The sequence below is a fragment of the Amphiprion ocellaris genome, chromosome 17 (assembly GCF_022539595.1).
Source record: "Amphiprion ocellaris isolate individual 3 ecotype Okinawa chromosome 17, ASM2253959v1, whole genome shotgun sequence".
NCBI classification, from domain to species: domain Eukaryota; kingdom Metazoa; phylum Chordata; class Actinopteri; family Pomacentridae; genus Amphiprion; species Amphiprion ocellaris.
The window spans coordinates 27,301,396-27,373,484 of NC_072782.1; the positions used below are offsets into that span (position 1 = coordinate 27,301,396).

Sequence of the window (72,089 nt, forward strand, 5' to 3'; positions counted from 1 at the left end):
AGTGGCCACGATGCAATGACTGCAAACCACAGCTCTGTAAAAAAGCTCTGTATTGTGTTGCATTGTCTGTTTCTTTGCCGTGCAGCACATTCTCTCATCAGTCCTAATTAGCTGCAGTTCTGCTCAATTAATGCTGCAGACCTGAGGCAGAGATGAAGGTCTGAATATCAATATCTCCCTGACAGGACAGGCTAAGATGAGAGCTGATTGACAGGCACACTTCTACCCTGATCAAGGTACAGAGACCAGGGTGGCTGCCTCCCGGTGTCTTAAATGTTGTTGTAATTGACAGTTGCAGAGAGACATTCGGGGGTCCTGGCGGAGCTCTGCGCCGTTTATGCAGATTAACACGTCAAAAGTACAAATGAATAAATAAACTGGTAAGCACGATTCAGGCATTTAGCCTGAGGGGATGCCATCATTAACAGATTAAACAAAGTGACTAATCACAAAAACAATCCGCTTCAGAAGTGGAGGAAGTCAAAAGACGCCAAAGTTTGGGGCTAAAAAGCTAAGCTATCTTAATTATTCAGCTATAGGCAAACAAAGACGTGAATTCCTAATAAACAGAGCAGTGACAGGTAATTTTATTTTTTTAGCAGATACTGTGGTTTGATGAAAGGGGAAGCGCTCGCTCATCTACATCATCTACATGACGGCATACATGCAGGAGAATTACAAGTTTGTGACGATGAAATTTCAAAATTCAAACCAAAAATGAGCTTTGAGGACGGGATCACAGGGATGGCAACAAATTCCCAAAGCAGGCAGACAGTGTGGGTATCTGAGGTAGAGGCCTCGTGGGAATGCTTTGGGTCAGTCTCAAGAAGAAGGTGGGATAACAGATGACGAACAAACGAGACCCACGCTGGGTGTTTTGACACTAAAAAGAAAATCCTGCTTCCTTTGAAACCCAAATGAGCTGACGTGAGGTCCTCATTCCAAACACACTCCCATGCCACTGCTCATGAGTCCTTGGATGTTTGAGGATGAAAACCTGATGTTTTTTTTCATAACACATAAGCACATATATACTGTATATACACTGTGTTATCGCTGAGCTGACCAGAGCAGCCGTAGCCTCCACTTCAACTTCTTTCATTCCTGGACAAAACTCAGCCGTAAACACATCACTTCTCTTAAATTGGCCTAAAAGCGCCCCTGGTTTCCAGACTTCCGTCCACACGCTGCGGACTCCAGCCTCCTTTGACCTTCACACCAAGCCATGGCCCGAAACCTCAGCAATTGATTTTTCTAACTATCTGTTTACTCCTCGTCTGCACACTTTCCCAGCTGCTTGGAGAGCATCGTTTGCCCCGAGGCGATCAGCAGGGCTCAGCTTGTTCCAGTCTTTGATCATCGTTCAGCCAGCGGATTAACATATGCACACTCTCTTCCTCCCTTTGTCGCTGAGCTTGATAATAAATCTGCAGCCTCTTCCTCTATCTCTCTCTCCACTCTCTCTCGCTCCAATATGGGACGAGCCATGAATCAATCACCCCGCTTTACGCCTCGTGTCCGACATGGATGCAAATCACAGAAGGATCTGCGGGTAAAGCTCTGCTTATTAAAACCCGATGCCTGACTCATTACAACCCACTCATGCAAATGCATGTCGCCAAGATGAACAGCAGGTAACACTCATGAAATACAACAACACTGGTGGAGATAAAACACAGACAGTAAAGATTAACCGATTTCTAAGACTATTATCTCAACAGAGGCCAAAACTAAGCCTCACCCACTTTGCCAAAACTAAAAAGAGAATTGAAAGCTAATGAAGTTAATAACCGAGTCATTGTGGGAGGTTAGAGCGTCGTCTAAAAGAGGCTTAATCTGAGGGAAACTGCAGTGCAGAGGCTTGAGTTTGTACCTGCCCTCGCTGTGCAGTAAGCGTACTAATTAAGGTTGGTTTGAGCCTACAACCATCCCAGTTAGCTCAGTTAAAGGGCCAGGGCTTCTGGGGTTTAAAACAACACCGATAAGGACTCCGCAAGTAGGACACCGAGTAAATGTGTGTGAGCAGGAGGAAGAGAAAGTGTATGTATTTCCAGGTAGACAGGTGACTTTTTTTTTTTTTATTAAAAAGCAACCTATGTGGTTTCTCTAATGGCCACTGTTGAGACACGCCCTCGCTCCCCGTTGCCTTTCTTATTTATTACAACCTAATTATATCAGCATGTCAGCGAACGCACCCAGCTCCTTGCCCTAAATGCTGCAATGCTCTCGTGGCTGAGCTCGTACTCGCAGACCTTATGTTTCCGAGCCGTGTACCATTTAACCACAGCTTCCTCGAGGCTCGCAGGGTTGTTTAGCCTGCACTTTTTTCTCCCCCCCAACTCAGCCCATCAAGAATGCGATGGACGAAGGCAGAGGAGCACATGCGGTGAATAAAAATACAGTAACAACATGAGCTCGGGACTGGCAGGAGGAGGAGGAGGACTGAGTTTGGATGAGTTCCCCTCCTCATCATCAGCGTGTCGGCCTGAGCAGGCCTGCGAGGTGCCAGAGCTGGGGCCCTATTAAAAAAAAAAAAAAAAAAAAAAAACCACGAAGCCCAGCTTGCTGAAAAAGATCCGTCCTCTCACCTCGGAAAACAACAACCCCACTCGCCCTGACAGCGAGACAATCAGTCGTGTGCTGCTCGGGGTGAGGCGGCGGTGACCCGGCGTGCCAAGATGAGGCCGGTTTCTACACACTGATGAGCGCTTTCACAGACATCAAACGTTGCTGCCGCAGACCTCCCCATGACCTGCCGGTGCTGCCTTGTCTCCTGCACTCCGCTTTTATTTGAGGTTGATACGGGCAGACGGATCGGCAAATATCGATCACGGCTCGGCTCGGCAAAATTCTCCCTCCAGGTTTGAGAGGTGATTACAGGACCCAGCTGATGCAGGCTGGGTGTGAGTGTATGTGTGCACACTTAGGTTTTTTTTTCCTCTCAGACAGGCTGAGGAGAAGAGCAGCCTCCTGTATTCTTTGGTTCGAGTGTCTCCAATCATCTGCAGAAGAGAGACATCTTTTCAAAAAAAAAACAAAAAACACCCAGACAGACAGGCAGGAAGGCAAGAAGGCAGGCAGGCACACTGTACAACACAGAAAATAGGTTATAAAGCATGGAGAATAATGCATGTGAATCCCAATCATCGAAATTCAAATGATTTGGATGCATCCCCAACCAGCCCTCCTCTCCTTGTCTGCCTTCTGTCGAGGCCTCAGAACTCACCAATAGGATCGGAGGGAAACAGGCTGCAGATTCAGAGGGTTTGCATTAGGAATGGCCCGTTATTAATTAAGCTCGCCGAGGAGAGTTTTTTTGACAGCGGCTCCCGAGGCGGCGAGCGGTGTGGATCTTGGCGCTGACCTGGCCCAGCAGGGGTAGGAGCTGTGTCTTTGAGGTGGTGGTGGAGGGGGGCGGTGGGGATAGAATGGGTGGGGGGCGGGAGAGAAAGAGGAGGAAAGGCGGTGGGTACAGTGGGGTGGAGGGTGGAGGGCTGGCTCCATGCCGACAGCCAGGCCTGCCACGTCTGCGTGCCCGCTTTGAAGTGTCACCTTGAGGGAAGAGCCGATGGCCGGGAAGCCGGGAGGGCGGGAGCCGCGGAGAGGAGTGGCACGGTTGGCATTGCCAGACATGGCGCTTTAATATTGCATGGGCTCCCGTCCATCTCTGTACACACTCAGGACATTCCTTCTGCTTGATTTAGTTTGAAAGTAGATCTTTGTTTTTTTTTTCTGTTTTTTTTCTTCCTCTCCTTTCCCCTCCTCTCTCACCATGCTGTGGCTCAACACCTGTGCTGGTTTTGTGCTCATTTCTGCCTGAACAAATGTCAAGCTCTGCAGTCAGAGGAACTTTAACAACTGACTGCGTTATGAAAGTTGACAGCGTCGCATTTGGCCTGCTGAGTTCTGTAAACGTGCATATTAAAAAATTATACTGCACAAAACATTACCATTTTCTTTTGAAAAATGTATTTTCCATAAAACAACAAAAATCAGCTGGTGCAGAGAGAATATTCTAACGCGTTTCCATTAAAAACCTATTCAGAGTGTTTATTTTGGTTTCACACTTAAAAGCACATAAGAAAATGTCTGTTTACTCCTTTCTGTGGGAGCTAAAAGAATAATGTAGAACCTGACGGATTTGACACACTTTGACACTCGTGCCAACCCTCTTCTTCCACTCTATCTGTGCAGTTTGAAACAAGAAGGCAAACAGAAACCGAAATCTGGTTTAGAAAACACATGAGACGAGTTCATCTGCATCTGAAACTGAGCCACTTTCCTTCCTTGTTTAAAAAAAACACAATTACTTGCAAAAATCCCTTAATGAGAAGCACTTTATAATAATGTTTGGTGTCAGAATAATAAACACAGGAAGTGGTAGATTGTAATCGTTCACCTTACTGGCTGACTTTTCTGCAAAATCCACAAAAATACTCGCTTTTTTTTTTTTTGCTAATTGCTAATGCCGCTTTCATCACTTCCTCAAATGCCATCTTCCTTTATGAAAACTAAACCATATCGCTGGGGACTAAACTTAAACTTTTATTATTTCTCTCCCGTCGTCGCAGCGGCGCTCGTCCTGACCTGCTGCCAGCGCAGTTACAGAACGTGGCGGAGAATCAAACATGGCGTTAGTTTGAGGAGATGCATGAGAGGGAGTTTATCAACAGAGGCTGCAGGAAGGAGGTGTTTTGAAGTGAGGAAAAACGTATTTAAAAAAACACTCACACTGCACGCACTTTCTACCCACTTTAACAACCGTCCCAGTTCACAAATAGCAGTTTTAACTCCCCTGATTAGCACTGACATCTGCAGCCTTTCATCTCTCCCTCCATCTTGTTTTTTTAATCAGATTAACCCAAACGGGCATCCTTTAATGGCCTCTTTTTTAGGAACGCTGAAAGAGGAGAGATAATTAAAATAATTAAACCGCTGGGACCGGTCTGTGCACGCTCATCTCTGGCTCTTTTCTTTTCTTCTCGCCTTTAAGTTTTGATTCTGCCTTGCTTACTGATTCAAGCGGCACACTGAGAGAGAAAGGCTCATCATCCTCACTTAATTGCATTAAGTTGACTCTCGGAGGTCCAATTTTTCCCTCCAAAACCAACAGCCAATGTAGGATCTGATCTTTAGGTGCATGTCAGCCATCTAAATGTGGAAGTAGAGGGGGGAGGGCACGTTTCTAAAGAGCCTTTATGGAGCATATTTATTTAGTCAGTGAGTGTATTTTGCATAAGGCCGAAGATTTAAAAAAAAAAAAAAAAATGGGGGGAAAAGTATCCTCTTTAATGATTATTTATTCATGGACTTTTAAGCTTTTAATGAGGACAAATGAAGCCGTTTTTCAGAGTGTCAGTATGTAGTATGCCTACCAAAAATATTCTTGTTTAGCATTTTCTTTTGCACTGTGTGTCCGTGAGGAATAAACACTAACATTTAAATATAACTAGGAGTTTGGAGGAAAGACTTTTAAGCAATCAGTTTATCTTGATCTTGCATGAATGTGAAATTTCCCACAAGTTTTGATCAGACTCCGTGATGCTGATGATTAATTAATTCTCTGTAATCCTCGTAATTGAAGCTAAATTGCTGAAATGTACTTGATGACCACTGCATGAAATATAGCGCTTTATGACGAATGTGGGTGTTTTTCAGAGCAGCCATATTCTGATTTCTTTCCAACTAAAACTCGCAAGGTAACTTTATCAATCAACGGCCTCCTGAACTTGACAAACATATCCTCCTTTACATCAATTATTCACTCCTGTGTAATTTATTCTCATTCATATGAACACACATGTCATAACTTCGACACTGACAGCTGCAGGAAAGAAAAAAAAAACTAGGCTATATCGCACCATCCTAGTTATATTGTACATTATAGGTGTACATATCTTGAATATTATAATTACATGTCTTCAGATGAATTCAAACTTTACTTCCTGTCAAAAAAGGATCTAATGAATTCTTGCATGAGGATTTTACTGAGAGCAACGGCCCCGACATCCTCCTCGGAGCGCAGCCACGAACTTTACACAAGCTCGGATGTCTTTCCCCCCCATACACTTTCGCTTCATTCAGATCATTTTCACAGAGCTTCATTTCAAGTTGGCACAAAAAAAGGGAAGGATCCCTTTGCTGGAAATACTTAAGATTTATATTTAAATTTTCATGGAATCTTTGAGAACATTGAGGAGCAATTTCACATTTGCACTGACATCTAATTTCTCAAGTAGAGTCTGAAAGCACAAATTGCCAAGGATTCCCTATGTGCCCAATTATCCTGCATCAATTTCCTTGACCCTGTGGAATGCTGGTAAATTAATCATACCACTTTTTTTTTCTTTCTTTTTTTTTTTTTTTGGACACTCTCGTGAAATACATATGCACGCGTTTGATAAAGTAATCATACTTGGTCGGTTGTACTCACAAAAAATGATTCGGTCCCGGAAGCAGGATGAGAAATAGCAGCGAGGCCGAGGGAATTGGGAGCTGATAAAACACAAACAGCAACCTATGTACATACAAAACCCACACACACGAAAATACAAACACAAAAAAACAAAATACTGTTGATGCAAAACTGTTGTTTCTGCAATGTTCATATTTGTATTAAAAAAACGACATTTAATTGTACAAATCAGTGGGTTTAAATGATTGTTGTTTTCTGCAGCCTTTGTAGATGGTTTTTCAACAGTTGTGATATGATTGTTTCCTCGCAATGCAACATTAATTAAACTGAGCTATGAAAGAAATATATATATATATAGTGCGAAAAAGGTGCATCAACAGCACTCCTTGTCGATATCTTCAATACTGAAGTCGTATATTAACCTTAACAGCTCTGTGAACAGCCTGAGGATCTGAATCATCTTCAATCATCAACTGTGCAACACTCCTGTTTACCAGGCTGCATTTTACCTGTTGATCCCAACATGGCTGCAGATCCTGGCGTTAGTTTTTGGATCAACAGTGTCCTCTGGTGGAAACGGGACAACAAACAGAAGGATACAAGTAAATACAAACAACATAGAGGGACATCCAGCAGCTCTGAAAAATTGATCACAGAGATGTACTCACCTTTTGGAGTAAATAAAAAAAACAGGCAGAGAAGATGGGATATTCAAGAAGTGTCAATGCAACAGAGCTACAGCCTGGAAAAGAGAACATTTCAATTCATTACAACCCGATATAGAAGGTGTTCAAATTCACAATTACAATTATAAACTGTCATCAAGCTAGTAAATGCAATATTTTTCCAAATCAGTACAGAAATTTGAAAAACCCTGATGAAATGCAGAACACTGGCAGCTTGTTAAACCTTAATTAAATGTCTTCATGCATGTAAATTAACCCTCTTTTCAACATTTTTGGGAAATCTTTGAACTTTTTGGGTGGAAAAAAAGAAATGTTAAAAATGTTTCTTGATTTTTTTGTGAATGTTCTTAAAGAAAATATTAGAAGTTTTACTGATATATATGGAATCATTTTAGATCTTTTTAGGAATATTTTTACTCATTTCTTGAAAATATTTACAATAATTTTCTTGCCAAATTTGGGGGATTTTTTAAAAACGAAGCTTCTAAGGGAAACTTTTAAGGAATTGTTGGAATTTTCTTCCTGAAGGTTTTGCAAATTTTCAGAAATTTGGGGAATTTTTTGCTGAATTTTTGGATTTTTTCAGACAAGGAAACACTATTTTTTGGTGCTCATAAATGAGGACAACAGGAGGGTTAAATTATAAAGATGTGAGTGTGTATTTAAGCCCTAGTTTGCTGTCTGAAAATGTATCAGGACTACAGGAGTTTGCTCTTTTGCTATTTACTTTTGTTTACCTAAATTGGAATACTAGTGCATTTACCATGAAGATTTAAACTCACTTCATTACTTAAAACTAACTTGCAGGGATGAGAATGACAAATGGAAAAAAACTCTGAAAATGTCTGCCGAAGGCGGCGGCGGCGCCCCCCACCCCGCCGAAAATAGGCGGATGTTGTCATTAACATAAATAGCGACTGATGTTTACAGATAGCAATGCCGATTTCCGTTCTCACAGCTGTATCTGATTTTGCAATGCGCGTTGCTGAAAGATGTCGGCGGCGGGATGGCCATCACAAGCCTCGGCTCGCGACGCGTCGGCCGGCCGACCGCTTGCCTATCCCTACCCCCCTACAATTTTCTCAACGGATTTACACGATTCATAAAAACTATACTTTCGGCGGAAAAAAACTCGGAATTCCGCGGATCCGCGGAAAATTCTCACCCCTGAACTTGCAGTTTTTGGCAAATGTGCTTTTTTAGCATACATGCTAATAGCTGTGCATTAAATATGACGCTACAGCCAGAGGACAGTTAGCTTAGCGCATGGAGCCATCGTTTAGCGAACAAACACTTGCACGACCATACAGACCTATTATAAAACCACAAAGTGTAATTTTTGCACATTTGTAATAACTACAAAAAGTGTATATTACACGTAAGATATTAATTAAAAGCTTCAGAAGAACATTATCGGCCGTAAATGGACTTACTTTTGGGCAAAACAGGTTTAGCTGTTTCTCCAGCCATTTCAGCTAGGTTAAGCTAACGGCTAACGGTTCTGAAGTAGGTAGCCATCTTATGACCAACAAATACTGTAACATAAAACCACAAAGTGTCATTTTTCACACTTGTAATGACTGAAAGGCATATATTATATATAACATGTTAAGTACAAGCTTTAGAGCAGCTTTGGGTACTGGTAGTTAGATTTACCTTTGGGCAAAATAGGGCTAGCTGGTTCTCCGGCCGTTTTGGCTAAACTAAGCTAACGGCTAACAGTTCTGAATCATGTAGCCATTTTTTGGCTAACAAATAGTTTGTCTTATTACCCCTTGTAAAACCACAAAGTGTCATTTTTACACAGTTGTTACGGCTGCAAAAACTATATATTACACATAAACCGTTAATGACGCTTTAGTCGCTCTTAGATGGACTTACCTTTGGGCAAAGTAGAGCGAGTCCTGACTCCAGCCGCTTGAGCTAAGCTAACGGCTAACCGTTCTGAATGAGTCAGTCGTCATTTGCTAACAAATAGTCTAAAATATCACCCCTTACAAAACCACAAAGTGCTGTTTTTATGCACGTGTAATGAGTATAGAAGCATAAATTACACATAAAATATTAGGTGCTGGCACTTCGACTTGCCTTTGGCCAAAGCAGGGCTAGTTGGCTCTCCAGCCGTTTTAGCTACTGGCTAACGGGAGCCATCTTTAGGCTAACAAATAGTCTGCCTAATATTTCACCCCTACAAGATCACAAAGTGCTGTTTTTACGCACTTGCAATGACTACAAAATTATGTTACACATAAAATGTTAATTAGAATGTTTACAGGAGTTTTAGGGGCTGTTACGTGGCTTACCTTCAGATAAAGTAAGGCTAGCTGTTTTAGCTAAGTGAAGCTAATGGCTAATGGTTTTTCGATCTCACTTCTTGTTTGGTGTCTCAGTGTCTGTCAATGCTTCTAATTTTCAAAATATTACACAACTCCTATTTACAACAGCAAAATTGCATAAACAAATCTTCAAAATGTGTATTTGCAGTAGGTTTGCATTGATGTTGCACAGTATATTTTGTATACAGTATAATGCTTCTAATTTTCAAAATATTACACAACTCCTATTTACAACAGCAAAATTGCATAAACAAATCTTCAAAATGTATATTTGCAGTAGGTTTGCATTAATGTTGCACAGTATATTTGTTTTATTTTCCTCTTAGTGTCAGTTTCTCTTTCTTCTGTTACTAATAGTACTACTACTTCTAGTAACAGTTGAAATAACGTTGGTTTTGTGTCAACTAGGATGCCCAAAAACAGCCAAACTGGAAATATCAAGCCAATTGTACGTGGCACTAATGTGTGTATTATTGTGAGACTGTTCACACTTAAGTATAACTGGTTGGGAAAAAATGGGGCAAATTTTCTAAATTTAAAAAAAAGGGTCATCATTTGACAGTGATTGTAGACATGGAGTGTTTTGGTCCAATCAAACTGCAGTTGTGGTTCTTTCTCCATTTTTGTAGAGATTTTGTGGTCTCGTTTGCCCTAAATAATTACCCAGGAGAGTTTACCAAGGTAGTTCGAGGCAAGACTTGCCTATACGGACTTTGATTTGTGGACCATTTGTTATTTAAAACAAACATGCCAAACTGCTCCATGAAAATGCATTAAGTAAGAACTTTTGCCTCAACAAAACACAGCAAATGCCACTTTTCAACATTTGCTACTGCTTCAGACACATTTTAGTTGGTGGTTCAATTACCAGCCTTCCACAAGTTGGTTTTTAAAGTGCTTATTAACATAGTTTTGAACATTCCTTTCTCTTGTAGCCCTACATGGCTAAAATAGAGAGAATTTCCATTATGAAATCAACAGTTGACCAGTTTTTAAGTAAATTTGAACATGAAATTTCAGTCAGAACTCAAAGAAACAAAACCAGTCCAAAAACCAAATATGGGTAACCAAAAAATTTACCAGCAAAAACAATGTAGAACTCAGAATTGTAGTGCAAAACATTGAAGACGATCTTTATTGTTCACAGTTAAACACAAGCCACTGCTTTAAGAACTTCTGTTTTTGCCATTTTGTCCCAGATTCTCCAGCTCCGGTCAGAGTCCTGGTTTCTTCAGTTTGTGCTGATTGTACCTTCTGTCTTGGTTTGCTGTAGTTACTACGGTTGGCATTTAAAGTGGGTTGTTGAACATGCTTTAGATAGCGAGGCAGAAGGAAATGACAGCAGGAGTTCCCGGTGGACAACAGGATTTAGACGACTCTCACAACCGGAGTTTACCTCTAACGCTTCGAAGGGAAAAAAAGAGGTAACTCCATGTTTATCAGACCTGCAGAAAGGAAAACCCATCGGACGAGACATGTTTGGTTTCCCTGCGCTGTACATAACAGCTGAATGTACACGCAAGTTGAGAAACAACACTTGTGTCTACAGATGAGTGAATTCAGCCAAATGTTTGCATGGCACTTTTCAAAATAATCAGCTGGTTGTCTTGAACAGAAAGTGACGATTTTTATAGCTTGGGCTTGTGTCATTTGCCAGGTCTGATTCAAATTTAGGAAAATATGTACCTGTGAGCACAGTTTGTGGTTGAACAAATATTAAAAAAAAATAAATGCAGGGAATGTGACGTTTATAAAAATGCTTAAAATGTTGCCAGTGTCTAAATTTCAAACACCTCGCTCTTTGCATCTTTCCCCAAATGCAAGAATTAAACCCATTTTCGCAAACAAGTTCTGTCTTTTTTTGACAAAGCGAAGGTTTAAATGGAAATGTTCCAGTGCAGTCCAGCAATAACACTTCAAGGTCTCCCCAGAACAAACCTCTGAACTCATCATGAACTCTGACATCCAAAAACAATAAAGCGGTGTCTCATTTTTCATTAATAGTGGTGACTTTTAAAAAGAGATTGGATGGGCTGTCAGTTCACCCAAATTACAGATAATCCCACGTTTGACTAGTAGTATTGATTAAAGCGGATAATTACGGTTGTCACAGTATCTAGAACTATGATTTCTGCCTTGATAGCCAACACAATGGAAATAAAGAGAATTTTGTTTGTGGTGCTCATAGCATTTTAAAATGCAGCAAATTGTCTTTCCAGAAAGTTTCCCTATTACTTCATATAATATACATTTCTACAGTGTAAAGTAGCCCCAGTGGAAAGTGAATTATCCCAAATAATTTGTCCAGAAAGGGCAAGTTGCTGCCAAATAATGTCAACACAACAAGCACCACAGACAGAATTCAATTCATTTTTGTAATTTAGGTCAACTGACCCTTTAAACTCATGGTGCAGGTTTTTGTCGGTGCTCCTTTCAAGATCTTTGTCTTACATCCAAACTCGTAAGTCGAGCACTCGTAATGCATGGTCAAGATCCTTCATGGTAATGATTTAGTATGGAAAGAAAAGGAAGAAAAAGTAGAAAAACATTTGGGGGAATCCTGTTGTCCACTCAAGAGGACCCTCACTCAGGGGAATGGAACAAATAACACTGAATTCCAAAGTCGCTGACATGTTACTCTTTAGCTGATTTGTAGCTCTTCTCCATCGATAAACTTCAGTCTCTCCTCATCCCAGCTCAGTTCTGTGTCCCTAACTGTGCTCATGATGTGTTTCGTTGTAGTCCATGATCTTTAGCTGCTGCTGCCGGGGGCGACCGGACCCCACCTGACTCCTGCCTCCGCCCGGCCCGGCCGCTGCCTTCCTGCGGGGGCTTTCCTGGCTGGAGACCCGCTGCTTGGGCTCAGACGAGGGCTCCTTGGTGGGCACAGTGAGTGGAGCAGCGGGGGCTGTGGCTGGGGGAGGCGCAGAGCCGACGGGGGCCATATAACCTGGACAGGGTGGCGGCGGCTCCACGCAAAGCTCAGTCTTGAGGCCATGGGCGAGGCCGGCCAGGCGGGGTGGCGGCGGGTGTTGTTGCTGTTGCTCCTCGTCGCACTGGCTCTCGCTCTTGTTGCGGAACAGCTCGCGCGCCCTCATGCCCAGGAAGCTCTTGGCGCTGGGGTAGGAGCCCACGGTGAGCGGCGCGTCGGAGGCGGGCAGGGGCGTGAGGGGGTTGGCGTGGGGACAGGACAGGGACGGCGGCTCCACCAGCAGGGGCGGGGCCAGGTCCTGGCTGCCGTTGATGGAGTTGGCCGTTGACTTGGAAGAGTTGCTCGCCTTCGGTTGCCCTGGCAATAAAGTGCTGCCGTTGCCACGAGGGGAATCGTGCGGTGGTCTGCTGTCTGTCTCCTCGTTGGTGTGAACTTTACTTGGTCCATCTGGCACCATGACACTGTAGAAGACACCATATTTACTATAATAACATAAAAGTGTTCATTTCACAGTGCATCTAATATGTTAATAATCAATATAACCAATGGAAACTACAATAAGCACCATTGAAAAGTAAGTCACAGTTTTATGCTCATTTCAGTTGACATTACAGACTAAAATGTACCTTAAACATCCAAGTCAATATGCATTCTTATCAAGTAAAAAATAAAATCACATTTATTTACACAGCACGTTTAAAAACGATTTAAACCCAACGTCTACATCCAGTCAGTCAGACTAAGAAGATAATTGACACTGCTTAGCCTGAATAGATGGTCAAATAAACTCTACTATACTCAGGTCCATAAAAAAAGAAACAGGACGCAGCAAATTTCACTAAACAACACTGTCATGCTGTAATGCTGGTCTGAGGATAGCAGTAATTTGATCTAAATGAAAAAACAGCACGCTAAAATGCTCACAGTTACAATATTACCAAGGTAATGTTCAGGATTTATCATGTTCACCATCTTACTTTAGCATGTTAGCATGCTAACCTTTGCCAATTAGCCATAAACACCGAGTACAGCTGAGACTGATGGGGATGCCATTTGTTTTGCAGATATTTGGTCAGAAACCAAACTACATAAACAAAGTGAGAAATAAAATTATTGACCTGCAGTCAGCGATTCACTGAATTTATTACAATTTATCTTCAGGGGGGCATGAATATGTATCTTAAACTTCACGGGAATCCACTGAATAAATGTCGAGATATTTAACTTTGGACCAAAGTGGCAGACAGACAGAAAGTTTCATCCAAACCAACCACCGCTGGTTTGGTTTGAAAATTACAAAGTGCTAATAAGGTAAATACAAAATCTGCAATTCCTTGTGGACTCCTAGCAAGCAAATACACCAGACCGACTGCATATTAAGTGAAGAGTACGTCCTCAGGTAAGTATTTTTGGAGCGTCAAGAAAACAACACAAAAGCATCCTGACCTGGAGTCAGCAGGAGTGTGTGGGTCAGCTCTGCCCCCTGGTGGAGAGCCGGTGGTGCTGCTGGCCGGAGCCTCCATCTCCACTCGGCTGTAGAGCTGCAGGAGTTCAGTCTGCAGCAGCTGAGTGATTCTCCTCTGAGCCTGATACCTGCTGTCGGAGGCCTGCAGCTCCGCCCTGCAGACAGAGATGAGACGAGGACAAGGAGAAAGAGAATATGAGAGCAGATACATGAGTTGTGACGGAAGCTTTTAAAGACACTTTAATTGCACGTACAGGTGACTGGAGCTTTGTACCTGCCTCTATCAGTACAGACTAAACTAAGCAGTGTCTGATCTAGTGAGACAACTAGTTTATGTCCTGCTGATTCAGATTCTGTTCCACTGATGTAGAGATGCTAAAATATCTGTCTCACACTGGTATCAAAGCACATATGTGTTCATTATTCTAAGGTTACGCTGAGTTCAGACTAATCCACACACTCACTTCGCTTGACACTTCACGTCTTCCAGGAACTTCTTTTGCTCGGCGATGAGGTGCTCCTTCTTGGAGAGGTGCGTCTCCAGCTCAGCGCCTCTCTGCTGCGCCGCCTCCAGCTTCTGACCCTGAATCAGCAAACTCTGCCTGAGCGTCTCCACCTCCTTCCCATAAGACAGCTGCAGCATCTGGGCCTCCTGGTCGGTGATGCACGGGAGAAGAAAGAGCAGGAAAAGTATGAAAGTGTGAACAAGACGGACTCAGATTAATAGAGGACATGATTTTAGAGTAAATGCTACTTGATTTATGCTGATATCGACTGTACAGAGGTAAGTATACATTGAACAGTGGTTGCTATTCCAGTGGTTTGGCTTTGTTATGTTTTTAATATCACAGGGAGGAACTGTGCATCCAAAACTTTAAAGTGTCCACTGCTAAACAACAATAACAGGGAAAATTTTATCGTTCCAAAGTTGAAATCTGTTTCAGTCAGAGAGCTACATTCTGTTGTTTCACATGTAGGTAAAGAAAAACACGAGGAACATTTAAATATGAATAAAAACATCTACAGAAAACAGAAAAAAAAATCAAAACAACACATGAAGACATCACCCTCTACAGCAAGGACAGTTTGCTAAGTGCTACTGTTTGCTAAGTTCACTAGTCTTTGGTATCAGAGTTCAGCAGCTGAAACAAATTATAGCTTCAAGTGCTTTAACTTCCACTTTGACACTGAACTTTTTCCTGATAGAATTATTCACGGAGAATTTGCGATGATTAAATGCAAGCTATTCCATTTACAAGCTAAATAATCTGCAAACTAAACTTCGCATATGCAATTTGAGTTAGTACATATACAGCAGCTTTTTCCGCATCTTTAAGACCTTTGAATTCAGATAGTTCCCAACAACACTCAAACACAACACAACTAGTTTCGGATAAGGACACAGAGCAGTCCACAGGTGATGTTTTAAACTAAACACGGAAAAAACCTGCTAAAAAATGGGACAATGCTTTTGGAATTGTTGCTAAAGATTTAGAAGAGGAGAGGGTGTTTCGAAGGACCACAATATTTACTATAAGGTACCAGATAATTTGATTTTACAACAAATCCGATCTTACATTTTCACTGCTACTGTCTTCGGTGTGGGCAAAAGTTGATGTTTTAAGCTTCTACAACGTTATTAGTCTTTATTGTCTGTACAAAATGCACCAAATCCGATCTGAGTTCTTGTATGTTAAAACCTACTTGGCCATAAAATGGATTCAAATGTAAATAAGATTAAACTTTAATCATTTTGAAAGCTATTCTTGTGCCAGATATTGGGAAAAAAAATGACACAACATAAGAAATGCAGTGCCTAAAAAGCAGAAAAGCAGTAAGATATAAGTAGGATACATTACAAAAATAAAATAAATAGGCTACAATAATGCTAGAGTAAAATGTGAGCAGCATTAAGAACTGGCAAAATCCACTGATCTGTCTACTAATAGAGGAGATGAATGAACCAAGGACTTTTATCATCGTACTAAGGATGTAAACATTTGTAAAATAGTTGACATTGCGACTCACTGACATATTGGGGGAATCAGAGTAGAATTCTGCAGAGAAACATTAAAATATCACAGAATCCTGTGTAAAAAAAAAAAACAAGTATGAACACTGAAATCTTCTCATGAGTCAGTTAAAATGAACATGACGTTTCCAACACTTGGCTCCCACTTTCACCAAACCTGAACCTGCCACATTTTGTTGAGGTCAAAACACAGAATTCAACAAGAAGCTCTTTGGATTTACTTTCACATCACACAACTTCTCCTGCTATATTTAGCTAGAAGCTGCGGCAAAGCTTGGGGGGAAAAAAAAAAAAAAAAAAAAAACGCTTCCGTGATATAGTTTGACTTGACACCCAACAAACCCAATTAGTGTCCCCTTTTTCACCTCAGTACGTCATCTCTGCAGCTCCCTAAACAAACACACACACAAACACACACAGCCGTCCACAGTACCTTTGTGTTGTCGGCGCCCGCATGCTGTAATTCCTGCATGGACAGCTTATGTGCCTCCCCGAGGAGCAGCAGCTGCTTGTTCAGGAAGCTCATCTGCTGCTGGGTGCTCTCGCTGTTGCTCAGCTGAAGGACAAACGAGACAAACAATGATGACGGAGGGCAAAGTAGCAATTACGCTACAAATAAACCCTGTCCAAAAGTATCTGGGAACACATCGACGGCGAGTTAGTCATTAACGGCGTTGGAGGATTCACTGGAGATTCAACGAGGTGCTGCAGATATGTCAAAGGGATATTTTTTTTACAGTTAAAAAGCAAACATTTTACACTTTACAGCCACTCTGTTAGGTTATCTCAAGAAATTAAGTCTCAGGCAACGATGTCGGGATATTAAAGTGTACATACTACACCCATATAACCCAACAACTAAATGTAAAACTGTGTTTTCTCTCTACAGCTCTTCTAAATCAGTCAGTAACACATAACACTGTTTTCTCACAGCACTTCATGCGTAGTAGTAACATCAAGAGTAACAGTGGTTATAATGTTTTTGACTGCAATAACAGAACTTTGTATACATTAACCTCCATGCCAAACCTCTACATACACTACCGTTCAAAAGTTTGGGTCACTTAGAAATATCCTTATTTTTGAAAGAAAAGCATTTTTAAAAAAGTGAAGTTAGCATTGAATGAATCATAAATCCAGTCTAGACATTGTTAATGTAGTAAATGACTATTCTAGCTGGAAACGGCTGATTTTTAATGGAATATCTACATAGAGGTACAGAGGAACATTTCCAGCAACCATCACTCCTGTGTTCTAATGCTACATTGTGTTAGCTAATGGTGTTGAAAGGCTAACTGATGATTAGAAAACCCTTGTGCAGTTATGTTAGCACATGAATAAAAGTGTGAGTTTTCATGGAAAACATGAAATTGTCTGGGTGACCCCAAACTTTTGAACAGTAGTGTATGTAAATTAATCAAGTCATATCTGCATGTATCCATATGTAAACTCATTCTGTCATGACTGTACTTATCCATATGTAGATTCATCATACCTGGTATGTTGTCTCTGAGTTTTTTATATCTTTATTCTTTTTTTTTTGCCCTTATTGTACTTTAATAATTCCTGTCTTGCTTTTTTCATGCCTTATCCGTATCCAGCTGCTGTAACATTTCAGTTTTCCTGGTGAGGGATCAATAAAGCTCATCTTATACAGTTAAAAATTCAATAATAGCCGTTGAACACACAACAAAATCTGCCAGTAAGGACAACAGCATGAACAAACATTCTGAGAAACAGCTTTTTCCCACGCTCCATCAGACTTCTGAACTCAAAACAATAACGCAGTCATTTTTAGTGGTTCAAATACTGTTTCTGCACAATCTCCTGCCTATATTTATTTTATTTTATTGTATTTTATTTGATTTCCTTTACCTCCCATACTGTATTGTATATACCTTCCCTCGTTTTCATCTATTGAAATTCTTATTATAGTCTTGTTGTATATGTACATTTGATTTTATTATCAGTTATTTCATTTAGCTTGTTTTCAATGCACTATCCAGTGGCAGCTACTTATATTTTCGTCATGCCCCCATGTATGATGACAATCAAGCTATTCTATACTACCCTATGAGCAAAAAGCACTCAAAATCTTCACCAGCATGTTTCACACCCCACACATCAATGTGCAGCGCATTCACTGCAATTTTTTGCAAACTAGCTGAATAAAAAGTCAATTACAGTGGATTGTTTGTTTGAAAATAAGCTGAATTCTTGTGGAGTTTCTATCAGCAGTGAGTCAGGAGGAGAACATGAGTGATGACACTGGGCTGTTAGCCAGTTTTAGCCACATTTAAAGCCTTGCACATGTTCCATATTGTTTTAACTGGTCCAACAGTAAGTTAACTCATTGTAATTCAGTATCTTTTATATGTGAGACAAAGAGACGAGGTCTGGCATTAGTTTGCATGGTGGAAATATAATCTAATTATTGCAAATTTACATTAAATTAATGTTCTTTTTTTTTTTACCCTAGGGATGGGGGCGGCTCTCTAAATATTGTTAAATACATAGATGTCCTTTTCACAATTTTGCATCAAGATTATTATTATTGGTTTCTGCCACAGCAAACTTCAGTCCTGAAATTCTTCAGTGCAGCTCTGAAAAAGTCTTTTAATTCTGTCCAAATTTCACCAATAAGGACCTTTAGGCGACGGCGTCTGATTGGAAATGTCATCTCCCTGAATCAACGGCTCGCTGTTTGCCAGGATTTGGGTTCAGTCTGGGTCAGGGGAGGGAAACAGACTTCAGACAAACCCCCAGGAGGCAGAAAAACACCCAGACCCCCCGCGTCGCTGACCCAAAAATAAAGAGGGTGACACAACGTCTCCAAGGCAACCGAGCCCTGGGACAGTGTGCAGTCAGCGTGGAGGTGGCAGGGCGAGGACGGGGGCATGTATGTTTCATCGACGCTGCCCGAGTCTGACCCAGCTGTCCGCCAGCTCCGTCACACTCCTGCCCAGTTCTTCCATTTAGCTATACAAGGGTGAGCGTATTTAAAAATCTGTGGTGAAGAATTTCAGTTAAAAACTACAATCTACACGTGAGTGGCTCCATGCTGGTGACATGCTGGTCTTATTTTAATTTTAACATCAGTCCAAGTGATGAAAGATATAAGATTATAAGAATGTCTGAGGTTAAAAAAAAAAACACAGCTACCTGCAATGTAAATATAATAAGTAGGGAATTCCTGACATTCTCACTGATCAGTTTCTGTTTAACTGAGCACAAAGTTAAGCCCAATTCCATGTTTGTGTCACACAGGGGAGACCACAATGTGTGGCAGGATGCATATAAATGTATACAGTGTGACAAACATTTTAAATTTGAACACAAAAGCAACCCAATAGCCCTTTGTAATATCTGTAATATGAGTATTTATCGATACAGTAGTAACAGAGCTTGAATTCAATAGTCAGGTAACTCGGGAAAAGGTTGCACCTAAGCAACACAAACTGGAAAACACTTCTAAAAAGGAAAATCCAATTTCAAGGCTGAATTCTTAGCGCTGGATGAGCAGCCAGTCGCTCAGGTGGTGAACACAGCTTCTCATCGTCTTTTTGGAGCTTTTGTACAGAAAGACAAACGTGCCGTAATCTGTTGGCGCTTAATTCAACTGAAAATGTTGCTTTTATTTTAACAAGATTTCTCAACACCTATGAGGTCTTTCATCAGATGTGACTGCGTTTTGTTCATCATTTTGAAATACAAGTGAAATTTCTGCAGTTTATTTTCAGCGTACAGCTTTACTAAAACGCTGTGCTAAGCTGAGTTGTTATTTTCTTTGTTGTGACAGTGAAGTTAATCTATTACACCAGTGGAGCTCCGATTGTATTTACTCATTTTGGACGTTCTAGTTTTACTGCTATAATGCAGCATTACTAAAATTGCGACAAAAGCTACTGATGAGGAAATTCATTGGTTATTTTATTTCAAAAAATACATAAAAACCAATGTTGCACCAAATGGGAATTTGATTAGAGCTATTTATGACAACATACTTTAGTTTGTTTACTTGTATATTTTCTTGCTGTCACTGTTTTAAGTTATTTTATTGTTTTTAAGTTATTCTCTTGTTTTTACTGTAAAGCACTTTGGTCCCCCTTTGGTGTTGTAAAGGCTATAGCAATAAACTTTGATTGATTGATTGATTGATTGATTGATTGATTGGTCATTTGAAAAACTAAATAAACAATGCTACACTAAATGGAACTGTTAAAAGACCCATTCATGACAACACACTTTAGTTTGTTTACTTGGTTATTTAAGCAAATAAATGAATAAACGCTGCACTAAATAGAACTGTTATAAGAGCTTTTTCGGCGAACATAATTTGGTTTGTTTAACTGGTTATTTAAGACAAAAAACAAAAAGAAAATGCTGCACTTAATTTAATTGTGATAAGTTGGTTAGCTTTATTATTTGGAAAAATAAAAATAACATTAAGAAACAGCTTGGACACATTTGTTTTGTTTGTGCAATGCAAAAAAATCACTTTTCAAGCATATGCAGTGGACTAATTTTAATAACAAAACAGTGTAAATAGTGTGTGCACTGTGGAAGCGTAATATCTAGGAAAACAGTATCAGTTTGGAACTCCGTATCGGCTCCAATAATAAGACCTCATGTCTTTTTAATTTTTCTGGATTTTCAGAAAATAGACAGTAAAATTCTCTAACAGGCGGACCTATAATCGCCCTTAATTGCGACTTCATTGGCAAAATGAACGATAAAATGCATCAGTAACGCGGCCTGTGAGAAAACTAAACCACTACTCTTTGTTGATATTATCATTTGTCATCACAGCAGTTCACTAACAGCGACACCATTCTCTTTGGGCTGCAGTCTCCAGGTGAATCACTGGCCAGATAAACTCTGATGGTACATTCACAAGCAGCAAAAAGCTGCATCAACAGCCTTCCAGGATTAATCTATTATTTGTGGTAGAGAGTGGAACAGACTGTCTGAGCTTAAGGGAGGTTTACTCTGAGTCGCCTGCGAACTAACTGACACCATGTCAAAGAAGTCGTGCGGGAAGCTGCATTTTGTTCAAACGGATGGCCAAAAAGTCGAGTGTAAGCTTTCGCAAATAGCAGTTTGCACACGACAGCTCAACAACCAACATGGTATTTCATCTATAACCTATAGACTGACTTGTCTGTGTTGTATTCCCCAACAGTCAGAGATAACTTGCAGATCTTTTTTAACCCACACTGATTGTTTGAAGAGTCCCAAATTCAACGATGACACACCGGATCATCTTCAATTTGACTGGTATTTTTCTTAAAGTGCTGAATATAGATATGTAACATTAGCTTTTGAGTTCAAAAATCCTAAAAAAGGGTGGAGTCATGTCTATCGTTGCAACTTTTGCTCACGTCATGATTTTTCTTTTAGCCCAGTAACAACATTACAAAAGTCATGCAGTTGAGATCGCTTTCGGAGAGGTTTCACCATCACACCTGCTCAATGATCGTCCTAATATTGGCCCTAAATTCAGAAATCTCTTCTCTCATAAAGTTTGCCTCTAACTGGCCCCATACTCTCCATTTTTAAAGCTCCTATCTGTGTCAATCGCAGGGGAAAAAAAACTCAACCCCTTATGGTGAGAAAGGAAGGTTTTATGGTTGGTGCAGAAGACGGAATATGGACATTTTTTTGACCAAACGTCCACCATCATATAACTGTTCTTTATTATTCTATCACAGCAGGGTTGTACCACTGAAGACCAGACGTACATATCATTAAGCCTGCAAAATTTCAGGACTCCAGCTACGTTATTTTTTCAAGTTATGACACTTTAAACGCTGCTCCACAGTTTGGAGCAAAGAAAACTATGCAAAAATGGGCCCAACTCCACGTTCTTTAAGAATTGTTAACTCAAAAACCGATGTTGTTGAATACCCCAGATTTTACACATAATCAACTCGATCAATATTCAATACTTAGAAGATTGTCAGACATGAATCTGTTCTAAAATTTGGTGGATTGAGGTGGAATGACCCATATACAAATTCAGTTGACTGAGGTTTTTGTTGGTTGACAACACTTCTTGACCGTAACCTTATAGCCAACATTAGCGCCTTACTTTAAATTGATAAAACACTAACAAATTAAAGCAAACAGTGTAATCCAGCCAACCTTTTTTGCACCATGGAATGGTTTCAAGCAAGACAATTTTACACAGACTGGTCATCCTGCACTTAACAAATAATAATCCTTTTTTTCCAAATCATTATTCAAAAAAAGCATCCTAAATGAGTAAAATGGCTTTTTATTGCTAAATATGCATTTACTTTTTCTTCTGTCTCTCCCATTTTTCAAAGAAGCTCTCCAGAGATGTTTGGTTCTTATTCATTTTGGCAGGGGTTAGATTGACGGCTTCATTTAACGGCGAGTCAAGTGCGGGAAACAAGCACAGATGGAAGTGACAGGAAGACAATTTAGTCATTTTTCAAAATTAAACACCGTGCAGACTCCACTGGAAATAAAACGAAAAACAAAACTGGAGTAATATATATAAAGTCTAAAAGGGGCTTTAGACTACACTCTGTCACCGCATTAACCACGGCAGGTTGGTAATATTCGGGTATCTCTTTACCTTGATAGTCATCTGGTTGAGGAGGTGACCAGTGTGGCAGACTTTGTTGTTGGCTCTCTGAAGCTCCGCCTCTAACTCATCCATCCTTTTCTGACACTCCTGCAGCTTGCTCTAAAGACACAAAACAGATTCAGACTGGTTATATTAAGCTCTTATATGTAGCTGCAGTGGATAAATGTATTTATACTGCATTGTTACTGTGACTGTGTACGGTTCTTGTGCGCAAAAGCGACTGCAGGTGCGTTTTTAGACCAGTGGGAATGTTGGTGCACCTGGAGCTCCTGGTTCTTGGTGTAGTAGTCGTCCCGGCCCTGCTGCAGTTGTCTGATCTGACTGTGCAGCCTGGTCACCACCGTCTCCCGGTCGTCCCACAGCTGCCGGTAGCGCTGCTGCTCCACCTGCAGACTTTCCCTCAGGGACAAGATGTCGACGCTCTGCAGGTTCAGCTGGTCCTTCTGCACACAGACAAGCAGACGCACAGGCTAAGAACAAAATGTACAGCAGCTATCGGAACCAGAAAAGCTCAATCGGAGGGCAGCATTTTTAAAATGTTTGCAGGAAATTTAATCTTTTAGCTAACTGGATGAATGTGACAGCGTTCCTCAGCGTTGTTTACATCGCATTCCTGGACACAGAACAGCCTCCACGGCTTCTTTGTAGTCACAAGTTGATGAAAACTGATCAGTCTGAGCTGCTCTCAACAGCTTCAGCTACATTTTCACTGCTGTGTGCTGCAGATGACATCAAACCGATGAGACAGCTGGTTTTATGGAATGCTACAAATGCCTCAGTGATCACTGAGCGTCTCTGAGGAATTTAGAAGCATTTTCTCCTCTTATTGTTGCTTAAAATGAAAATACACTGCTGAAGACCCTCCAGTGTTAGCAACAGCTGCACCACACTTTTACCTAATTTTGTCTGTTTCTAGAAAGGTAAGGAAAACATGAAGGTGCTTTAAATCACTGTCAATCACGGAAAATGAGCATTTATATAGAATAGCCATAATTTGCCTCTGCTGGCACAGAATTCAAATTTTAAAAATGTTTGCACAAACTGAGCTTTACAACAAGCTTCCTGACCACCTACGAGATCGTTTTATGGAAGCGACTGCTACTGAATTTACCATTTTGAAATGAAACTGAAATTCGTCTTTAGCATTCTAGGTTTACTACATTATTGCGCTGTTATTTTACTTGTTGTGATTGCATGTTATTCTAATACATCACTTCAAAATGTAGTTGTGACTGTATTACTCATTTTGACTGTAACACTACATTGAATAGTGACAAGGGCTATTTATGAAGACATATTTTAGCTTGTTAAGTTGGTTATTTTGCTTTAAAAACAAAAAACAATGTTGCACTAAGTGGAACTGTAATAACTGTTTATTTTGTTATTCTGTAAAATAAAAATTACATTAAGAAACGTATGGATGACATTCTAGAGAAGCAACTTATACACAAAAGTTCCTTAAAAATAGGGTCAATCACTGAAAATGAGTCTCTGTATAGAAAGTCAAAAGTGCCATAATACTTCAATTCAAATTAAAATGCTGCTTTTATGCATGCAAGATCTTCTGTTGGATGTGAATGTTATTGATTTAACTATTCTGACGTGAAATTGAAATTTCTGTCGAACTTCAAAATGGAGTAGTGATTGCATTACTCATTTTGAGTGTGGTACTACAAGGAATTGTGATAAAAGCTATTTATGAAGTCATATTCATGAAGCCGCCATTATTTTGGTAAAACAGAAAAAAAAAATTGAAACCAATGTTGCACGAAGTGGGATTATAATAACTTTGTTCACTTTTTTAAATTTTGTATAATAAAAATAACATTAAGGAATAAAATGCTGCAAATTCCTCAGGGATCAGCAGACAAATTTAGATGCATTTTCTCCTCTCGTCGATGCTCAAAATGAAAACACACTGTTGAAAACCTACTCAGTGAGTCTCCAGTGTAAACAGCAGCTACACAACTCTTTTTGTCGAGTTATTGTCTGTTTGTAGAGAAGCAACTCACTACGTGACAGTGTCTCAGAAACGGGTCAATCGGTGAGAACGAGCATTTTGTACAGAAAGCCAAAAGTGCCATAATTCTCCTTTGTTTGCACTTAATTTAAATGAAATCATATCTTTCTCTTTATGGATGTAATGTCTTTTATTGGATGTGACTGTTACTAACTTTACCTTTTAAAAGTGAAAATGAAGTTTGTGTTGTTCGTTTTCAGCATGCTAGATTTACTACAATGCTGCACTAAGCAGCAGAAATGTGAATGTTATCCTAATACATCATTTTAAAATGGAGTAGTGATTGTATTACTCATTTTGAGACTTCTAGTGTTACTGCTGTAGCGTAACAATGCACTGTAGTTTGTTTACTTCTTAACTAAAACAGAAACCAAAGTTGCACTAAGTGGAATTGTAAAAACTTTGTTTATTTCTTTATTTTGTAAAATAAAAATAACATTAAGGAATGGTAGAAAATGCTAAAAACAACTCAGTGATCATCAAGTGTCTTTGTGGAATTTAGATGCTTTTTCTCTTCTAATCGTTATTTTATCATTCTTAAAGCTTCACCACCTTTTTGTCTAGTTTTTGTCTGTTCCAAGAGAAGCAACTCATACAATCGGTGACAATGAGTGCGTGCGAACTTGCCATGGCGTTGTTCTGCTCTTCCAGCGCCGTGGCGTTGATGATGCGTCGGAGGAGGCGTCGGTTGCGGACGGCGTGCTGCTCCCTCTTGTAGCGCTCGTACAGCAGCTGGTTGTGCAGCAGGAGCAGCTGGCTGCGCAGCATGTGGAGCTCGTCCAGCGGAGCCGAGCCTGAGGAGGCCGCGGTAATAATAATGTAATTAACACAGACACACACCTGACACGTATACACACCACACAAATGAGATTAATTATTGTTTAAGAGTGCAGCAGCAGAACAGCAAAGGTAATGTCAGGAAAGTAAAACAGAAAAATATTAGTGTCTGTACATATGAAGCTGTGATTTCAGTGAGGTTGACAGACTTTAATGTGCAGGTGGAGGTTTAGCGATGCTGTCAACTGCTTAATGAGAAAAGCACTCAGACAGCGCAGTACTCCGCCAACGCTACTCAGTCGTTTTATGATTTCCGATGGGTGAAATCTTGAAAAAAATTTGTGAAAAAATCACGGCAACATAGAATGTGGCCATTTAATATAGATGTAACTACAAACAAAATGACGCCGTGCTGAGCACAGGCGTGCGTTATGCATGTGTATGTTATGTACCGATACCGAATCGCGTGACCTAAATATGTAGCAGGCGGCGGGACTTGATGGGACTCGGAAACACCCCCACAATTTAATCAACTGTTCCTTGTAAACCTGCAACTGAAAAGGAACAACCTGCAAGACTCCTGATTCTCTTAAAATTATTCCTCTATCGCTAAATTTTAATGAAATCTGCAACTTTTTAGAAACATCCTTGTGAATTAAACAAGATGGAAAATAAAGCCTCTCAGCTATACTGCTGTCTGCTGACTACTAGGAAGCTTGACCTGATATCTTGATGTTACGAAATCAAGAACCACAGAAGATCCATATCAATATCAACCAGACACAATTTTATCAATCAATTTGATCCCATTTAAACCTGTTAGTTACGCTATAAACAAACTATCTTTAAAATGCTTAAGTAGTAGAATAAAAACCAGAAAACTTACGACTGACCACCCTAACTCTGGACAGAGTGACTCACTTGTTAATATGTACAAAGACGAATAAAAGTATTTATAGTAAATTCTATAGAGAGTGCAGTCGTCCAGAAAGAGTGGATTTTTGTTTTGGGTGCAATTGAAATTACATGACTCCTATCAGTCAGCCAGGGGAGACGGTTAACTTTCTGAGTCTTAATTACAACTTGGCAGAGTTTTATTCTGTTTGTCTGTGTTGTTGTCGAGAAAATTAGATTCCTGTGCTTGGCATTTGAATAAAAGCCAGAGAGCAGAGGTCTCTAAAAGGCAAACTTTTGAATTTCTGAGTCGAAGCGGTCCTGCGTGACTCTGGGAACCTTGTGTTTTGATAAGCCTCGGCTGAACGAATTACCTATCCAGCTCGGAAACATTTTAACACGCTGCTCATGTCTCAGAGCTCGTGACAAATCGCTAGTCATGCCAAAATAATGCTCCGTCTGCAGTCTTTATAATAGATTCTTTTATCGGCAGCGGTGCGGTGTGAGTGCTTTACCTCCAAAGTGTGTCCAGTCAGCTGACTTACTTGGCAAAGGTAATCTGCAAAGGGAGAGAGAGAGAGAGAGAAAAAACATGGTTCATACTCATAGTTGAGCATATTTTTCTGTTCTGTGATTCTATCAAACTGGCTTTTTCCTGTTTACAACAACTGCTGTAAGAAATCTGAAAAGAAACACTGAAGTTACTGATGTCAGCAAAGGCAGCGCAGTTTAAACTCTGGGTCAAAGGTGCAGAAAGCAGGTCAGCAAACAGAACACATTCTACAGATGTTAACATTATGATGCTGGAAATACACTGCCGTTCAAAAGTTCAGGGTCACTTAGAAATGTCTTTACTTTTGAAAGAAAATCTGTTTTTTCACTGAAGATAACATTAATCTGAAATCCAGTCTAGACATTGTTAATGTGGTAAATGACTATTCTAGCTGTAAACGGCTGATTTTTAATGGAATATCTACATGGGGTGCAGAGGAACATTTCCAGCAACCATCACTCCTGTGTTCTAATGCTACATCGTGTTAGCTAATGGTGTTGAAAGGCTAATTGATATCTAGAAAACCCTTGTGTTAGCACATGAATAAAAGTGTGAGGTATCATGGAAAACATGAAATTGTCTCGGTGATCCCAAATTTTTCAATGCTAGTGTACATAAAAACAATAATCTCCAACGTGTAAAGGAACTTTTAGAAATGCTGAACCCGCAAACCCGGCTTAATAAACACTTTAAAGTATCTGACTATTTAAATTATTGTCTGAATAATGAATGAGATGCTAAATTTAACTAAATCTATCATGGCATTAGATAGATGTGGCACCAAAACAAGGCTATGGAGTTAAATAATAAATGATCAGTAAGCTCCTATGTTATTGGTTCAGCTCTCAATAATAGAGAAATTAAGAGACGCAAATATCACACAGTCAATACGTCAAAATATCCAGCGAAAGATCATCACATGCATAGAATCCATCTATTTACATGTTATCTATGCACCACACTGGAGTCCACACACATGGAGTTTACCAAATTATAAAAAGCAACTATTGGCCAGCTGATTTTTTGTTGGTAGTGTTCATAAATTCAAACTGAAATGGTCACAGCATCAACTAAACTCTAGCAAAGCAGGAGGATTTAGTGATTTAGAGGCTGCAAACAAACTGTATTTGTATTTTCACCACTTATCTAATTAAATGTTGGTTTTGGAAAAAGAAAAAGCTCTACATTCAGTGTTTTATACCTAGAAGTGAAGAGCATGGAAGCAAATCAGACTCATCAGATTTAAAATTTTGAAAACTGAACTTTTACACTTGAAATTTTGACTTTTGAATTTGCAAGCATTGAAAAACAAAAGTGAAAATTGGTTATTAAAATTTTGATGAGCTAAATTCAGACATAAAAAATTCACATACATAATTTTGATGCAACAAACTTCAAAGTTAGAAGTTCAACAGCTTTTAAAATTCTAAATCTGATGAGTTCTGATTTGCTTCCATAGCAGTGTCACACACAGGAAATTTAAAAAGCGAAAAAATATGGCAATGTTAATTTTGCACTAAATATATTTCGGGTTTGTTCTAAAAAAAAATTAAATACATAAATCTAAAGAGAACCAATAAGATCACCACCAAAGTACCAAAACAATAAGCAGCATCTATTATGGTAGTAGTATCATACCCATTCCTAAGATCAGACCTTACAGTAAAAACTTGACATTTTAGCAAATCTGTTCATTTTGCCTTCCTTCCACATGTAGTGTTAGCAGCTAATTAGTTTAGCACAAAGACTGTCTAAAAGCACCAAAATTAAACCTTTCCAGCTCCTCTACAGCCTGAATTTCAGTAATGAACAAGTTACATCAGATTTGTTTAAACCAAACCAAAAGCAAAAGCATAAATTGTAATTCTAACCCATTTCCTGGAGATGAATTCTTAAAACCCTTGGGACTGAGCCAAGTAAATAAATAAATGCTCCTTTAAATAATGCAGATTATAATCAGGATTTAGGTCTAAAAAAACCTCCTCTCTCAGTCACATTATTGTCTTATGCACTGTCCAAACTCTACAAGTGAACATAAGGTGAGAAGTCGGCTTGTTTATCTCGGTCACACTTTGATCTTGGCCGACTTCGCCGCCTCCGTCTGACTCCAGCGTCTGATGAAGAAGGTAAAATGTGGCGATGACTCGAATGAGTGAAGCCAGATTGTTTTTGAGCGCCCCGTGCTGACTTTGCTGACAGTCTCTGCTGTCGTATTATTGGCCGCCTCACCGTGTGTGTGTGTGTGTGTGTGTGTGTGTGTGTGTGTGTGTGTGTGTGTGTGTGTGTGTGTGTGTGTGTGTGTGTGTGTGTGTGTGTGTGTGTGGCAGAGAAAAGAAGGGGGTGGCAGATTCTCAACAATGTCATCCTTGTTCTGAACTGGGTGTTTCCTTTGGACTGCAGTAAGAGACCGAAAACAACCTACACTGGCTCTGCACAGTCAACAGCAAATCAAAACACACTCCAGAGTGTCATCAACACGAGCTTCATACCGACATTTTAACCTCTAAAGCAGTGGTGTCAAACGTAAGGCCAGCGGGCCAAAACCAGCCTGCCAGAGAGTCCAATCCGGCCCGTGGGACGACTTTGCAAAGTATAAAAATTACAGAGACGACATGAACTGCAAATTTTGACAAATTGTTTTGATCATAAAGTAAAATACTATATTGTTCAGTTCCAGGTACCTGTGACTAAATGTTTTGTGCTTTTGTAGATACACTGTGATCTGTAAGTTGTAATGTGTAAATGATAAATTGAGGGATAATATTGTTGAAACGGAACTTTTTTTAAACTAATTTTTCATGATGCTTTGCGCTATCTGCCATTGTATCACTTTTGCAATGTTCTGTTCTTTTGTTATATGCAAACACTCGCACATTTTTTGTAAATTTTTTTGTAAAGATTTCTATTTACTCCACTGTTTAGTTATTTTTTACTCTTATTTTCTTAACTTATTTATCTTGTATGTTTAAAAGGGAGAAATTTCACTGTACACTGTGCATAATGACAATAAAGCTTTCTTATCTTAAAAAAATCATTCATTAAATGTGAACATTTTCAGAATGGACTTTTTTTTGCACTAAAACACAGGGAAAAAATTTTAATTGTGGTCATTTATAGGTTTTTATGCTCTGATTTTACTGGTCACTTGAGATCAAATTGGGCCGAATGTGGCCTCTGAATGAAAATGAGTTTGACACCCCTGATCTATAGAGTTAACTCATGATCAGAGCGTTTGAGATTCATTATGCTCCACTGGTGCAAGCCACAAATTAAATGCTATCAAATTTTGCAAGACAACCCAGATTTGGTATATTTCAAACCAAATCTGTGAGAGCAGCAGCGGTGATGTGTGTCTATACAGGGTGCGTTCAGGCACAGTATGAAGCGTAGGTCACCCAAGTTTTGGCAGCGTTTGGAGCCCAATGCACAATCGCTGCAGTTAAAAATGGAAGAAAGTAAACTTGAAGTATAAAAAAGTACAGCAGCTCCGCATCATAACACCTGGCAGAGGTAGAGATAAAAGCCAGAAAATAGCAAAGTCAAAGGCCCTCACCTCTTGAGAACTTTATCGTGGGCGTCACTCCCCTGCTGAACAAGGCGATCCAGCACCTCCAGTGGTGAAGCAGACACTACTCCCTCCTCCTCCCCGTCCTCCAGACCCTCCTCCCGCTGCGACAGCCTCTCCAGTGTCGCCTTGTGCACCGCCTCCGACGTCTTCTGGCCCACGAAGAGCGACGCCGCCCTCGGCAGGGCCAGATCGAAGAACGACTCGTATGGCACCGGCGCCGGCGTCTTGCTGCAGGGGCTCGGAGAGAACATTCCGAACTTTCCCACCTCGTCGTCCGGGGCGGAGGGGCTTCGGTGCAGGTGGTGGTCGATGGGAGTGAAGCCCGACTGGAAGGACCAGGGCTGCTCGAGGCCGTGGGCTGAAGTCCTGCTGTCTCCTCCTGCTCCTCCTCTGTCGCTGCCAACGCCGCCGCTATTCGCAGCGTTCTCAGCTTTGTCTGGCGTTGATACGGCGTGGTGGGTGTCTCGGATGAGGCCTCCAGGTTGGGTGCTGGAGAGGGTCTTGACTTGTGTCTGACAGCCAGTCAGAGTCTCGGTGGTGTGATAAAAAGGCGAGTCGAAGCCCCTCAGGCCCAACGGTTCCTGCTTATCCTCCGTGATCTTCAGCAGCTCTTCTGTGATGGCAGCTGCAGCAGAAACAACATATGGAGGATTGAGATGGACTTAAACCTGCATGTATGTTCTGAATGTCAGTGTCTGCCTAAATATTTTTGGAATCACAAACGGGTACCAAATGACAGCAATGCTGGTGGAAAAACTGAGGTTTTCAGGGCTTCTGTTTATTACTTAAGTCTAAGCAGCTAGCTTTAGCAGCAGAGCCGGCGCCATTTGGCAGATGATTTTCTTCAAAGTGGTTCACAGCACTGTAGGTGCTTTTATTTTTAGTACATGTGGCTCGAGTGGGATTTAAACCAATAACAGTGCAGAGCTCAAGCTGAACACACAGGGATATAAACAGGGATGTGATAGCATCCTGGATATTTAGCCAAAGCCCATGAGCTCACATTCATTTAACTTCACAGCAGAAGCAGTTTACTTTACATAATTAAAAATGAGATTCATTTCAAAACTTCTTGGTTCAGTTAAAACAAAATAGTTGACTGGCTCACTCCGCTCCGTCTTTTCATGCTGCTATTTACAAGATTTCATTATTACGGCATCTGTTTTTCACTGAAATGTTTCTGTTCCTGAAAATCTAATTATATTACATAAAAATCTGCAGCTTAGAATCAGGTCAAGAATAAATTAGCTGGGTTACAAGGTACAATTTCATTTCTTCTAGTCACACTTTCTTTCCTTTTCAATGGATGTTGATGTGTTGTGTTTTATACTGTGTGTGTCTAGTTGGTTTATTTTTGCTGCAACTAGTAAATGACATGGATGAGCAGACCAGACTGGCAATTTTATGATTTGTCAGCTTAAAAAAATATATAAAACTGATCCAACAGAGCAGTTATTAAGTACAACGACACCAACGTACATGTTTGTTTGTCTTTATAAAACACAACCAAGAGTAACAAGTTTGTTAAAAAACTAATCACAGGATAATTTTAATGAGTCATTTCATTTTTCTTTTGGTGGATTATATTCTTGAAGATAACAACGTGTTTGAATCTGGTTCTACAAGCTCAACACTCACCCTCTTCCCTCTCCTTTTCTGTCCTCAGCTGAAGCTCCAGCTCCTGTTTCTTCATGAAAACCGACAGTTCTGTCAGAGTCATGGAGATGTTCTCTGCAGCTCCTGCATCTGATGAGGACAAATATGCATCACAACTGTGGAAATGCGAAAGATAAATAGTCCAGAAAGAACAAACACCAAAACTACCAATTACACATCCATTAAGGTTAATTTTGGGTTTGCTCCTGACTAGGATTAACACTGATTATTCTATTAAAGTTCACTTGAGTTCAGGTAAGACTTTTGTCAACCTGAGTCCCTTAAAGTGAATTTTCTATCAGCTCTGATCACTTGGTCTGTTATTATCAATGGGAACAATAGCAGGTTGGTGTTGGTTTCCCCACTGATGCATTCTAGATTTGATCCAAAGACTTCTAAATTGAAATTAATGAAGATAAATCACAGTTATGTCTAACCTCTGCTTGGAGCCACTTCCAAACTCTTCTCCATATCTTTCACAGGTTCCTGTCTCACCAGCGCTGGTTTTCCACTTTCTCCTTGTCGCCGATCCTGAAAAGTCACACAGTTAATAGTTTTACCATGACTTGGATCATGAATTCATGTCTAGAAACAAACCAGAGCTTTTACTCCTGCTCTCTCTGTTTCTTGTGAAATTCCTTGTACAATTTCAAGACATGCAGATCTTATACAGCATCATTTTGCTTGTGAGTCACTGGTGAATAAGTTTGCCTCCTTCTGTTTAAAAGTAAGATAAGCTGAACTGCATGTCATGTCTGCTAAGAAGCATTCTGAACAATTCAGCTACCAAGAAATTCAGAAAAAGTGCACTGGTAATGAATAATCACAATCTTCCCTTTAACCTTTTTCAGCTTTGTTGTAGTGAAAAAATGTTTATTAAAAGCAGAAAAGAAATCCACAAACTAAATTTAGCAGCATTTCAGACCTTTCAGCAACTTTTTCCCTCAAAAAGTGAACCTAGCAGCTAATCTAGAAAAATTTCAGATGAGCTAAAACTATTTTTCATAGAAGATATTCACCAGTATTGAATCACAAGCACAAATGCATCCGGCTGTGTAATAATAAGCTGCATGTCTGCAAACATTGTCACCCATATTGAGGAAAGAAAGACTTTTGTAGGGGTTGGGGGATAGTTTGTACCGTTTCATCACATTTTATTTCTAATATCTATAAAGCAATTTGTGCCACAGACTATACTGTAGTTGTATGAAAATGATTATATTTATTGATTATGTATACGGTAATTTTGTCAGACAATATCGTGGTTACAAAATCAAGAATTTTGCAATGCAGAGTGACAGTTTTAGTCACTTTTTCATGCTTGTACTGTCATCTGACAAAAGAAACAATAAAATAAGTAAAAGAGAGCACCTTAATTGGAAGTCAGCAGTCTTAAAAAAAGAGTATACATCAGCATGGAGAGCGGGAGAGAAGCTAACAGATGTAAATAGCTGAAAATAGGCTGTATCCAAGCACACTGAACTGACATCAATATGCTAATTAGTGCATGAAGTCATCTTTTTGAGCAGCGTTGTAGCTCATTTTCATTGAAATTATTTGGCAACAGAGCAGAAAGCTACCCAGCTTAAATTCACTGTGTACAATATTTAATCTGAATAACGTTGTGGAGGGAGGGAGCATACCTTTCTCGGTGGACTGGACTGGACTGTGTTGGCTGGTAATGAGATGATGGGGAAGTCATCTGATAGGGTGGGAGGTGGGGAAGAGGTGGCTGGAGTGCTGGAAGCCGGCGTTCCTTTTCCTCCTGCTCGGACCAAAACAATCGCTCAAGTACGACGTAAATCAAAACATTACAGTGCGCTACAGACATGTTTCTGAGTGACGCAACCTGTACCTGATGTGCAGTGGAAGCGGCTGGGAAGGTGTGAGGCACTGTGGGAGAGCTCTAGGTTGGGCGACATGCCCCTCGAGGAAGGGGGCGTGGCCATGCCGCACAACGAGGAGGGGCTCCACAGAGGGTCCTTCCCCCCACAGGAAGAGTTGAGTTCACAGGTGGAGTTCTGGTGGAGAAACCAAATGGAAACAAAAACAATCACAACATGGAACAAAAGCAGAAAATCAAAGTCAACCTATGACTTTTTGGGAATTAGACTGTAGTGAGGAGTCATAAACACTACCATTCAAAAGTTTGGGGTCACCCACACAATTTCACACTTTTATTCAGGTGCTAACATAATTACACAAAGGTTTTCTAATCATCAATGAGCCTTTCAACATCATTAGCTAACATAATGTAGCATTAGAACACAGGAGTGATGGTTGCTGGAAATGTTCCTCTGTACCTCTATGGAGATATTCCATTAAAAATCAGCTGTTTCCAGCTAGAATAGTCATTTACCACATTAACAATGTCTAGACTGGATTTCTGATTGACTTAATGTTATCTTCATTGAAAAAAATGCTTTTCTTTTAAAAATAAGGACATTTCTAAATGATCTCAAACTTTTGGACAGTAGTATACATTGTCTTAGCTTCAAAAACAACCAAATTCTGTGGAAAGGTTTACAAAAATCTGCCTACCAGCTCGTCTAAAGTGTACTCATAACCCACTATGAATCCTGAAACAATATCTATCATTTAATCAACCAATTATTCAACATGTTTAGCAACTACGTTAGCTTTCTCCCACTGCTTTCAGGCTGTAAGTGATTTCACAGTGAAGGGACACATTTTCCAAAACAACAAACTTTTCCTTGCTGCTGTGGTTATACACCACAGGTTTTCAACTTGTGAAATTTGTGAAAGTTTTGAGATAATTGCATGGGAAACTTCATCCTTAGTACAATGGAGGTAGATTGAATATTGTCAGCACTGCAGAAATCAATGCAACTATATCTATTCAAGCAGCTGATACATTCTGGGGAATTGATTCATGAACTTGCTCAAGAAATACACTGCAAGTTGAGGACACTTTGTTCGATTCTTATGGTGATCCACTAAAGTCTCACTGACAATGTTTTGACTTTCAAACCTCAAAAAAGCCTCACAGATACATAAAAACATTCCAGTGAGCTAGAAAGAAGTTCTGCTATTTGGTAGATAAATCAGAATGAATAGATTCATTCATTCTGTTAGACCAGATCGGCCGAGCAATTTTAGGGGGGAAAATAGTTCTCATTCAGCTGCAGATCCAGACTCAGGCTTGTTTGGCAGTTTGTCCATCTTGTTCAAAGCATGAACCACGTGCTACTTTTAGGTAACAAAAATTAGGATTAATGGTCTGAAAACAACAGTATATTCATTATACTGCAGTTCAAAATGAATTTAAATTGGTTACGGTCAATTGTGGCTTTGTCAGGATTTATTTATTAACTTTGGTGAAATTTATGACTCCAGTATGAATCTACTGAGCTGCGACAGTGAAGCAGGTGGATTTGGGTGAACTCAGCCAACGGAAAATGCAGTTTGTCCCAAAATGGCGAGTCTCCCATGTTTTCCAGATTCTCCGTCTGTCTGGGTCAGCGGGAGTCTAATGCAGAGACAAATCCTCTGACATACCCCAGGGTGCAGACAAACACCCGGACCCCTCCCTCGTGTGGCTGGCCCAATAATAGAAATGAAGAGATGGTATCTCCACGGCAACCAACCCTTGGTAGTGCCTACAGAGAGGTGGCGGGAGGACGACGGGGGCATGAGATGCAATTCCTGAAGCTCGACTCGACTGCCTGCCAGCCCGGAAACTCACTCTGTCTGTGCATCTTTCAGAATGAATTTGTGTTTTTTTTGGAGACGAATAATCAACAGCATCTGACAGGTGCTACAAGAAGCGTAAACATGACCCTGAATGCAACAGCAAGCAGAAGTTTAATGACACTCTGCTGCGGCGTCTCTCTCCAATTATCAATCCACGGTTTTGGCAGCGTTTGATGGCATTATGGATGATCTTACCTGCCGTCTGGAGGTCTGTGGGCTGCGATAGGAGGACTGTGTTCCTGAGAAGGGGGGCAAGGACAGGGGAGGCGGTTGTGGCTGCCGTGGAGTTGAGAATGGGGTCGAAGAAGAGCTTCCTGTTGTCAAAAAGACAAATAGTCTGATCAATCTATGTGGATGTACCCAACAACCTGGGGTCTCTGTCTCTGCTTTGGTATTTGTCCTTTAGAACAGTTAGAAAATTCAGTGGGGTGACAAGAAAAAAATGCATAAGGCCACCTATTAGTTATTTTCATCCAAGATTAACATGTGAATTAATTTTCCTTTTCTGCTCCATGAATGATTAACAGTTTAAACCAGCTCTTTTTGCATCAAAAGGTGGCCCTGAAGACTTCAAATTTAAAATTAACTAGTTGTGCGAGTTCAAGCAGGAAAGATGAAAGCATGCCAAGTTCAGTAATAACACCAACACTCCATCCTAACCTGGATTTCTGTACTTAAAGGCATTTTCAATTTTATTAATGTCACAGTAAACACGATGATATTGAAGGAGCCAAACACCATCCAGTTTAAAAATCATGATTGCAAACTGACGCTTTTGAGATTGTAACTTCCATTTGTAACACTGCATGTGTAGCAACAGTTCTTATTTTCCTGTGGCATCTTGTTTATCATGGTAAAGAAAGAGAAGATTGATAAAAACATATTGCGACAGCTTTTTTCTCTTGTCTCTCAGCGCTTCTTAATCTGATTAATTTTGCAATGTCCTGTGACATGGAGTGAATTTTAGGTCATGACGAATACATCGCTGAATATTTTCAGCTTGTGTTTGTGGTTTTTACAAATATTAGTGCAAGAAACTGCAATAAAGATTTCCAAAAAATGTGATTAAGGTAGTTTAGAAACATTGCCCCTATTGCATATTTTATTTCTTGTACAGAGCACAATTTTATTAACACACTAAATACACTAATAGATAATTAGCATATAAATCAATGTGAATAAGTTTGTTTTCTCTGAATGAGTCAGTGATGGAGGGAAGAACTTTCACTTTTTACACTAAACGCTTGATTTTAGGTGAATTCCCGTAGAATACAAGTAGAATAAAGCGATTTGGATGTAATATCATGATTTTAGTTTTAGATTTGGTTAATTTTCCTGATGACACCAGGCATCATAGATGATATGTTCAAGTTCTGCCTGAAAGTTGAAAATTTTAGATTTTTTTCAGTTTTTACAGTTTCTTGCTCTCGTTAATGGCAAGACTTTGGCTTTTATTTAAGAAAAACAAATAGAAATATCTTTTGAATGGCTAATAAAATGAACAACAGGACAGACTGGAGTTCTGCTTTCTCAATGTTCTGGTTTTTATGGGTCCTTTAGCTTCTCTGTCGGCTCCTTTTAGCTCCTCCGCCCTCAGAATATGGAAATCTTTAACACAAACTTCCAAGTGGCCTTTGTAGTCTTCAGGTCTATCTGGTCAGTTTTCATTACAATTCATCATTGTACTGCTATTTTGCACTTTATTTGAAACAACCACATGTTCTTCTGCAGCTGCATTGGATTCATGGTTGACATGCTTTAGAAAAAGTAATTCATTGTTACTTTAAGACTATAATAACAGCCATATGGTGAGGTTTTCTCTAAAATATAAATTTAAAGAAGTGTTTTCTGACCGTAGCTGCTGTGGAGGTCGGCGTAGGGGCTGGAAGTGCAGTCTTGTGGTCGCAGGTGGATTTGTGGGTAAAAGTTCTCAGGCATGGTGGTGTAACCCTCCTCACAGGAGGCCTCCTTGGGGTCTAGAGACACTTTGGCACATTCGATGACGATATCATGGATTTCATACTTTTTCCACCTACAAAAAAGCATCACACCATTAGTCCACGTGCTGTAGCAAACACTAAACTCTTCCTTTTCTGGAATATAAACATAAAAATAGACGTGCCTGGTGGGGTCGAGCTCATGGTCCTTGGTTCCTGTCACCAGTTCTGGGTGGATACGAACATGTTCAAGCATCGGCTGAAAGTCGGACAGGAAATTCATGTAAGTGATCATTGTGCTAATGAAGAGCAGCAAAGCAGAACAGCAGCAGCAATGACTTCACCTTCACTACTTCCTCAAAGGTTTCCATGTTCTCCTTCATGCTGTAATGGGAGCGCAGGTAGGACACGAAGTTGCATGGATACATGCCATAGAGACGGTGGAAGAGTGAATACACGCTGGCATGTAGGTGGATTAGGTAAACCTCTGAAACATGGCCTGAATGAGACAAAAACATAGACTTAAAAACACTTACACAGCAGAGAAAATAAGTTACTATATTATAATTCTCAGTCCAGGTACATATTTAGTTAGTGCTAGTCTAAACGTCCTTATAGAAGCCTATGCATAAGTGACTAAGTTGCCAAATACATAAAACCACACCTGATGCAGTTTCCATGTCTCTGTACAGTCTTCAGCACACCTACACACATACACATTTGACACCAAGTTCTTACCTGGATTCTTAAGGTTCCAGGATGCCAGGCGGCCAAAGATGTCAAAATACTCCCACAGGTGTTGCTTCCCAGCTTGAGGGATCATCGGCAGCAGCGTGATCAGCACCAGCACTCCGGTTATGAGCACCACTACATCCGTATCCGTCTGCAACAAAACCAAGGCAAAAACTGTAAAGATTCTAATAAAGAGAGACATTACAAGAACAAATAAAAGCATTAAATCTACTGTACAAGATCAAATAAACCCCCAAATGTGGATTTATAGGGCTTTTATTGGGATGGTGGCAACAATACTGAGATTATATTGTACACATTTTGTTTACAGTCTTTGTTTCTTTGTACAGAAGAAATAGCTCTGTGATGCTTTACAGAGGCTGCAGTTCACATTATTTACTTTTTCTTTTTACTTGTAGGTTGTTCTGCCCTTACAAAGTGCATATGTTCCATTTCGTGCAGTTTGCTTAAAACTGGGAGATACTACTTCATCATAACATCGCGCCTTAAGCTTTATCTGTGCTGCTCATATAGCCGTTGCAGTCTGTGGTGTGAAATAAGCTGTCGTTTGACTTGTTTATACTCGCACAGGACAATGTGAAGTATGTGACAAATGTTCTGCTGCACAGAGGATTGTGGGCCAGAAATGCATGCTGGTTTTCACGCTGAAATATCTAAATGAATGTAGTTTGACATCAGGGTATTTTTAGACGTGCTGCATTTCAGATTTTATGAATTAAAACAAACAAAATCTATTTCTGGCGTACTATAAAATATAGCATGTAGCATGGACAACAAGAAAAGCACTCAGAGTGCGCAGTACTCCACCAAGGCCGCTCAGTTATTGTATGATTTACAAAAGATGAAATCTTTTAACAATTTGTGGGACGCAGCGATCAATTTGTAGTAGGATCGCAATCATGTGATCGTCAGCAGGCAGCTGATGTAGCGTTCACTTACAGTCGTAGTTACAGTGACGCTGTGTCGCTATCTCGTCACGACACAGAAGTCTTGAACAAATCCGTGGATCTAGACTATAAGCCGCATCACTTCCAAAATCTAATCACTTGGTCCTTGTGTCATTTCTGACCTTCCCTGAAAATTTCATCCAAATCCGTTAGTCTGTTGTGAAAAATGCTGCTAACAGACAGACAAACCATGCCGTTCGTCACATATCTGCGCCGCGTTCCTTGGTGGAGTAATAAAACACACCATGAGCCATGGCAGTGCTTAGAGCTAAATGCTAATACAGGCATGCTAACAGTGACAATGTTAGCACCTAATGTTTACCATGTTCACCATCTCAGTTTAGCGTGTTAGCATGCAAAGTGTGGTTGAAGTTAATGGAAATGAGTAAAGTTTGCAGATATGTGGCGAAAAACAAGCATCGGACACACCGAATTTTGACTTAACAAAGGTGCTAGATTAAGATTTGAGGAGAATCACATCTATTACAATTGGGGAGAAATCACTGGTTGAGCAAAATTTCGCGGAAATCCATGAGACAGATGTTGACAGATTTCAGCCTGGACCACAACAGTAAACTCACCACCCAGCTGCTAATATGAGTAAATAAACGTGACCTAATCGGGGCTTTAATCAGCCCACATGTGAGCATCAACACTGTAAACCTGCCTCTGTCCAATGTGAGCAGACAAACTGAGGAGGACTGACAAAGCTGATCAATAACATGCTGGGTCCACTCCGGACAACAGCACACTTACCTTTAGGCATTTGAGCAGCGAGAGCAGCAGAGGGTATCGAGCAATCTTGTGGATCCAGGACGGCTGCTTGCGGATTACATGTCCGAGCAGAGTGAGGGTGGGCAGCCGGCAGGCCTGTTTGGTCATACAGTCGTTCATCTTGTCTAGAAGGTGCTGTGAAAGAGGAAGAGCGGGTTTAGATGTGTATCCGACACGATCAGTCCTCAGGAAAGGCGGCAGGGGTTGTCTTCTTTATAAAATAAAGGTGCAAGAAACATATTGGTGTTTTTTATCTATGAAAATACATGAATAAATATAGAGTCACGTGCAAAAATAAGCACAACCCATGAAAGTTGTTGGCTTTTTGGACAACAGGTGACACTTGAAATTTACATTTTGGAGTCATTTTTAGTCACATAGAAAAAAATAAATGCATTTATCACACATTTAAATCCATTCAATTACAATCAGGTCTTTCAAAATTAAGTGTCAATGATTAAAACCTCTTTAGGGAATGATAGAATTTGTCTCATTTAAGCCTCTGACATCGAGGGCATGATGACCTCTTTGCTAATAAACTTGTGCCAAGACCTAAAGAACTCTCTAAAGGCCATCCAAAAGAAAAAAAGATTGTGGATTCCTGTGAGTCTGGAATAGGGATTTAAAAAAATCTCCCAATTGTTTGAGTTTGGAAGGAAAATCCTCTCCAATTGGTGTAGATTTAAAATAATTTATCCATGAATGGCCGCTTGAGCAAATTCAGTCCAAGAAAAAACTGATGCAAAAACAAGTCACAAAGAACCCTAAAATCTCACCACAGAATCTGCAGGTAACACTAGTGTCCAAGTGTACCCATCTTTTGCTGTCCTAAAAGAACATTGAAGCAACTCTACAGTTTGCCTGTAAACAGCTAAAGAGCTGGCTTTTTGGTATAGTGTGCTCTGGACAGACGAGTTTAAAGATAAAGCTATTTGGTCACAGTAACAGCGGTTATGTTTGGTGTCAACCAAAAGTAGCATTTCAGGAAAAACCTCAAACCAACCGTGAAGCACAGTGATGGAAATGTTACGGGTTGAGGTTGATTCACTGCCTTGGGGTTTGGGCAACTTGGTATTATTTATTCAACTACGAATTCTGCATCACATCAAAGAACGCTTTAACAGATGATGTTATGACCTGAAGGCAATATAAAGTGGAGGGTTACCAAAACAAGGGTTTGAGTCCAGTAAATACATATTTTTGTTAACTTGGGTTTCATTTTTCATCATTGATAACGTCAATACTATGGGCTAGGACAAAATGCTGATACAGTTCATTTTGATTAATTAATAACAGAAAAAATATCGCATTTAATCACACCTTCCTCAGTTCCCGGTAACACTGATGCACACTCCAGCCCAGTAGGTGGCAGTAATGAACTTAAAGTCTGTTTTCCAGCCGCGAAGAAGATGCACAGGACGCACTGAGTGATGTCAGTGCACAAGAAAGTTTGCTGAACAGTGAAGGAAGATGAGACCGTATTGAGCTTGTTGGGTGTAAAGTTTTCATTTAAAAAACTTCCCAATGGCAGCTTGGATAAAAGTGTGGTTGTGTGCAAATTGTGCAACAAAGAGTTTTCTTATCACCTCAGTGCAAAACATGTTGCTGTTAGCACCAGAGCTAACGTTAGCTACGACAGTCCTGGTACAGGCAAACAGTGTAGCCATCCCATAATAGACCACTTTTCAAAACATTGTTTGAGTTTACAGAAACTGTTAAAATGTTGAATATAATTGCTATAATTTGAGTTTGCAGTAATCTGTGAATGTAGTAGACAGATGAAAAATGCACAGATAGATATAAATGAAATAAACATTTTTGTTGTTTAAGTTCATATATACTACCATTCAAAACTTTGGAGTCACTTAGAAATGTATTTACTTTTGAAAGAAAACATTTTTTTTCATTGAAGATAACATTAAATTAGTCAGAAATCCAGTCTAGACATTGTTATTGTGGTAAATATTTGATTTTTAATGGAATATCTCCATAGGGGTACAGAGGAACATTTCCAGCAACCATCACTCCTGTGTCCTAATGCTACATTGTGTTAGCTAATGGTGTTGAAAAGCTCATTGATGATTAGAAAACCCTTGTGCAATTATGTTAGCACATGAATAAAAGTGAGAGTTTCATGGAAAACATGAAATTGTGTGGTTGACCCAAAACTTTTGAATGGTAGTGTATATATCTATTCATCGATTCAGTCGTCAACCAAACATTATTTGAATTGAAAAGCTTTGCTTATTGTTTCAAATATTGCTATTTGACAAAACATAATTATCATTTAGAATTGTTTAATAATTACAAAGCCTTTAATTAATTAGATTTTTTATTTCTTTTACATGGCGCCCCACCTCTAGTAAATACTTGCAATGCAGTGGTATTTAAGAGTGAAATATATGAACGGGGGTCGTTTTTCACCTTGTCATGTGGCTCTCTGACAGATGACAGGATATGCATGGCCTGGGCGGAGTTGGTTTCCAAAAAGTAGTCGACCAGCCCATTCAGCAGCATGGACCCTCGCTCTTTAGGAAAAACACAAAGAAGACTTTGTAAGAGTCTGTTGCAGAGATATGTTTTCAGGAAACCCATTCTGGCGCCAAACGAAGGGCCCTACCGGTGCTGAGCTGCTCGTTGATAAGGCCTCTGATCTCGTCTAGCTGGTGGAGGTCGGAGGTCTCCAGGAGTGGGAGGAGGTCCCCCACGTTGGGCTGCTCCCTGGCCATGGTGGTGGCAGTGCTGGAGGTGGAGGCAGCGTTGCGCTCACGGTGTCCGTCCCTGCTTGCCTGGAGGACTCCTGGGGCCCACCCACCAATACAGTCTCCAGGCACCTCTACATTGCACCAAGAGAGCAATACAGAAACATTTCCCAGAATTAGTAGAAGCTCCGGTCTAGGATTAGTGCTCACGTGACGTAATGGGAAGCAGGGTTTGTGCTGAAGGCATTTCTTCTAAACAGAATGAATAAGAATGTTGTCCTTAAAGAGGTGACCACTCGTTCATATGATCTACCCTGAAATACTGAAAACTAAATAAATAAACTCCATATTTCAGTTATATTATGGCTTTGATATGCCATTAAATCAGTGTGAGGTGTCTTGAATTCATGTGAGGTCAAATAGTAAGTAGTATCACACACTGTGGCAATATTTCTACACAATTTATGGCATAACAGACATATAAACTCAGTGTTTTTGCTGTAAACATGTACAGTGAACACATATTTCCCTCAGGAGCTGGAGGAGGATGAAAAAAAAAATCCATAAGGAGAGCGAGACAGCAGCTTTATCATTGTTGTGTTCACAGCTTACACCAGGTTGCAAAAACAAAACCACTTAAAGTAGGTTTAATGACATTTGGAAAAATGAATGATTAATTGATTAATTTAAATAGCTTTGTTTACATGTTTCCACATACTTCATAATTACAATTACAGTTTATGTGAGCATTAGTCTGGAATGTGAAAACAACTGTATGTTTGTGCCTGCCAAGAGCAAACAACGTTATTTATTTAATTGCATATTTGGTGATTTTTATTATTTTATATCCCTCTATTGGTGTTTGTTGCACTGATTTATTCTTAAATCTTTAACTCTATTTCTCCTCTTTTGTTTCTCTGGCCTTTTTAAGCTGGTATTCCTAACTAACCTGATATTTTTGTAAAAGCAGCTTTGTAGACTGCTCTTTTAAAGGTGCTATATAAATACAGTTATTATCAAAAAGTATTATAAGATAATATTTATATGCCTACACAGTAAGATACTGCTCTTTTGTGAGTCTGAATGATGAGAAAAGGCAGGGCAATCCTCAAGAATGTATCACATCCTGTTTTAAAGTACACATGAGCTGTTATTGCTGCTGTCCCCGCCCCCTTCAGGAAGAAGACTCTCTCTGTGTTTACGACTTACAGCCCGGCAGCTGTCACATACGCAAGTGCCTAAGACAAACACTTTGTGCCACATCCAACTGCTGAGTGATCATTTTACATAGAAATGTTGCAAAATTCACAACACAGCAGTTATTTGTAACTCATGTACAAGATGAATTTGTATAAAATCAACATTTTAGCAGTGCTGAAGCTCTGAAGTGACTGCTAGCTAACATGTTGTATCAGTAGGCTACGTTTCAGTCTCTATTTTAAACTTATTCTGTTCTCTGACAACAAAAACAGTAAAATATGTAACTAAGAACGACTTCTTTGGGAATCCGGCTGGATTAAAATATATTATATGTGAGCACAGAGTGAGTTCAGAGAGTTTAGGTTATACTGAGGCACAACAGGCAACATGAAAACACACCCAGTGATAGTTTATTGGTTTTAAAGTCAGTTTTAAAGTTTCTATCATCTCTGAATGTTTTTCAACTTCACAGTTTCCACAGAATTCTGACCTGTGAGCATACCATCAAATCTAATCATAACATTAGCCTCATTAGCTGCACAACAAGCTAACAATAAGGATTTTCTAATTATTTTTTGGCATTACCGTCAAAAAAATAAAATATCTTTAGTTCCTCAGTTGCTGGGAGTGCATGAAGACTTTTGAGTTGCAGAAAATAGCAGAATTTTTAGTGTTGAAACTTTTTAGAGTTCGATTCAAGGCTATTTATTCTCATTGTGATTTCTATGACAAAACAACACAGTATAACAGACAACAAACAGCTTTATAAAAACAAGTATTAAAACTAGAAAAGCACCCAGAGAGCGCAGTACTCCACCAAGGCTGCTCAGATGACGCATCATTTCCGACGGATGAAATCTTTAATAAAAAATTACCTTGCGCTGAGCACAGGCATGTGTTATGCATGTGCATGTTATGCATGGATACCGAATTGCATGTAAATTACTCTTATAAAGGTCTGTTGATCAGATCACCACTTTTGGCAAGCTTTTGTTTTCACTAGTGTTAAAATAACCGTTCCCTCCATGCTTTCATTTTGAAGGTGTATTTTTAATGTTATGGGCTTTTTTTTTTGTCACCGTTCCGGCGGCACAAAAACTGTTCAACTAAGAAGCAGTTTCTTGACGTGATGAAGACGCTGCCGAAAAGTCCAAAAATTCACATAAAGATGAAAGAAAACAGTTCCATGCTGTTGCTGTCTAGAAGCACCTAGCTGCAATAAGGACAAGCTCTTATGGTGTTTCCTGAAGAAATGAATGAAGGACAGAAAGGTGAATTTGTTTTCAAAATAAGGCTGACAGCTGAATGTGAATAAAGACTTTGTGAAACATCAGGAGCTTCACCATTGTCTGGCTGGGGTTTGCTTCATTGCGTGACCTAAATATGTAGCAGGACTCAGAAACAGCCCACAGTTTAATCATTTGTTCCTTGTATGATTTCCAGCTGATAAATCACAGCCAATTTGTAGTAGGATCGCAATCATGTGGTCGTCAGCAGGTAACTGACACAGTGTTCACTTGTTGTCATGGTTACAGCAACCATGCTGGCAGCTATATCTAGCGATGGGAAATCCTTAACAAAGCAGTGGATCCAGATTATAAACCGCATCACTGTGAAAATTTAATGAGGTGGTCCTTGTGCCATTTCTGACATTCCCTGAAAATTTCATCCAAGTTTGTTAGTCCTTTTTTGAGTAATGTTTCACACGGACAGACAGACTGACTAACGTACGCCGATCGTCACATAACTCCACCGTTCCTTGGCGGAGTACAAACAGCTTTATAAAAACAAGTTTTAAAAAAAAAACAAGTATTAAAAAAAGTGTAACAGTGCAATGAGGTGCAATGTCTGCTTTAAAGTGTCTGATGTCAGTGAAAACAATGCTTAGAGTTAGCACAAACGGCTCTAGAAAGTAAATAAACCTGGCAGACTGCTCATTCTGAATGATTCACCTAGAAGCAGGCAGCTGTAAAAGTACAGGATGGTGACATTGTATAGGTGCTTATGCCAGTTTCTATGTAGAAACTGAATAAAATTCACACTGGCTTGTAAAGCTGAGAAGTCTTACTGTTAAAGGAGGGTCAGTAGAATGGCAGTAGCGGGAATCTTTATATTTTCACAGCTTTTACTTTGCAACTCCTTGTTTTAAAGACATACAAACATCATAAAAATTGTTTTTTTCATCACATGGAACCCTCAAATGTCTGTAATTATAATGTCTTTTCTGTTGTGGTTAAATTTAACCATCAGCTGCCACAGACACAAGCAGATTTACCAACAGGACAGTAAATCAAACTAACTAACCACACAGAAACTAAACAAAGAGCAACTCTCTTCACTAATAAAGACTGACAGCTCAAAGCAACAAATGTTTTATAAAAGTGCGTGATATTATCAGCACCAATAATAAAGTTAAACCTTAATTAAGTTGATTTTTAATGACTACAGACCTTTTTTCAAAGCACACATTTTGACTTGTAGTCAGAATCGCCCAGGTGCTGCTAATAATCAGCAACGACAGTTTCACAATGAGCCAATCAATGGTATTACTTACACCTGAGCCTTTGCTCCTGAGAAATGGCAACATTTAAAAACGGTCTGTATATTTAGCTTTTTAAATAAGAGAATGAGCTCTTTTCTCATAGATGTACCAATTCAACAACTGTCAGAGCAAACCCCCAACACAGCTTCTCCATTCTAGCTGCAGTGTTCAGCTTATTCAGATTATTACAGCTGAGCCACACATTAAACTGCCACAAACACACTGCGGAACAAATAAAGACAAGTTCAGAGAACAGACTTGGAATGGATTAAGCAGTGTGATGCATGACCTGCACCCTATCTGACCTTGCTGAGCAGAATCCATTTCAATCCTATCCAATGAAAAGCTTCTTTCAAGCGCTAGATTCTAATATTCATTACACCGAAGCAAAAGTGTGCTTTTAAATAAAACACAACCGCGCCTAACGTGTTTACCATTTCAGGTTATTAGCTTGTTTGTGATACGTTTAGGCTAGGCGCTGAGTCAGTCATTCAAAGTAGAGGAGGCCAAGGGAGCCTGAGCAAATCTCCATCTGAAAAGCAGGCATAAATAATCCTGATAGGCAGGTCATTATCGTCAGGGTGTCTGCACCCAGCAGCTTATTCCATAACAGCAGTAATGAATCAGCTGCACAGATCCCACCAGCTCTGAAGATCTCATCGCAACACTTTGACCACAACACAGTGGAAGAAGATCAGAGTCCAAATGTGACCATAATTGGTTGTTTTTAATTAGCTTAGAGTACAAACTATTACATGAATGAGTCACGTGCCGCTACAACCAAGAGAACAGCAGCTAATTTGAAGAAGAAATTCATCATCATCTAGAGCAGGTGTGTCAAACATGCGGCCCGTGGGCCAAAACCAGCCCACCAGAGGGTCCAATCCGGCCCACAGGATGACTTTGTGAAGTGTAAAAATTACAGAGAAGACATTAACTGCAAATTGTAAATTTGTAAAACTATAAAGTTAAAATAATTTCTAGACCTTAAGTTGTTTTGATCAATGGTCTTTTGTCATTTCGTGTCTCATTTTTGTAATATTTTGTCTTGTTTTTGTTGTTTTTTCATCTTTGACTTTCTAGGTTTGTCTCATGTTTTTGTTGTTTTTTTTGCCTCGTTTCTGTCATTTGTCCATTTTTTTGTTGCTGTGTAACTTTTTGGTCTAATTTTTTGTCTTTTTTGTTTTGTTTCGTGTCGTTTGTCTCATTTTTTGTCATTTTGTGTCTCGTTTTTGCTATTTTGTGTCTCATTTTTCTAATATTCTGTCCTGTTTTTGCTGTTTTTTTGTCTGACTTGTGTTGTTTTGATCATAAAGAAATAAAACACTATCTCACTGAGTTTCAGACAGCTGTGACTAAATGTTTTGTGCCTTTGTAGATCCACTGTGATCTGTAGGTTGTAATGTGTAAATGATAAACTGAGGTGCAATATTGTTGAAATTGAATTTATTTTTCTTAAGAAATTTCAGGTTATTCATAATGTTTTGTAAAAAGATAATTCCTTAAATGTGAACATTTTTGCACTAAAACAAAGGAAAAAATTGGAGATATTTACAGGTTTATTAAGCTGTGATTTAACTGGTCTGGCCCACTTGAGATCAAACTGGGCTGAATGTGGCCCCTGAACTAAAATGATTTTGACATCCCTGATCTAGAGTATTTCCTGGACAGTCACATGTCACACAAAAACACCGACCTCTGTGAAGAAACAGTATCAGCCTCTCTGGGTCGCCGTCATTCGTAGCAACATAACGTTTGCAGATGTTGATTCACAGAAGTCACCACGGCACAATTGTCTTCCTGTTATCAATTAACTGCTGAGTCACGGGGTTGAGAGTCGGGGTGTGGAAAGCGGATAAAAACATCTTGCAGGAGCAGGTCAGTGGAGCAAACATGAGCTACCCTCAGCGTGATCTCGGGCGGTTTGGGAACGCTCAGGAGCACACAAAGAATCTTTATGCTGTCCAAGCGCTTCCCTGCAAACACTGGAAATTACATTTGGCTGTGCGTTACCAGCAGCTTTCTACTCTCCTGCCTGAATATTTAAAAGCGTCGTAATGAAAGAAACAAACAGCATGTTTGGGTCCATCTGAATAAATGATTTTTGTCAACCTAACCACCCAGCTGAGTGAGCCGACAGAGGCTTGTTGCAGAGGTTTACTGGATTAACACAGCTACAGCTAACATTATTTCCATTATTGATTACTGCAAATGTCAGGAAATAAAGAAATAATGCCCCATATTACTTTAAAGCCCAGTAGCAACCTAAAATTGCTTCTTTAGTTTTACTAACAGTTGGAAATAAAAAGATTTGATGATTTTTTTCCCCATTACTGGTTAATTTGCTTAGTATTTCTCTATATAAAATATCAGAAAAGTATGAAAATGTCTGTCTAGAGTCTGAGAAGACATTTTTAGGTTTATTTCTTTGGCTGATCCATGGTTTAAAAGGCAAAGATGTTTAATTTATTGTAAGATAAAAACAAGCAGAAGGAACAAATCCTCACATTTGAGAGGCTGGGACCATAAAATGTTTTTCTTTAAAAGGGTCAGTTTACAGTATTTGTCGGTTAATTTTATCTGGCTTTAAATGATTAGTCGGCTAATTGATGCAGCTCTATTTAATTCGCCACCGTTAAGAAACTGCAACACAAGTGAGTTTTGCATTCTGCTTAATAAAAGCTTAACATGATTAATCAATTCTGCAATTACACCTGATTATGGCTTATACAGATAAATAACTCCACAATTACCTTTAACTAGCCTTATAAAAATTAGTACTTAACTTGTTCATTCAAAATGCATGAAAAGTTGACTACACCCAAACATAACTTACAGGAACAAAGAATGAGAAATATTACTGAGAGGTGGCCTTCTCTATTCTGTTTACCTTTTGCTGCACAGCTGATGAAAAAAAGACCCTACAAGCGCTAGAAAAACAAACTCCTGAGCCTGACCGGAGATCACTCTTAAACTTCCCACTGCTACAAAACAGGCAATATGAAGACGTTCAGGCCCTGGGAACTTGTGGTAAAACTCCCTGAATTAATCTCAAACCAGTTTAAAATCCCTGGAAATCCAGCAGACCTTCCCTCACCCTGACAGGCTGCTTCAGCTGCTTTACCACCTCAGGACCCATTTAGATCAGAAGTTATCCGTCTTGTGTTTTATTGGGGCCGAATTCTTGAAAGGCTGCTCCTGTTTAGATGTTGTTTTATGCTGTCTTTGTACAAAAACAGACAAGGATTTTGCAGAAAAACATCTACTATTATGGCATTATGCATGTCAGTGTGGAGATTACAGTTGCAATGATTAATCGAATAACAGATTAGATGAATTATTATTCATTTTTTATGACAAAAAGCCCCATTTATCGGATTCCAGCTTCCTGAATTTGAATACTTTCTGTTTTCTTTAGTTGTCTAAGACAGTACAGTGAATTTCATTGGGTTGTGGACAAAACAACATTTCTGAGGGAAACACTGATCAACATGTTTCTCAATTTTGTAGCATTTTACAGACCAAACAGTTAATTGAGGAGTCCAAAAAGTGACCAACGTACTAAAAAACAATGAAAATATTCAGTAGATGCAGCTGGAGTGGAGACGGCTTTGAAACTGGCTTTGAAATTACAAATAAATGTGAATACATCAAACACATAAATATGTGTAATATTTTAGATACTGTTAAAGTGTCTGGTCAAGCAGTAGGTGTTATTGACATTTTCTTCCATTATAGAGACCAAACAACTAATCAATTAATCAAGGAAGCAATCAAGAATGGAAGTAAAGATTAGTTTGGGAAACACTAATCGACAATTTTCTCAAATTTCTGACATTTTAGAGACCTATCAACTAACTGATGTGTCCAGAAACTGTTGGTGTGTTAATAAACAATGAAAATAATCAGTAGGTGTAGCTGGAGTGGAGACAGCTTTGAAACTGGCTATGAAATTACAACTAAATTAAAATATATATAATATTTTAGATACCATTTAAGTGTCTAGTCAAGTGGGTGTTATTGACATTGTTTTCCATTATAGAGACCAAACAACTCATTGATTAATCAAGAATACACATTAGTTTCAGCCTTAGCGGATACAAATTTGAAACTGGTTTTGAAACTCCAATTTTAGGCGAATATATAAAACATTTACATCATACATAAGTCTAACATTTTATCTGCCTTTTAGGTGTCTGGTCAGGTGCTGTGTTATGGTGGCATTTGAACAATCCTGGCTACAGCCCTGCTCCCAGATGATAGCCTTTTTCACAGATTAGGCGAAGTGACAGACAGACATGAGACACGGTGACAGTGTGACTGGGAGGTCGAGAAGGTCAAACTGCGACACTTGTGACCCAATTCGTCTTCCTGTTGGCAGGGGAGGCTGGGGGATGACAAGCCAGTGAACGCATGCTGACTACAGAGTATTAATGATTGATATGACAGGAGGTAATAGTTAATTGCAGATCACAGATAAAAGCTGCAGGAAGACCTTCCACTGAGATGCATAATGAGGTGTTAAATAAAATGCACAGAGGTCACAATGATAATCTAGTGTGGTGATATGCATAAAGGCAGCAGTGCAGAGCCCGGACAGGCTGCTGCTGTATGTGGACTGACCACTGGCTGCTGCCTGTCGTAAACAACTCGCAGAGAACAATGGGCAGGGTTGGGTTTACTTTATCCGATTATAAAAATATGTAAGCATCTGTTCTGTGGCAAACCGGGCACCGCGTTCAGAACCACGGACACACTCAGCTGAAACCGCCGGGGAGCGTTCAAAGCACCGGCCGTCTACTAAATCCATCAGCAGGTCTTCCCAAAAACAAGTCAGTCCCACCGCCGAGAGCTAACGTTAGCTGGGAGCAGCGACCCACACTCGGTGGGGAATTAATTCCACCCGTCAGCCGCCTCCAGTCAGCGGGGAAGCGAGCAGAACAGGTCGGGTTTAGTACAACATGACACGCCGGTGGAGGTTCGGCGTCAGAAAAGCACATTAGACATGAATAATCGGAGCTGTTTACCTGTTAGAGTAGCTGCACTCCACAGGGCGCCGCCATCTTGAACACCTCACAGCCCATCCCACCGCAGTCCGCCTCCGCTGTCAGGCTGCGTGCAAACTAATCCCATAAGTTAGCTCCTTGCGCGGCGGAACGGCAACTTTCACAAAACCGAAGAAACACCCGAAAGTTTCTCAATCACGTCCGAAAACGCCGAAATTGTGCTTTCACGCGTATCCCGGCCAACTGTCAGCTCCGGCGCTGAGCTAAGACTGTAGTTGCGGCTCCGTGTTGGTGGAAGGATGAACTGTGTGTTATGCGGTTTCGCGTGACCCACATGCGGACGGCGCACGCGCAAATTATACATATATATTGTTTAGTACTGAGGATCGATATGGAAGATCAATACTGCCAAGAAGAAATGCTTTTAAAAGTTAGACATGACAAAATAAAAAGATAATGTTGAAATGAAAAAATATTATAAACCAATTCAAAATTGACTCCAAATAAAATCTAAATATAATATATAATACAATATCTAACGATATAATAAAATAATAGTAATAATAATACATAGTATATTTATAGCGCTTTTCAAGATGCTCAGACATTTTACAAAGTAGGCAAGAAATCAGAAGATAAATAAAATGAACGATATATACAATTTATATATATATATATATATATATATATATATATATATATATATATATATATATATATATATATATATATATATATGTATATATTTCTTCATTTTATTTATCTTCTGCATTCTGACCTTCCCTGCAAATTTAATCCAAATCCGTTATTCTGTTTTTCAGTAATGTTGCACACAGACAGACAAATATACGCCAATCATCACATAACTCCGCCGTGTTCCTTGGTGGAGTAACAATACATAATACTTATGTACCGTTTTTTCAAGACACTTTACAAAATTGGCAAGAAGGCAAAAAATTAATAAAATGTAGAAAGAAACATATCAAAAAAGTGGTTATACCTTATATTCAGTGATGGAAAGATGTGTGCTGATGGACAAAAGTTTTTAGTTTTTTGGAAATATGTGGAAGATCAACACTGCCATGAAGAAAAGTTTACAAGTTAGACATGACAAAATAAAAAAAAAAATGAATGGCAGATTGCCAAAGTATTGAATACCAAGTCAAAATTTATTTAAAATAGTTGGAAATCAGCTCAAAAGTATAAGGCACAATGCAATGAAAATATGATGATACATAACTATATAGTGACTTTCAAAATACTTAAAGATGCTTTACACAGTAGGCAAGAATGCAGAAATAAAATGCAGAAAGGAACATAAAGTGAAAGTGGCAATGAGTTATATTCAGTGTTGAAAAGATGTGTTTTTGGTATTGAGGATATATAGAACATCATTACTGGCAAAAAAATTTAAAAATTATTACTATGTTATGTAAAAGGTTTTTTTTTTTGGTTGCGCATAAAAATAAAATGCAAAAATTGACTCAAAATAATTGGACCCTGATTCAAAAGTATGAGGTGCATTAATATGTAAGTAAGTATATGGGAACTAACACTAGTATACCATATAATCTGCTTTTGTGCAGCATTTGATGCTTTATAAATTGCTGATAAAGCACGTGTGCAATACAAATAGGAAGAATTCCATATACTTACTAGAGTAAATAAAAATTTTACTTGAAATAGTTGGAAACTGAGTCAAAAGTCTGAGGCACAAGGCAGTCAAACTATGAGACAATAGTTCAACATTTTGGCTCAGATTAAGGAAGTCCTGCCTGCTGACAGATGGTAGATCATGATGGACACCAGTGGAGGAGTCAGACAGTTACTACACAGAGGCCAAGCATGAAGCATCACACTCACTGAGGAGGCACAACGTCTTGTTAATTTGTTTTCACCCTATTTTACTGGAGGCCAAATCATACACTAACATTCAAAAGTTTGGGGTCACTTAGAAATGCCCTTGTTTTCAATGAAGATAACATTTATTCAGAAATACAGTCTCAACATACTAAATGCGGTAAATGACTATTCTAGCTGGAAACGAATGATTTTTAATGGAATATCTCCATAGGGGTACAGAGGAACATTTCCAGCAACCATCACTCCTGTGTTCTAATGCTACATTGTGTTAGCTAATGGTGTTGAAAGGCTCATTGATGATTAGAAAACCCTTGTGTAATTATGTTAGCACATGAATAAAAGTGTGAGAAAACATGAAATTGTCTGGGTGACCCCAAACTTTTGAACTGTAGTGTATACATATTTATTTATTTATTTGTTTGACCACTTACTTATCTATTAATTTGATTTATTTCTGACATGCCACAGTGTCATCAAAGCAAAAGAGGAACTAAAACACAAAAAAATGAAAAATACAGCAAAACACACTGACATAATTTCTGAAAACACAGGATGTGATTTAACATATTGACTCTTACCTGCTACCTTTTTAATCTAACTATTTGTTGGGTATACTTAGTAAATAAGCAAGTTTACATGTTATTTACCAACAATGACACCTGAAATTTGACTCATTTTGACTCTATTTTGCAGCCTGTTATTTACAAGATTGGAGTCCTGTTGTCTCAAATCACTATTAAACCTTTATCCATATTAACAGTATCATTATTAGCAGCAAACAAAATCACTTAAACAGTCACCAGCAGCATTAATGGCAGAACACATGATACAAACAAGAGTAACACCAGCAGTGTGCAGCTCAGGGGACATTTTACTGCAGACTCTCTCAGATTTATTACTCAACATTGGCACACATTCACTGAAAAAGATTCAATATTTGTAGGACTCTTCAGGAAAACAACTTAATGATAGCAACTGATATGACTGTGGCCAACTTTCTGCACTTTGTTGGCTCAGACTGGGACTAATAAAGCTGCAGCAGGGTTTCCCAGATGACTGGAGTCTCCTCAGTAAACTGTCTCCACACTCTGCGCTGCATTTCCTGCTCAGATTCTGAAAAATAAGTTCATTTAAATTCATTTTTCAGGGGTTTGGAGTGGAAAATGACTTCACATACTTGTCTGGATGGAATGTCAAGTCCGCTTTCATTAGTCCAACGTATACACAAATTAGCAACAATGTCCAAAACAGTAAACTATGTGTTGAAAATGTGAAGTTTTGCTGGTAAATTAGCCTTTTTATTGACATTTCTTGCCTTCCTGCGTGCAAATGTTCCACCAAATGAATCCCCACGTCACCATGTTGTTGGGGCACCATCACTGCATCCTGGGCTGATGAGCCTGGGCCACCAAAGATGACTGTGGTTGGTTTAAAGGAATACAGACCCAACAAAGGCAGCACTGTTCATATTCAGCAGAAGTTTGCATGTGTTTCATTTACTGAACATATTTATATTCAAAACACCTGCAATCAAAAACTGTTTATATGTTCATCCAACTGCTCAACATGTTTTAAATTGGCATTCAGGAGACAAAGTTCATTTTTTTGTTTATTGAATTGAGCAGAACAAAGACTCCAGTAGCTCACACTTAAAAAAAGGAAAATAAGGTGCTAATTGTACCAGGTTAAGACACATTAAAAAAAAAAAAAAAAACCAGATGCTTTTCCAAAATAAATAAATAAATAAAAGCTTTATTTATATAGCACCCTTGAGGACAGCATTCACACGGTGCTTTGACAGTCACAACATGCAAACACAACAGACACAATCAAGCGAGTTATAGCAGACAAGACAAGCAGTCAATTAAAATAAATTTAAAAATGCTCAATGTTACGGTGGGTGCAAAGGCTCAAGTGCAGGAAGTAAGTGTCAGAAAACGAAAGCAGTTTAAAAGTATTTTACAACACACACACAAAAAAATAATAATAATACAAAAACAAATATCAAAACCGGAACCCTGAAACCAGAAGTTAAAAGTGAATTCGCAAAGCAGATGGAACTAGAACCCCTCTAGAGGGAAGGCAGACTAACTACAGGAACTAGAAAACAAGAAACTGAAAACCCACAGTTGGTAAAACCAAAGCAGGAATTCAACGGAAAAAAAAAAAACAAAACACCAAACTAGTTATTCACAATTTCTCGGCTAATGCAATCCTGACTACCAAAAATTCTTAAGGACAAGAAGAACTTAATTTCTAGCAAAAGACATAACCTGCTAGAAATAGCTATCACCCCAGAATCAAGTAAACACAACATTCACAGCTCAAACTACCAGGCCTGGTCCATCAGTCTGATAATGCAAGGCTGGAGAACTTAACTGAATGTCCTAAGTGAACAGAGTCCAAGCTAGAAGACAGAATCAAGCAGTCCAGAGGGAAACTGATTTCCTGCTTGATGTAACTCAGCCTGCGGTGGTATGACTGCACTGCCAGAGAATGACCTGTGACTGGCTTCAGGCAAGGTGAGTATGGTGTTCCAGATGGAGTCACTGGTGTTCCTGTGGCAGCGGCAGGTGTATGTTCCAGAATCAAGGATCCACAGAATCAAGGTAAGGCGGCTAACTGCAGATGGTGTAGACGCTGAAGGGCCAGCTCCACCACTGAACACCTGGGAGAGAAAGAGAGACCAGGCCCAAGGGAGGGAGGAGCTGCCACTAGCCACAGCCAGAGGCTGTGACTGTGACACATAATTAAATGAATGATTATCTAGATTAGCATTCATATCAAACAAATGAACTAGGCAGTTTAAAAATTGAAGAACAAGACTGAGGGTTAAAGTTAGAACTTAAATAAATAAATAAATACATTTGGGAATTAAAGAATTGGAGAGACAACATCACACCAAAGAACCAGGCAGCTAAAATGAAAGTAAAACAAGAGAGAATATTTAAAATAAACAGGACATAATACAGAATAAAACACGTAAACTGATAAAAGCTAAAAGTAAATTTTACATAAAAGTAAGTCTATAAAAGTGGGTTTTCAGAAGTGATTTAAAAGAAGTTACTGACTCCGCAAGCCTTATCTCTTCAGGCAGGAGTGTTAGTTTATTTTATTCACTGACAAAAGAAAAAAGCAATTCAGTATAATACAAAAACAAAAATCTCCAAACTTAAGAATGAAAGGGAGCAGAAAGAAGAATAAACTTATGTAATCTGCACCTCTATAACAAACAATTTGCAATAAGCATTAAAAACAAACAAGAAACAAATCGACTGTAATGTCTGAGAGGCCTGCACAGCCACTCTCACTCAGATCAGAGTTTTCTCTCATGACAAACACTATGAAACTCCTAATTCCTCGTTTAATAATATGCTGGTTTTACTTAAATTTTTGAATCTTGTGCGTGATTTAGATTATTTCGATTCCTCATCTAGATTGTCTCATAAATCGATCCCTTTCACAAAAATGTAACATTCCATCAATTTCATCCTAAATCTTGGTTTTATGAAGATCTCTGTTCCTTTTAAGTTACACTTACTTCTCTTTTTGCAAATCTATTCTGGACATTAAAAAGTATAAATACAAATTCACAATAAAAAAATAATAAGTATAGTCTTGTTGTAGCAAATAGCTCCACCTGTGGGCAGTAAAAGGAACTGCAGTGTCAGTTTCAAACATGCATAATGTAGAAATGCTTTGGTTTACATCAGGGGTAGGCAACATGGTGCCCGTGGGCGCCTGGTTGCCCGCAGAGACCATGTGAGTTGCCCGTGACACATGTTCTAAAAATAACACTAGTCACCATGAAATTCCTTATAAAAAATTATAGTTGCTGTTCTTTTTAAATCAGAAATACTTACATTAATGCAGATTTTAAATTACAATATTTATTATAATTTTTTTTAAGACAACAATGTCTTCGGTGTAAATGAACTTTGACCTTGTCCGAGTCAGAGTTCACTGCGCATGTCAAACCACCACGTCACTGCTGCAGCGTCGGGACGCAGACACTTTGGGAAGCTAGACGTGGTTTTTACCTCCAAAACATGGCAGAAAAGTGAAAGAGAAAACACTATTTTCACGATGACTAGGAGGAAGAGTTGTTTTTCACGAAAGTGAAAGACAAATGTATTTGTCCTATTTGCGGGGCGACTATTGCGTCCGCAAAGCGGCACAATGTGGAGAGATGCTACTTTAGCCGCTACAAAGCTTCCATGCTAACTAGCCACCTGCTAGCTCACATAGACTGTATGCGCACTACGGACAGGAAAAACACGGGACTGAAAGGCAGCTTTGGCATCTACTACGTGGCGAAAAGTTTCTTCGTGGAGAAAAATTTACCATTAGAAAAGCTTTTTTTAGTGACGACAGACGGGGCTCCTCCATGACGGGTCGCCATACAGGCTTCATTGTACGATGCAGAGGTGATCCGGACTTCCCAACATTCCTACATTACCACTGCATCATTCACCAGCAGGACATATGTATGTACAAAAGTGGCCGGATTTGATCATGTGATGACTCGTGTCGTGAAGATCATAAATGGCTCCAAAGCCAAACAACCAGGACATTGAAGGTGCTGCTGGAGGAGCTGTCAGCTGAACATGGTGAGCTGTTACTACACACAGAAACCCCATGGATCAGCAGGGGAACAGTTTTGTAGCGTTTTTTGTCACTGTTGGCCGAAATCAAAGAGTTGATGCAATCCAAAGGGGAAGACACCTCGCTGCTTGAGGACACTGAGTGGATTCTTGCCCTTGCATTTTTAACGGACATCACTGGGAAACTGAACCATCTGAACTGTGAGCTGCAAGGTAAAGGTAAGACATGATAAGCTCTGCAATGCCAGGCTTCCCACTAACACACATTTACAGACAAAGAAAGAGGTAACATATGTTGTCATTCAAAACACCGTGCCATTACACAAAAATGTGAAAAATAATTTGTTGAAAACATGAAATGATTTGTTGTTATGATCTGTTAAAAATGTTGCAATACTGGTGAAAAATGCTGGTATTAGTACTAATGTGATAGGATTCATTTCAAAATGGGAAAGAGTTGATTTTTTTTCTTACATAACTGATAATTTGTACAAACATGGCAGAGTTCATGAATTGTTCAAAAATGTTACAAAGGTAGTAGTTTGCACAAATGAAGCATGATTTGATGACAGTTAATGATTTCCTAAAAATGTTAGAAGTGACAATTTGCACAGAAATCTAACTGGTGTGATTTTGAACAAAATGCTGCCAATATGCTGATTCATACAAAACTGCCAAGAAAGATATTTACCAAAGTTTGAGAGATGGGATACCTCTGACTTTTAAATATTGGAACAGATTTCCATATATATGTGTGTGTGTGTGTGTGTGTTTCCTACTGTCATTGTTGTGGAAATCGTTAATAATTATTGTAAGGACTAATTAACATAAATGTGACCAGACAGTCTTTTTTAAATATTATTTTCATTATTATTATTATTATTGTTTAAAGATGATGGCGCACGTTTGCTATTGAGGAAGTTTATATCAAACAAGGTGCCCTTCGTACTACTCAGTACCCTTGAAGTTGCTGTCAGGTTCAAAAAGGTTGGTGGCCCCTGGTTTACATGGATCTTTTATATATAGATCATTTATATAGTAGCATTCAACCTTCACTGGACACATTAACATGCAGAAAAACATATATAACATAAAGAAGTCATGCATCTCATCATGTATATGTGTTTAAAAAGTGTGGATAAATAGTCACAGAAACTTTTATGTCCATTTGAATCGTGCATATTTGAAATTTGAATCCTTTATGAACGTCTCAGTAAAATTAAATGTCCCTAAAACTCAGGAAAGTTGCAAATTTCAGATGTACATTTTGTCCACAAGGTGTCGCTCTTGCACCTTTTTACTCTGCAAATTTTCAGAGTTTCTCACCTTTTACTCACGAATTTAAATGGGATTTGACAGGCTGATATTAGTGTTTCTAACAGCTTTTCCTTGATAAATTGCTCAGTTTCCTGCATGCGTGACTCTGAAGCAGAAATCTGTCACGTCTGAAAATATCAACCTGGTTTAACAGAAACAGAATAAAGAGTCAACAGAGTTAATCTCCAGGACAGGTTTGGTTTGTGTGTCTTTGGAGGAGCTTCGGCCTCATATGATGTGTTGGTCATTTAAATCCTGCAGTTATACAACATGACTTCAAGTAAATCCTGTAAATCAAACATTGGAACATTGGAAATATTCACTCGGATTTTTTATTGGAAGTTCTGATCTGTATTTGTGTTTTTTTGTTGTTTTTTTACTTCAGAATTCAGTTTATTCATGTTTTTCAAGCTGCAAAAAGGCAGGTGGATATAAATTAATCAACCTAATTTAGGATTATTGCCATTCTCTACCAGTATATTAATTAACAGGTTCTTTTCCAGTTTTTTCTTCCTCTCTGTGGGTGTTTTGTGTCACTAACTGTTCCGCAGCTTCAGTGTTTTTCTAAGCAAATTCTGCAGCAGCTTCGTGGCCTTTTCATTGGCTGAAACCACAGTCAGATTCTCCTGCGGAATTATCTGATTGAAAATCAGGGAGGAGAAAGACAGAAAGAGCAACAAGTGGATGTTTTACGCTGCTTTGCTTTTAGAACTTTGAGGAAAAGGATTTTTTGCAACGCGTTTCTCCTCAACTGGAAGGATTTTCTTTAAAAGGAAATTTTATTTGTTTTTGGTGTTGGGAGGCTGTTCAGTTAACGGTGAGTAGCTGCTGTTTGACTTTTACAGAGTTTTACAGGAGGAAATATTTAATATCTACTGTAAAGTTGTATTAAAAGCACTAATTAAACTTTTTTTTATCTTTACTAATGTTAAACAATCTGAAATATATTAAAATGTGTTCAGAATATGTTTTAAATCAACATAAATTATAAGAAGGTTATGCACTTGAAATTAAAGACAGAGGATGTAAATACTAATTTTTGCAAAAATTATACACATAAAATGAGCTTAAAATTCTTTTTTATACAGTTAAATTGGCAGTTTTTCTAACAGTATTTAACTAGATCACTGTTTTAATTACACATATACAATATTTTAAAATAATTTTACAAGCTTTACTGTATTTTTCTTTGCAGGATCAACATGCCTCGTTCGTTTCTGGTGAAAAACAAAAGGTGCACGTCTTATAATGTCCACAGAGCCTATGAAGACGAGCAGAACCTCTCCATATGTGCCGGTAAGTCTTAAAAAGTAATATCATTTTATGTAAATATGTGAATTTAAATGACCACTGCCCACTTTAACTGCACAATATCATGAATTTAAAGCTACTTTTGGGGAAATTTTAACTCTGTTCATGCATCTCTTATTAATTAATGAATTAATTTAGCATTTAACATGCAGCATGTTTCCTGTTTAAGGTCTAAAAGTTTAAGTAAAAAGCAACTAGACTTTTTTTTCTGCTTTTTACTGAAACTTTTAGAAGCACCTACATGACTATGAATCTATCCAGATATTTTCCTATTTTGACAAAATCGATGGACTCCAGTTTGTTTTAAATATATCTGTTCTATAATCACATATTGTCTTTTGCTTGATTTAATCGGCACTTTAACTTATTTTGCTTTGGTTTTTGTTATTTTTTAGAAATGCCAGCAGAGGTTCAGACCACAGACTCTTCAGAAAAGCCTCCATCTTCACCTGCAGGTCGCTGCTCACCTGAAAAGGACGAAGCGGAGCGTGAAGGCACTTTACCTGTTCACCCAGAGCCAACCAGACCTCCGGTAGCTCCCACACAGCCCTACTACCCAACAGGTGAGCCGTGCAAACTTTTATTTTGATTTAATATTTATGGCTGTAGGTTTGGGTCTTGAGGTTGTTTTTTAGTGAATTTTTGCATCTTTTCCTGAGTTCTGGTGACATTTCTGCTGCAATTCATGGTGGAAGCATGTTTATTTATGTAAATGAACTCAGGCATCAGATGTCAGTTCAAATATGAATGCATGTACTAGTGAAGCAGAAAGGTTTATGACAGTCTGTGTTGCATTCTGTGTCACAATAAATGCTAAATATTAAGAGAGATGTGTCTCATGTGTCTTGTGTAACAGGACACTGTAACATGACAAACATCCCACTTGTGGATGTAAAACTGCCATAAAATCCAAAAAATAGAGCCTGTAATTAATCAGCTCAAATGAAAACAAAGCTAAAATCATAAAAGTTAAAGGAAGTTTGAAGGAAGTATACAGGGTGTCCATAACGACACCTGAGGAAAACTCAATGCTTTCCTCAGATGTTCTTGGTCGCCCACTCCTCCCTTTATCCAACACCGTCCCTGTCTCCATAAATTTCTTGTGCCAGGCATGAACTGAAGGACGTGATGGTGGATCTCTTCCGTACTTAGTTCTGTAGTTTCACTGAGTCTGCACATCCGATTTTGTCTCAGTAAACCATGATACATATTGTGCCTTCTCTTGAGGAGTAGCCATTTTTTAGGGTTTCCTTTAACAGTACCTCTTTCACCAACAGGATACCTGAAACACACGATTTCAATGTGATTACAAACTGGAATAAACACTGATTACAATAAAACAAATTTGGTTAAGATAACTTATCAACTGCCTTTGTAAAGAGACTTTATGGACACCCTGTATATAGAACTGCCCAGATACACATTTTTACATTTTAAATCTGATAAAACAACTTCAACTGACCAAAACAAATACAAACAAGGAAAGCACTCAGAGGCCGCAGTACTCCACCAAGACTGCTTGTCGTTGTATCATTTCCGACGGCAGAAATCTTGAAAAAATTTGTGGCAGAAATCACGGCAACATAGAATGTGTCCATTTAATATAGATGTACTCACAAACAAAATGATCTTGCGCTGAGCAGAGGCGTGTTACTCGTGTACATTATGTACGGAGACCGAATCACGTGGCCTGAATATGTACGAATTGATGGGACTCAGAAACACCCCCACAATTTCATCAATTGTTCCTTGTATCATTTCCTATGGATAAGTCCCAATAAATCTGCAGAGGTGGGTTTGTAGTAGGATCGTAATCTTGTGATCGTCAGCAGGCAGCTGATGTAGCGTTCAGTTGTTGTTATAGTTACAGTGACGTCGTGACGCTATCTCGCAAGAAAAAATCTTTAACAAGTCCGTGGATCCAGACTATAAGCCGCATCACTGCCAAAATCTAATCACTTGGTCCTGTGTCATTTCTGATCTTCCCTGAAAACTTCATCCAAATCCATTAGTCCGTTTTTGAGCAATGTTGCTAACAGACAGACAGACAGACAGACATACAAACGTACGCCAATCGTCACATAACTCTGCAGCCTTTCTTGGCAGAATAAAAATACAAATCACACTGGCCTTAGCTGGATAATTGCATTACTAGCAACTAATAAGATAATATACTTGAGGAAATACTGCTTGGAATTTAAAAAAAACAACACATAAACATGCTTCTTCGTCCCTTTCAGAGCCTCACATGGCCGAGTTCCCTCCCTACTATAAGCCCACGTTCACCTGGGAGTCGCCGTCCTACGACCTCCGTCAGATGAGCTTCAGCCCCACGGTGCTGCAGCATGCCAGCAATCTGTACGGAAGCCACATCCGGAGCAGCCCTCAGCCGGATCAGCCTCTGGACTGCAGCACCCACTACTCCCCCACCTCCAACACCTACCACTGCATCACCTGCGACAAGGTAGGGCAGCATCACGCCTGCACACTCAGGTTGAAGCTGGATGTGCAGCTTCTTTTTGGTGAAAATGTGCCAAATGTGGGTATGTTTCCATTTTGTTGATGTTCTGACTTTGTTTCAGGTGTTTTCGACGCCTCACGGACTGGAGGTTCACGTCAGGAGGTCTCACAGCGGCATGAGGCCTTTCGGATGCAGCATCTGCAGGAAAACCTTCGGTCACGCCGTCAGTCTGGAGCAGCACATGAACGTCCACTCACAGGTACATCAGTGCCTCTAAAAGCAGAAAAAAAATGAATTATTTCATTCTAAAGAAGAATCTAGTCTCTTTATTTTTTGCAAAATGATGAAGTTTGGGGAGAAACAGAAGCCAACGTGTCTTATAATTTCCCTCTGGAGTGGATTACACTTTAAAACTGTCGAATCCTACATTTCCCATGATTCAATTCACCTCATTTTTACATCTTTCAATCTTTATTTCCTGAAAGGAATACTCCTCACAATAATATTTCATTAGAATATTAGGAAGGTTTTTGAGTTTCAACCACTTGCATTTTGGTGAATTTTTATGCAGGAATTGGATCTTTTCTGCACTTTTTTTTTTTTTTTTTTTTTTTTAACAGCAGATTTGTCTGTTTCTTTCATGTTTCAAATGAAGGCAACAAAAGCAGATATTCTACACATTAAAATGGATGTATCCTCCAAGAAAATCTATACTTGCACTTTATTATACATGCACTTAAGTCTGTGGGGAGTACTCGTCACAACCAGGTTGAATTTGAATATTAGGAAGGTTTTTGAGCTTTAAAACATACATTTCTTAGATTCGGGTGGATTTTTATGCAGGAATTTGGGTCTTCACTGTCTTTTTTTTGGGCAGATTTTGTCACGTTTTTATGAGGCTGACAAATGCACATATTTTGCATACTAAGGAGGACATATTCCATGCATCCTCTATGAAAATCTATGCTTCTAGTTAATTTGAATATTACAAGGGTTTGGGCGCTTTAAACACTTAATGTCTTGCATTCTGGAGAATTTTTATGCAAAAATGTGGACCTTTCCGGCTTTTTAAAAATATAGATTTTGTCTGTTTTTCATGTTTTTATTGAGGGTGACAAATGTACATATTTTGCATATTTAAGAGGATGTATTTCTTGCAACCTCCTAGAAAATCTATGCTTATACCAACGATTAGTAAACAGGCTTTAATGTGTAAAATCTGTTTCTCTGCTGCCTTTTAAATGGTAGTTTCCTCCTTTTTTTTCACTAAATCTGAGTTCAGTAAAGATTTTTTCATTAATTTTATGTAACTTAACATACATGAGAAAATAAAATTGACTCCAATCAACAACTGAAAATAGTAACAATAACAGAAATAATGGAATAAAACAATAAAAAACTAAAATAATGAAACAAAGACAATTAAAAAAGATAAAATGGAATAAGACAATAAATAAATAAAATAATATAATAAGACAAAAAATATATAATAAAAAGGCCAATGCATTTTAAAATAATGAATTAAGACAAAAGGTAAATTAAAAATAAAAATAATGAAATAAGACAAAAAATGGAAATAAGACAATAAAATAATTTTTTAAAAAAATAAGGGAATAACAATTTTTAAAAGGAATATAGTTACAGAATATGACAATAAAAAATAAAATAATGGAATAAGACAATAAAAAGACAAAAACAATGAAAAAAGTCAATAAAAACCTAAAATAATGGAATAAGAAAATAAAAATGAAAATAAGGGGATAAAACAATAAGAAAACAAAAATAATGAAATAACAGCAAGAAAACCAGAATAATGAAATAAGACAATAAAAATAAAATAATGGAAAAAGACAAAAAAAAATAATAGTAAAATGAGACAGCAAAATTTTGAATAATGAATTAAAACAAAAGGTAAATAAAAATGAAAAATAATGAAATAAGACAATACAAAACAAAAATAATGAAATAAGATAAAAAAAAACAAAAATAATGGAAATAAGTCAATAAAATAATAATTAAGAAATGGAATAACACAAGTTTAAAAAAGGAATATGATTTTTAAAAAAATTGAAACAATAAAATAAAATAATTGTGTGTGTGTGTGTGTGTGTGTGTGTGTGTGTGTGTGTATATATATATGTCAAATGTGAAATCAGCTCCTGAAATTAACACTGACACACGACTTTTCTGTCATCTTGTTCATGTCACTGATGGTGTTTTGTGCTTTTATTCTTTTCCAGGAAAAAAGCTTCGAGTGTAAGATGTGTGGGAAATCCTTCAAGCGCTCGTCCACTCTGTCCACACACCTGCTGATCCACTCGGACACGAGGCCTTATCCCTGCCAGTACTGTGGGAAGAGATTCCACCAGAAGTCGGACATGAAGAAACACACGTACATCCATACAGGTAGATATGCTCATTATTTTACTGTTACAGTATAAAGCTGGAACTCCTCTCTACTTTCCAGGTGCAGCAGTTTTCTAAGAGCAATATAACTGCTGATAAATCAGAAAAAGAAGCTTAAACAAATACCCTGCTGATTTGCATATCTGGTTTTCCTGCTTCGCTCAGTAGAAGGAACCCGACATGCGTTTGACAAATCTGAACAAAGGCACGATTCATTCTCGTGGATGTTCATGCAAACTTTCTTTTTCACTGCGCCTTTTTTGGCAACAGAGAGGAATCACATGTTAAAGGACAGATTTCTTGATGCTTTCTGTGCTTTATGTTGCAGGCGAGAAGCCCCACAAATGCCAGGTGTGTGGCAAAGCGTTCAGCCAGAGCTCCAACCTGATCACACACAGCAGGAAGCACACGGGATTCAAACCGTTCGGCTGCAACGTTTGCTCAAAGGGCTTCCAGCGAAAGGTGGATCTCCGTCGGCACCATGAGAGCCAACATGGCATGAAATAGTAGTGTTAAATTAACGTTTACAATAAGTTTCCGTTAAATAAAAGATCTATGAAGATTAACCGCAGGGATAAAGTTCGCTGAAGGCCTGTTTGAGATAATATATTGGAAGAAAAATGTGTTTACATGTGGATAAAAGGGAGAAATGTCATTGTGTTCATTGTAATTTTGTATAATATATTTAAAATAAACTGTGTGTGATGTAAAGTGGTTGACAAATGCTGAATAAAGGGTGAACCGAGAAGCAGAATCTTTGGTTATTCTTGAAGATTAAGTGAAATATAACCCTCAGACCTGCATAGCTACAAGGTAGAACATGTTGTTTGTCTACGATGAGCACTGTAAACACAGTTTTTCTCCCTGTTTGAGTCGTTCTGTGTGTTTTTCTGACTCATTTTCCTGTAACAGCAGGATGTGGAATAATGGCCCCGTGTAGAAATCAGCAGCAGATAGTGGAGTAATAATCCTGCATTCAAATGACACACCTGGAACGTCATGCAAATCAAACTAGGAAGATATCCAGTCCAGAGAGTTGGCTAGAAAGTCAGCGTGTGATGTTTTGTTCAGCTTCATAATCTCAGTTTTTAAAAAAATCCCACTTGCACCAACTGTCCGTCGGTCAGCAGATCCGGTAGAGCTGCTCGGCCTCACGTTGATTTTATTGGGATTAATGGGAGGCTGGTGGAAAAGGCGTTGATGACTTAGTCAACCGTCACCACACCCGGCCGGCCTGTTGGATTTAACTCCACAAACAAACGGAGACTTGCCTCCTTCCTCAAACACCGAAACCTGTCAGAACGCTAAGCTGCTCAAGGCAAATCAGATCATCACCTGCAGCTGTTAAATCTGACGACAACTACGAGAAACGCAGAACGAATCTGATGCAGCATGATAAAAGCTCAGTTTTTCACAAAAATAATGATTTGAAATGAGCTACTGGGTGAAATCTTTATCACTGTGTTTAACTTTACTTGTTAATGTTGTCATGATATCAGTATTTCACTACAACTTTATCAGGACCAAAGTAAAATTCTGATAATAGTATTGCAATGTTTCAATAAAAAATAACTAAAATTTGCTTTTTATTTTGTTTTTCTAGTCTTTTTGTGTCTACGTGGACATGTTCTGTGTATTTATGGTAGTTTGACATGATTATAGAGTCAGTTTTGCCTCTTAATAGCTCATGTCCAAAAATTGGTGAAATCCGTTCAAATTAGACCAAAATGACTAAAACGTGTCCACTACGCATAAACAATTGTCCAAAATGACTCAAAATTAATGTGGATGGACGGATGCATCACCTACCTGAGAAACACATGGCGCCAGGATGCACTATGGGAAGAAAGCAGTGATGCTTTGGGCAACGTTCTGCTGGGAAACCTGCCATCCATATGGATATTACTTTGAGACGTACCACCGACCTCAGCATTGTTGCAGACCTTTCATGGAAACGGGATTCCCTGATGGCCTCTTTCAGCAGGATAATGCGTCGTGCCACTCAGCAGCAATGGTTCAGGAATGGTTTGAGAAGCACAACAACCAGTTTGAGGTGTCAACTTGGCCTCCAAATTCCCCAGATCTCAATCCAATCCAGCATCTGTGGGATGTGCTGAGCAACCAAGTCCGATCCATGGAGGCCTCACCTCACAACTTCCAGGACTTAAAGGATCTGCTGCTAACATCTTGGTGCCAGATACTACAGCAGACCTTCAGGGGTCTAGTGGAGTCCAGGCCTTGATGAGTCAGGACTGTTTTGGCAGCAAAAGGGGGACCAATACAATGTTAGGCAGGTGGTCATAATGTTAAGTCTCATTGTTGTATATATTTCATTTAAAAATATCCTAGTTATTGTTAATACCATATAAAGAGATGCCATGGATTTACAAGACATCAGTGAGTCATGCAAGCTAGGACCAGAGAGTTGCATAGTCTTTTAGAATTTGGAGAGCCTCAAGGACCCTGGAAAATATTCAAGGAACCCTGGTCTCAGGGTTAGATTTAAATTAAATTCATGAATCCCCATATAGAAGCCTAGGGAGAACAGACTGAAGGTAAATTAAATAACCTGTTATGCCCTTTATTCACAATTTTGAGGCAAAACTAGAAAACACTTAATTTCCCAATTGTGCACTAGAATATTTCAGAGTTTAATATCACGTTACTGAAATGACCAACCTCAACTGAAAGTACAAGAATACAGACTCTAAACTCCACAACTAAAGATCACTAGAGCTTCTTTTTACAAAATGTAACGCCATGATTCAGGGTTAAGCTCTTACATAATTTACACATGTCTAAATCAGTGTCTGTGTGGAGGGCTGAGAGGAGACGTGAGAGCTTACTGTCTGGCAAACAAATCTGAGGTCTTTATGCAAAATTTGTTGCTGTTACCGTGGCAGTAGGGTCTGTTGTAGTGATCCTCTGCAACAGTTAGACCTGCTGCTGCCGTGAGCAAATCAAAACCCGGCACAGCTAACCGGCCGGCCGAGCATCATCTGGGTGGGACTGAACAAACAGGACACAAGTCCTGAAAGAGGAGGACGTTTATCTGCAGGATCAGCCTGAGGAAAAAGGGGAGAAAACGACATAAATCTGCATGTTACCTGAAACATTCCTCCACCAGTGTGCAGGTTGAGGGCAGGAAAAGTGTTGTGCAGTGGACGAATTCTGATTTTGTAACTCAGGTGTTGGACAGAGGAGCCAATAAGGGTCATGTTAGAGGTGTTTATGAAGTTGTCTCGTCCTGGTTTATTTGCATATCTGTCACCTGGGGCGTGGTAGGATCTAAAGTTCCAAATTTACTGGAGTTTTTCTTTCTTTTTTTGCAAAACTGCAGGAAGCAGTCAGAAATACTGCAAAAAAGGTAAAGATTTTGTTAAATCTCATGCAAAGGTTTGCAGAAATCCTGCACAGGTGCATGGAGCCAACAATGTATTAAATAGAACAGAATAGAATTGAATAGTTGGTTCATTCCACAATTGGGGGGCATTTTACGTCCCACCCATCAAATTTGAAATAATCCATGTAAAAAATACTAAAACATGCAGTTGTTGTGTAAATTTACTTGTCCTTAGACCAAATTGATAAAATTAGGTGAAAAGAATGTTTGAAAATATTTTTAAAAATACCAAAAATGCCACTTTCCTCTTGTCCCACCCCCCTGACGACCAAATGGAATCTCAAATAAAACCGTTTAAATCTCCTTTTTTTGGTGTTATCTTTCCATTGATGTCTCTTGCAATTGTGGAAACATTTTTTTTAAATCAACATAATATTTTAAATAATAATTATTATGCATGGAACATGAGTCCCACAACAACCCTGTTAGCATAACCTTTTTATCTGGTAGAAGAAGAAGAAAACAGTGAATCACATGATACATTGGAATCAACATCATCAAAGAGTTTTCCAAAAGAATGGGTAGAGAAAAGCTATGTGTTCTGTTTTTCATATTTTCATAACATTGTCAGCCTTGATCGAATGTCTCACTCTACCTCATGCAACCCCATTATGCATATTGACAGGATAAGACAAATTACTTTTACTTTTTCTTTACTGTTTTCCATCAGTAAGTTTGTCCTCTTGGTCAGCAGTAACAGCTAGCTAAATATCTAGCTTCTACTGCTGAGAAAAAGCTAACATTAGCATGGATTAGCAACCCTGTTACTGTGATTAGGTTAGCAAACAACAAATAAAACATGGAATAAAAATTTTACCATTGATGTGGAAGCTGAGCCAATCAAGCCTTTGATAGTTTATTACCTATTATTGATGAATATGGAGCAGAACACTGTAAAAGAGAAGGTTTATTTTTCAAAAATTTTGAAGCCCCAATGTTCTCAAGTTTTGGAATGACCCACTTGTTAAAGCAGAAATAGCAGAGACTACCACCACAAAACACCGGAATAAAAAAATTAATGCACAAATATGCTTTGAATAAAAACATACTAATGTGAAAAAATGCACCTTAAAGTGTCAAATACTGTAAAATGCAATATAGATATACAGTGAATTTGGTCACGTTTTACAGTGTATTTTGAACATATTGTAACATGTTGCTTGCTGTGTGGTGGATATTTACTTTGATCAGACTTTCTTCGAGTTTTGATGTTTTTTTTACTGCTTTCAATAATGTTTTTATGTCTTTTTTTGGATTTTGACACTTTGTTGTGTTTCCACTTCTTTTAAATTCTTAAGATTTTATGAATTTTCTGTTCTGGTTTGATGCCTTGTGAAGCACTTTCGAACCCGGATATGAAAAAATGCTCCATAAATAAAGGTTGCTTTTGTCTGTATTGTGGCTGCAGAAACGGCACTAGATGCAAAAGTATCTTTTCCACGTGGCAAAAAATAAAACTGTTGACCTAAAAAAACCCTACTAAATTACAACACACTAGTCTAAATGCAACCATATGCCTCTATCTAATACAGAACTTGGACACACCAGGTAAAGAGATAGAAATCAAATTTGTCTTGCAAATGAGCTGAATGCAAATGAGTCCCGTCCAGTACTTTGGAAACGCTGCAGGATGGAAGATTGGATGAACCTGCCTCAGGCCTCGATGACACATTCAAGAAAGTCCGGGAATATCATGGGGATCTGGGTTTTTATTTACCGCCAAATGTCACCGTGTTGTATCTCCAACTGGAAATCCCCCCCATCTTCCCTGAAAAAGAAAAGAACCCGGATTTGTTTTTCTGTTCCTCCTGTTTCTGCATTTAATCTGATCCAACCGATGCAGAGGTTCAGGATTGAATCTGAACACAGAATTTTCCTCTTCTTCAGCTCTTAGATTCAGTTTTAAGTCAAATCTAGGCGGAAAAAGAGTGCGTCTATTAGATTCAACCATACAGCATACAGAGAAACATTATAAAGTAGAAGAAATATGGCATTATAAAGAATAAATACTCAAAACTTTCTGGGAATGTGCAGCTCAAAATACCTTTTAATTCCCAGGAGGAGCTTTAATAGGAAAGAAGCCAAAAATAGGTGATAACACTAATCCTCATGTCAACAAACTGGAATTTAAAGGGTTAAAATCCTGAAAATGAACAAATTTTTGATTATCTTGATCAAGACTGATGGTGGTTAAAATAAATCGGTCATTTAAAATGCAGAACAAAATTAATATGTGATATTTTTGAGGCAGTTTTTTTTTAATCTGGACTTTTTTGTCTTTAAAGTCCATAGTGTGCAATTTTTCAAAATTTCAGACAGCATAAAAATAATAGTGCATCTGAAATAGTGTTGTTGTTAATCACTGACACATACCAGATTGTGATAATATCAAATAATAAAAAAAACTTTTGTTTCCACAAACAATCATGTTTTCCTTATTTTTTTAAAAATGAAAAACAACACAACTGTGGAATCATGCAAACAATCGGTAAGGTTAAATAAGGTTAGTTAGGTTAAAATCCTTATAAATAATTAATATTTGGAAATTATAATCAGGACTGATGCTGGTGAAACAAAATGAGGCATTGGAAGTAGAAAATGATAGTATTATATATAATGTTTTTGTGTTTTTTGTTGATGGTGACGTTGTCTTTAAAGTCCTGAATTCAAAAAAAAATCTTATATTGCATAAAAAATAATGCATCAGAATCAATGTTGTTGTTAATTTTTGGCACATACCAGATTATGATATTTTACTGTGTATTTTTAAAAATGGCATTTAAAGGATTAAAATCCTGAAAAAAAAAAAAATTTAGTAATTATGATCAAGACTGATGTTAGTTAAACAAAATGAGTTATTGAAAGTAGAAAATAATGGTGTTAAATATTAAATTGACATAGACATTTTTGTCTTTAAGGTCCTGAATTTGGCGTTGTGTAAGGAAACTGGTATTTAAAGGGTTAAATTCCTGATAATTAATGATCATTATGATCAGGGGCGATGCTGACTGAAAGAAGCAAGTTATTGAAAGTGAAAAATAATATTAACATATAACTTTTTTGCATTGTTTTTTTCAAGAACATTTTTGTCTTAAAGTTCCCGAGTGTGACTTTTTTTAAACCATGCAGTGCATGAAAAATATTAATGCACCAGAATCGATGGTGTTGTTAATCACTGACACATGACAGATTGTGACAT

The 72,089-nt window shown here is 38.8% G+C and overlaps 2 protein-coding genes across 3 annotated transcripts; one reads left to right on the forward strand and one right to left on the reverse strand.

The window, feature by feature from the left end:
* Positions 1–10,543: 10,543 nt before the first annotated feature.
* tsc1b (TSC complex subunit 1b) lies at positions 10,544–51,819 on the reverse strand. 2 transcript variants are annotated; one of them, XM_055019456.1, is made up of 22 exons: positions 51,547–51,819; positions 42,696–42,911; positions 42,500–42,603; positions 40,058–40,210; positions 38,340–38,484; positions 37,946–38,100; positions 37,787–37,860; positions 37,518–37,696; positions 35,860–35,978; positions 33,806–33,971; positions 33,594–33,715; positions 32,388–32,481; positions 31,933–32,040; positions 30,280–30,919; positions 26,719–26,732; positions 25,130–25,296; positions 22,743–22,925; positions 22,471–22,581; positions 16,300–16,422; positions 14,299–14,486; positions 13,816–13,989; positions 10,544–12,830 (listed from the first exon to the last, which is right to left on the reverse strand). In XM_055019456.1, the coding sequence occupies exons 2-22, from the start codon at positions 42,802–42,804 to the stop codon at positions 12,149–12,151; spliced, it is 3,810 nt and encodes a 1,269-aa protein (XP_054875431.1). In that variant the 5' UTR covers positions 42,805–42,911; positions 51,547–51,819; the 3' UTR covers positions 10,544–12,148. The 2 variants fall into 2 exon arrangements, with proteins under 2 accessions (XP_054875431.1, XP_023125155.1); XM_023269387.3 differs by having other exon boundaries at positions 26,689–26,732; positions 51,547–51,818.
* Positions 51,820–59,879: 8,060 nt separating this feature from the next.
* On the forward strand, positions 59,880–66,235 carry gfi1b (growth factor independent 1B transcription repressor). The gene is made up of 7 exons (XM_023269388.3): positions 59,880–60,126; positions 60,505–60,605; positions 61,016–61,183; positions 62,861–63,084; positions 63,203–63,340; positions 65,322–65,487; positions 65,816–66,235. Exons 2-7 carry the CDS (start codon positions 60,512–60,514, stop codon positions 65,992–65,994), a joined length of 969 nt encoding a protein of 322 aa, XP_023125156.1. The 5' UTR covers positions 59,880–60,126; positions 60,505–60,511; the 3' UTR covers positions 65,995–66,235.
* The last annotated feature ends 5,854 nt before the right edge of the window (positions 66,236–72,089 follow it).

Coding starts and splice junctions, on each gene's coding strand:
- tsc1b (XM_023269387.3), bottom strand. CDS start 42,804: ATGGCCAGGGAGCAGCCCAACGTGGGGGACCTCCTCCCACTCCTGGAG. Junction 32,482..33,593: donor AGTCCAGTCCACCGAGAAAG/GTATGCTCCCTC, acceptor GTGACTTTTCAG/GATCGGCGACAAGGAGAAAG. Junction 13,990..14,298: donor GACGTGAAGTGTCAAGCGAA/GTGAGTGTGTGG, acceptor CTCTGTCTGCAG/GGCGGAGCTGCAGGCCTCCG.
- gfi1b (XM_023269388.3), top strand. CDS start 60,512: ATGCCTCGTTCGTTTCTGGTGAAAAACAAAAGGTGCACGTCTTATAAT. Junction 61,184..62,860: donor ACAGCCCTACTACCCAACAG/GTGAGCCGTGCA, acceptor CGTCCCTTTCAG/AGCCTCACATGGCCGAGTTC. Junction 65,488..65,815: donor ACACACGTACATCCATACAG/GTAGATATGCTC, acceptor TTTATGTTGCAG/GCGAGAAGCCCCACAAATGC.